The sequence below is a fragment of the Canis lupus genome, chromosome 5 (genome assembly GCF_003254725.2).
Source record: "Canis lupus dingo isolate Sandy chromosome 5, ASM325472v2, whole genome shotgun sequence".
Classification (NCBI taxonomy): Eukaryota; Metazoa; Chordata; class Mammalia; order Carnivora; family Canidae; genus Canis; species Canis lupus.
The window spans coordinates 67,997,563-68,064,366 of record NC_064247.1 but is presented as its reverse complement, the minus strand read 5'-3'; the positions used below and the strand labels follow the sequence as shown (position 1 = coordinate 68,064,366).

At 49.8% G+C, this 66,804-nt stretch overlaps 1 protein-coding gene across 1 annotated transcript; it reads right to left on the bottom strand.

Moving 5' to 3' along the window:
• Positions 1–16,016: 16,016 nt before the first annotated feature.
• On the bottom strand, positions 16,017–53,765 carry COTL1 (coactosin like F-actin binding protein 1). The gene is made up of 4 exons (XM_025427017.3): positions 53,456–53,765; positions 53,150–53,232; positions 31,826–31,983; positions 16,017–17,333 (listed from the first exon to the last, which is right to left on the bottom strand). The coding sequence occupies exons 1-4, from the start codon at positions 53,530–53,532 to the stop codon at positions 17,223–17,225; spliced, it is 429 nt and encodes a 142-aa protein (XP_025282802.1). The 5' UTR covers positions 53,533–53,765; the 3' UTR covers positions 16,017–17,222.
• Positions 53,766–66,804: the final 13,039 nt, after the last annotated feature.

Sequence of the window (66,804 nt, the reverse complement as noted above, 5' to 3'; positions counted from 1 at the left end):
AGAGTGGGTTGTTTTTTTTCTAACTGGAAGTACATATCATAAATAATTAACTAGCTATCTTGCCCTGTCTTCATAATGGGTTCCCAAAGCATTTGGGTGTGTACAGATGTGGATCATCACTGCCAGGGGTCCCCAAGAGCAGGTCCTCACTGCCAGGGGTCCCCAAGAGTGGGTCTTCATCACCCGGGATCCCGGGGTGAGGGAGGCTTTTATCAGCATCATCTGCCTCCTGACCCGGCACCAGCTCCCCTGCCATCCCCCAGCCTCTCAAAGATTCTTCTCACTGCGGTGCACACAACTGATGTTGCCCCAAGGACCTCTGGAGAGTCTGTGTACAACCCATCTCAATTTTCCCCAGTTTTCATGTCACAGGTGTAATCAACACAAGGTTTGAATATTTTCCCACATTCCCTCTTAGTCCTTGTCACACTGCCAGCATTTTAGGACAAAGACAGTAGCCCCGGCTTACCGGGCTCCCACGATGGCCCAGGTGGCCTCCCTGGTGCTGGGAACAGAGCAGGGAAGCCAGCAGTGCCCAAAGGGGCAGGCAAACACCCGTTCTCAGGAGGTGACACGGGCTAGGCGATAAGCTGTGCTCGGTGGCTAGAGAAGGGCCCAGGGCACCGTCTCAGAACACAGTCAGGCCTGCCTCTCTGATGAAGGCCTTTTGCTGAAAGAACCTGGGTTCAAGTCCAGACTTCAGCCCCGGGCTTTGTGATCCCAAGGAGCCCCTGTGCCTCCGTATTTCCCAATCCCGCAGCCTCACGATGAGTGCGGTGCATGCTTGTCACATCCATCATAGGCCCTCCATTAAAATGGGAGCCACTCCTGCATGGGAAGGTTCTCTGTCCCCTTCCCCAAACCGCCCCCCAGCTTCTCCCAGCGCAGAGGCTTTGGCCGCTGCATGGGAGGCCCAGAGCTGGCGCTTTCCCACACAGAGATGAACCCTGAGATCCTAAGTTAATGTGACTGCAGACCTTCAAGCCTAATGGCCATTGTCAAAGAAGAGCCTTTTAGAAAAACTTCCAAGCCCGAGCCAGGTTTCAAGGCCCCTGTGGGCTTGTTAAAGCCAGCATTTCCCCCACAGCCAGGCAGCACTCCCTCCCAGCACTCCCCTGGCGGGTGGCCCCCTCCCTGCTCCCTGGCAGCTGGCGTGCCCCCAGCCTGCTCCCAAAGGCCTGGCCCGGTGGGTGGGGTTTCACTCTCTCCCCCTTTCAGCCCAGGAACAGCCCCAACCCCCAAGGCCAACTCAGCACAATGCGCCAGGCTGGGGAGGTCAGAGCCCTCCCACAGCATCTGCTCTTGGTGAGCATAAATCCAGTGAACAATCCCCTCCAGGGGGCATCTCCATGTCACTCAGGGTGGGGGTGCTCAGCCCAAAGGAGGCCTCGAGATGCTCCAGGAAAGCAGCACACACAGGCTGGCTTTTCCTTAGATGCTCTGCAGTGCTATGGAAACAGCCAGTCACAGAGGCAGCTGAAGAGAATGTTCTAGAATCTTTAAAGAGAGCCTGGCAAGAAGAACGAGCCGGGCCTAGAGACGGAGCTGGGGGTGTCTGTCTGGGGTTTTCAAGCCTCCCTCGACGTGTGTGGAACCTGCTGTTCCCGCACCCCTCGTTCCCTTGGCAGAGGAGCCAGCCTGGAGGGCAAAACGGCTCCTGCTCCCCACCGCCCCCACTTCTCCACACTGTCCAGAACAACTAGAACGTGTATTCTGAAAAAGATGCCAGTGCCTTTTCCTTAAATACCCAAATCTGGGGCCTCTTTTGAAATCAAAAGATCTGAGAGCACACGGCCACCGCAATGTGGGGGTAAGAGCTGCCCTCTGAAGCAGGGCACGACCTCTTCCCTGGCCACAGGCCCCACCTCTCCGTGCTGTCCCCTTGGCACTCCCTGCAACTCTGCCCCGAGAGGACATAGGAGGGCCTGGGGAGGCCAGGCCGGGGCCAGACAGGATGCAGGCGGCTCTCCCAGTTAGATCAACAGGCTGCAGACCAGGAAGGCAGGGAGGACCGGGTGGGGGCAGGCAGGGATGTGGTCATTCGCTGTTTGTTGAGCCCTTCACACGGGTCTGAGCTTGAGGAGGAGAGAGCATGTGCTTTCTTCCACATGCACTATCCTGCCTCAAAGCCGCTGAAATAAATACCCCTGTCTGCATATCTGACCTGCCAAAAAGCAAAAAGACACATAAGAGACAAAGCAGAGTTGGCTGCCCTGGGCTAGGGATGGGGGAGTGGGGGTAGAGAGAGGCTGCTTAATGGATAGGAGATGTTCTTTTGGAGTGATAGAAAGTTCTGGAACTAGACGGTGGTGGCGCTTGCCCCATGTTGTGAATATGCAAAATGCCATTGGATTGTTCACTTTAAAATGGTTAAAATGGCAGCTTTTATGTTACGTGTTTTACCACAAAAAAAAAAAAAGGGCATCCTAACCAGGGCTGGTGGGGGGTGTGCTGAAACAGGCGGCGTGCAGCAAACACAAGACCTCCCAAGGGCAGTTTGGTGGTTTGTGTCATTTCTTTTTAAGATTTTATTTATTTATCTGAGAGAGAGCAAGCTGCAGAGGGAGAGGTAGAAGCGGGCTCCTTGCTGAGCAGGGAGCCCAAAGCGGGACTTGATCCCAGGACCACCCTCTGCGGGGGATCATGATCAGACCTGAAGGCAGATGCTTCACTGACTGAGCCACCCAGGTGCCCCAGTTCGTGTCATAATTTAAAGGGTTCACCTAGGGATCCCTGGGTGGCGCAGCGGTTTGGCGCCTGCCTTTGGCCCAGGGCGTGATCCTGGAGACCCGGGATCGAATCCCACATCAGGCTCCCGGTGCATGGAGCCTGCTTCTCCCTCTGCCTGTGTCTCTGCGCCTCTCTCTCTCTCTCTCTGTGACTATCATAAATAAAAAAATAAAAAAATAAAATAAAATAAAAAAATAAAGGGTTCACCTAAAAATCTTTCAGAAACTCCCTGGAGTAAAAATGTGTGTGCAAAGAAGTCAAGACAGAGATGCTAATTAAAAACAAAGAAAAGCTGGAAACAACCTATTTTCTATTGTTGTGTAACAAATTTCCATGGGCTCCAAACAAGAGCCCCCTAAGCCCACAGATGACCCCACAGCTCTGGAGGCCAGGAGCCCTGGGCAACAGGTGGGGTTCTCAGCTTCCAGAGCAAAAATCGGGAGGTGAGCACCCAGTAGTCCCCTGGGGCTCCCGGCCCTCTACCAAACCCTGCCAGTCCTGCAGCAGGGTGTGCTTCCCATGGCTTTATAACCGAGAACCCCAACTTCTTGTTGACCATTGGCCTGGAGCCTCTCTCAGCTGCCAGCCTCCCACCATGGAGCATCTCCCTCTTCAAACCCTCTCCCACTTCAAATGTCCCCACCAGGGAGGCCCCATCCCTTTCAGGTAAGGGATGGGGAATAACACCCCCTTCTTAAAATCAACAGTGCTGCGGAACATGCCCAGGCCCCAAGGGCGACACCCCTTTAAAGTTACCGTTCACCCACGTTCAACTTGGGTAGGGGATACCCAAGGGTGTGGGTCACTGGGGCTCGGCAGAAAATTCTCCCTACCACAGTGTCCATCGATGGGGGACCAGGCCCGTCAACTAGGATTCCTCCACGATCTCCAACACAAAGGAGAATTTAAATAAAACGAGATCTATCTGTGCAAGCTGATGGCAGTTTCCTTGATGCATTGTTAAGTGTAAAGAGCACATTGCAGGGGTGCCCCTGGCTGGCTCAGCCGTTGGGCGTCTGCCCCTGACTCAGGTCATGATACCACGGTCCAGGAACAAGTCCTGCATCGGGCTCCCGCATGGAGCCTGCTTCTCCCTCAGCCTGTGTCTCTGCCTCTCTCTCTGTGTCTCTCGTGAATAAATACATAAAATCTTTTTTTAAAAAAGAGCATATTGCAGCACTACACATATGTACATAAAAATAAAATGTCACTGATGTGTACAATTTCACTTACACATAATTTCATTTTATCAAAAATATATCTAGGCATGCCCACACACATGTGTGTGTGTGTGTGTGTGTGTGTGTATAAATTTTGGAAGAATACAAGTGTTGAGGTGCTCACTATTTCTAGGTTGCTTCTGTATTGTTCTAGACTTTATTTTATATACTTCTGAACTATTAGAATTGGTTACATTGGCTATCTGTTACTTGTGTAGTTTAAAAAGATTATTATGAAAAAGCTCACGATGTAGTCAATAGCTTCACCTCCACATTTTTAAGGCACATGAAGGAAAACTGGTCCACTCCCACAGGCCCTTTGATACAATGATGCTGGGCATCATTTTCAAGCCAGGCTCATTCTTTTTAGCTTTGAAATATTCCTTAGTGATTCTTGAAATTATTCATTGCTACATGGGAGATTCCAGAAGTCAGAGCGTAGTGAGAACCTGGAACTACTACTCTCCCTAGACAGCGTCGTTCTCGAGGAGTGGGGACCAAATGCCTCTTCTCAGGCAGGCGGTGGTCTGAAGCAGGTTGTCTACAATGAAGGGGAGCCCAAGATCTGAGTCAGGCTGAGAGTCAAGACCCAGCTACTAGCGGAAGGTCCAGGCAAGCACACACACCAGGTAGCCAGCAGGGATGGAGAACCCACAGGGATGGGGGGCCCAGGGACATGAGTCAGGCTCAGTGCAGAAAGCAGGAAAGATTCTAAGTATTTCTGGAAGAAAGTTAGTAACAGATATTAGGTGCTTACAGAGGCGATGGCTGGCTGGAGGAGCCGCTCCAAACTCAACGGCAGTCATGACCCCGAGGCGCCACAGAACTGACCCACTGGGGGGCTGCCACACTCAGGAGGGCAGAGAATCAGAAAGCTGTGGAAGAGACCATGGAGTCAAGGACACACGCTCAGAGCTACAGTCCCAGGCTGAGAGCCCACATGGCTGCCCTGCACCTGAGACACCCACAGAGCTAGAGCCTGGACGCCAGCATCCTGACATCCTTGTTGGCTGAGAGGGAACCGGCCATAGAGACACAGCTTCCATCTCCCCCCACCTTCTAAATCTCCTATGAGCGTGTTCAAACGGCATAGCAGATTCACACCCCGAACCCTATGGCAAAAGAGCTTGGGGAATTCATTTTTTAACTGTGCTGAGAGGGACGCCTGGGTGGCTGAGCGGTTGAGCATCTGCCTTTGGCTCAAGGCATAGTCCTGGAGTCCCAGGATGGAGAGGGAGCCTGCTTCTCCCTCTGCCTGTGTCTCTGCCTCTCTCTGTGTGTGTCTCTCATGAATAAATAAATAAAATCTTTAAAAAAAAAGAAATTTATTAAAAAAAAGAAGAAGAACCTGTGCTGAATTATTACCCAGGAGGGGCAGCATGCCACAGAAGGTCAAGGAGCCAGACAAGGCCCTGGGAGTCAGGGAAAAATCCAGCTCCAAGGCCCAACACCTCATGCACATCCCTAGCAGCAGGCATGTCACCATGACCCCTACTTGAGGTTTCTAAACGACCCCAGTGGTCCTTAACTATAGTGATGGGGGTCAGCTTTCTCTGCTTTAGCCTCAGTGTGGCTACACAGATTAACCTGCTAAGCTCACACTCTAATTATTGTTGATCATCAAAGTTGTAGTGGCCATTCTATACCCAGTGGCCACCATCATTAGCTAAGCACTGTGCTGAGTGCTTCATGCGCTACCATGTATCAGACATTTTACAGCAAACTTATAGGATGGGGACTGTGTTATTATTTAGGTGATGACACTGAGGCCCAGAGAAGTTTTGTAATTTGCCCAAGTTCACACAGCAAGTGAATGGCAGAGCCAAGATTAGAACACATTTATCTAACTATATGACATTTCATTAACGATGTGACATTGGCTACCACAGTTCATCTTTGATTTTTTCTTTTTATTTGTTTATTTAAAGATTTTATTTACTCATGAGAGACACAGAGAGAGAGGCAGAGACACAAGCAGAGGGAGAAGCAGGCTCCCTGAGGAGAGCCCCATGCGGGGACTCGATCCCATGACCCTGGGATCACGCCCTGAGCCAAAGGCAGGTGCTCAACCACTGAGCCAATCAGGCGTCCCTGATTTTCTTTTTAAAACAATCTGTGCTTCCTAAATGCAGTGTGTTGGGCAGACAATTGTTCCAAAATATGGGATGCATGGGGCCGTAAATAATAAAAGGAATCCTTTGTTCGGGGAAGAGCTAGAGTCTATAGAACTAAATGATCCCTGGGGCTCCCTTTCAGAGCTCACATTCTGTTCTAAAAGCAAGCCTGCTCCCCCTGTTATACACAGCACCTGGAACCTTCGAGGCGCTAGAAGTGACTACCCACGGGCCAGGGAGGTGGGAAGGGCTGCTTCTGGGAGGATACTCTGTGATCACTCTTGAAGCAGCCCGCAATATGGTCCCAGAGTTGCCATAGCAACTCCCCAACTGGGCTATTTCGATGAAATATAGGAAGCATCTTCTGCTTCCAGCGTGCTGTGGCTTTGAAGAGGGATCCCTTCATTCATTCAACAGATATTTAAAAGTGTCACCCAGGGATGGCAAACTCAGATGCTTATAGGAATCAGACTGTTAACATCAAGGAGTGTTTGTAAAAGGGTACAGGGGATTAACCAAGCTTTGGGGGCTATAGGACCCTGGAAAGTGCACTTCCCCAATCTTTATGCACTCAGCTGAGTCCCACCCTCCCAGCCTTGTGATCCCAGTGTTACAAATCTTTTTTGGATGTGTCAAGAATCGTTGAGAGCTGGGTTTTTATGCGAAATCTTTCCATTTTTAAACATTGGCGACCAATTCAAGATTTGGAGTGGGGTTTCTGAGGACTATTGTGCAGGTCGTGCACTGCACTACTCTGGGGTCACATGTCTCGTGTAAATTCAAGTGAATGGTGCTCTTTGCAGTTGTGCATTGGCAATCTGTGCAGTTATAGATGTGCAGTCCAATCATGACAGGAGGCCAAATCCGGCTTATGAGTCGCCAGCTTGCCAATTCCAAGTCTACCCGTCCAGCCGTAGACGTTCAACTAAACTAATGGTTGTATGACCATCCAGTGGAAGACAAACACCATGACTCTAGTAGTGTTCACTGATGGGAAAAAGCACTCACCTTATATTAGTAAGTGCAAAGAGCAGGTCACAAAACCATAAACAGAGTTTGGTCTCGGTTTTTGAAAATAAAAATCTATCTTCTGAGTTAAAAAGTCTGTAAAGCTATACCTGTAAATGTGACAATAGTTACCTCTGTGAAGTGGGAGAGCAGATCATTTTGATCTTTGTCTTCTTCTTTTTTTTTTTTAAGATTTTATTTATTCATGAGACACACAGAGAAGCAGAGACACAGGCAGAGGGAGAAGCAGGCTCCATGCAGGGACCCCGACGTGGGACTCGATCCCGGGTCTCCAGGATCACACCCTGGGCTGAACACGGTGCTAAACCACTGAGCCACTCGGGCTGCCCTGATCTTTGTCTTCTTATAATCTCCATTCTCTAAATACTTTCATGATGGCAAGTAATACTCACATAAAGGAAAATTTTAAGTTGATTTCAAAAATTCTTCTGAAATGGAATCCCAATTTGCTTCTTTTTGAGCAAAAGAGGAGAAAGGAGGGCTGTGGTCAAAAATTGTGGTCTCCACACCCAAACATGCATCAGCATTGCCCCGAGGCATGTTTGGATGCAGACTTCCTGCCCACCCCCAGTTTCTGACTCCACAGGCCAGGCTTGTGGAATTTACCTTCACCGTGTTCCTGGGTGATGCTAATGCAGTCCTGGACCATACACATGATGAACCACTGGGAAAATCCTTCATTAGGCTCCAACTCAGCAAAGACGTTTTCATTAGAGTAGCTAAGAATCACTTGGCAAACTTGCTAAAAATGCAGATCCTAGACAATCCCCCAAATTGTGGCCCACTGGGTGAGTGAGTGGGGTACGCAGATCTGCATTTTAGCAAATATGCCGGGTAGTTTTGCTGTGACTTTCTGGGGACACCCTTTGAAGTGCAAGCCTTTTGAGGCAGTTCCCGTTTGCTGAGTATTCACTGGACTCCGACTGTATGCCAGGCACCGTGCCAGGAGTTGGCAGATCGGGAGACATGCCTCTGCCTTCTGGGGGTGACAGGGGGCTGAGCCAGAAGCAGCAAGCACCCCCACAGTTGAGGGAGGCAGCCGGGCAGAGGGATTGGAACCTCCGGAGATATTTTTCCTCTTGATCTTTCAGACCACCCATGTGGGTCCCAACTGCAATCAGCCTCCTTTCAGCTGGCGTTTGAATCTCCAAACTCAAAACTCATGCCATGGGGCAGCGATGCACCTGCTCGGCTCCTGGTTAGAGCTCCATGAGCAAGTTTACCACCGGGCCCGTAGCTTCCCCCCACTGTGCCGGCAGTTCTTCTTCAGACAAAGCCACCTGTTCCAGGTGAGCAGTCTGACATTTCCTCCTCGCCTGGCTGGGTGCCCTCTGTGAATTCTTTGTTTGAAAATTTGTCTAAATTTCTGTATTCCACACAGACAGGAAAACAGAAAAAATAATCTAACAAATCCCCACCCGCCCATAAGACAGATGCCTACCTTTTATCATCTTTTCTTCAGTTCTTTTAAAAATAAATGAGGGATCCCTAGGTGGCTCAGCAGGTTTAGTGCCACCTTCGGCCCAGGGTGTGATCTTGGAGACCAGGGATCGAGTCCCACATCGGGCTCCCTGTGTGGAGCCTGCTTCTCCCTCTGCCTGTCTCTGCCTCTCTCTCTCTCTCTCTCTCTCTCATGAATGAATAAATAAAATCTTTTTAAAAAATAAATAAAAATAAATGAAGCCAAAGAAAGGCAGCTAGAGTCTCACTCTGACACCACCTCCCTCCCTCCCCGGGACTCACCACTCATTTCCCAGCACTTGATGTACTTCTGCTCGTATCTATATATTCACAACCAATATACCATATTATTTTGTTTAAAAATTTAGCTCTGGTGTCATCATTCTACAGCCTTATCATTTTGCAAGCTGCCTTCTACACTCACCTTTATGCTTTGGGATTTATCAGTAGGATTACTTATGTCTTGCCTGTGCACGCCACCACAGCTTGGCATGTCCTCAGCAGTGACATCAGACTCGGGAGCTGCTGTGGATAAGCCAACCCAAGAACATGTTGAGGTCTGCCCTAGCTCTCTTGGATTTACCGAAATAACCCACGGCAGAGTTAGCTCTCAGTTGGAAGGGGCCTCTTTGCGCCCTTATTCCTCAGCTGCAGGGCAGCTCCCCCAGACCCGGATGGAGCTCGCCGCTCCAGCTCCGAGGGATGGGCAGGCAGCCAGCCACCCCCGACCCCGCCACACCCTGCTCATAGTTTGCAAGTCTCCTCAGGGCCACACCTGCTCCACCTGCCCCTCCTGCCCGACCCGGAGGGAGCCAAGGTCCCACACTGCCCCAGAACTGGGGCACTCTCCAGCCCCTGCAGCAGCCTCCCTAGTGGTATCTTAAGGCCCCTCCAGAGACAGTGAAGAGGGGAGAGCAGTAGGGTAATGGTTGGAAGCCCACGGAGGTGGAAGAGCTGTACAGGTGCACCAGATAGGTAGACAGATACGTAAGCCGTGTGCTCATCCTCCAGGGTCCGACTAGGGACAGCCAGAGGCGGGAGCCTGGTCCCAGGTGAAGAGCCCCCCTCCCCCACTCCCTGCCTCTTTGCTTAGTTCAGTTCAGGACAGATATGACCGAGTCAGGCTGGGAAAGCTGGCGGGGCTCCAGATTGTTAGCTGAGCATCTATTATGTGAGAGGCACTGGGGACACTGACCGTGCCCTGGAGAGGTTCATGGTTAGGGCAGGGAAGGGGGAGAAGCAAACGAGTTCAGGAAGTGTCCTAGGGCTCCTGTAACACTGACCGCTGACAGAGAGTTTGGGGGACCTCGGCGCAGGGCATGGTTTAGAACAACAGAAATGTCTACTCTTACAGTGCTGGAGGCCAGAGGTCTGAAATCAAGGTGCGGGCAGGGTGGCACAACCTCCGGATGCCGATGGCTCTGGGGAGGACACTGCCTGCCTCCCCCAGCTGCTGTGGCTTCAGGCGTCCCTCGGCCGTGACCACGTAGCTCCAGTCCCTGCCTCTGTCTTCACCTGGCCTCCTCCTCCGTGTCTCTATCTCAAACCTGCCTCCACTTTCTCCTATAAGGACCACCTGCCATTGGATCCAGGGCCCATCCTACATCCAGGATGATCTCATCTGAAAGTCCTTTAGCTTAATCACATCTCCAAAGGCCTGAGAGCCAAATAGGGTCACGAGCATAGGTTCCAGGGCATGGATGTATCCCTCGGGGACCACCATTCAGCCCGCTACACAGAGAGCGGGGGGACCTCCTAGGAGCAGATCAGAGCAGAGACCAGTCTCTGTCTAGAAGGAGGAAGTGAAGGAAGGACAACAGGATCAAAGGTCCAGGGAGGGAAGTGCACAGAACCTGCCTGGAGAGAGCAACAAGGCCTCCTGGCCCCTCTGTGGGAAGTTTAGACCTGATCCCAGGGCAAGGAGGCACTCCTGGGGCGGGGGAGGGGGGGGAGGTATTAGCAAAGGGCTCATAGGACTGCAGTCTGGGGAGCGAGATTCTCTTCTAAGTTTAGCATGAGCTCTTTTGATGGGCAAGAAAAGACCTGAAATTAAAGCCTAATGGTGGAAAGAAAGGAGTTCTAAAAATGTTTTTCTCTTAGTTTTAAGGCTTAAGACCTTACATTCAAGCATCAAGGGAGTCTTGTAGGTGCCCAGGCTGCCCCAGGCTTCCAGGCAGCTTCAGGCTGGGAGACATGAGAGTACCAGGAGCCATGGCAGGGGCCCGGCAGGCTCACACACGCTGTGGTCGTCGAGATTATTCCTCCAAGTCTTGAGCGAGCACGGGTGTGACAGGATTCCTTCCCTGGCACTTCGTGTCCTGCAGCCTCTGTCCTGTGAGGTTCTGGGGGACTATTAGGACGGCATCCATGCACAGAGGAGCAGGGAGGGGATGCACCGCGGGCCGGCTCAGCTTTGTCCCTTGTTCAGAGCATTGCTCTTGGGCAGCCCGGGTGGCTCAGTGGTTTAGCGCTGCCTTCAGCCCAGGGTGTGATCCTGGAGACCCAGGATCCCTACATGGGCTCCCTACATGGAGCCTGCTTCTCCCTCTGCCTGTGTCTCTGCCTCTCTCTCTCTGGTCTCTCTTATATAAATAAATAAAATCTTAAAAAAAAAAAAAAAACCAGAACAGAACAGAGTTCTTGGAGGAGCCCTCTGAGTGTGGACATGGCCTGTCCTGTGTGCAGACTCTGCCAACCATACCCCAGCCGTTCCTGTGCGGGGCAGCCCTATACCTGCCCTTTGCATAGACAGTCAAATCCTTGACTTTTCTGTCTCCAAGGTTATGGTTTTAAGATTGTGACTCAACACTTTCTGACCAAGACCCGCAGAATGAATCAAAGCTTGGGCTCTTGTCCCCATAGGAAGATGCTTATGGGTCTGCCTTTAAGGGTGGTTGGCACATCAAAGAGGCCCCCAGATAGAGCATCATGTGCTCCCCCTTGAGACACCTGCAGTTCTCCTCTGCTCTTGTCTTGAACTAGAGGAAAAAGTGGCAATGTTCTTCACACTGTCATGGCACCATGGCGGTGGCAGGGTTCAGCTGCCTGGCACTTGTCCCTCTTTCTTTAAATAGGAGCCTAGCTGCCAGAACTCCTGTGGCACCCTACTACAGCCCAGAAGGACCCCTGCCAAGGGACCGTGTCCTGGCCAACGGGGCAGCTGGGGACCCAGGTGAAGCCAACCAGTCACTTTCTATTGGGCAGAATGTTGGCGCTCACTCTTTCATTCCCATGGCAGACTTCCAGCAGGGACTAGTGACAAGCTGCTTAGGACTACCTGGGTGCACCTGGGTGGCTCAGTCGGTTAAGTGTCCAACTCCTGATTTCGGTTCAGGTCATGCATGATCTCAGGGTTGTGAGATCGAGCCCTGCATCGGGCTCTGAGCTGGACATGGGCCTGCTTGGGAGTCTCTCTCTCACCCTTCTCCTGCTCACTCTCGAGCTCTCTCTCTCTTTCTCAAATAAATAAATACAGCTTTAAAAAAAAAAGGACTACCTGGGTTCAAGTCCTGCCTCACTTACTAGGCGTGTGTGGAAGACTGTATTTCTGTTCACAACTATTTGGTGATACATCCCTGCCCCCCTGAACTTTAGCCTGGCCATATGCCTTGCCCTGGCTACTCCAGAAGGAAGTGAAGGGTCCTGCCTAAGATCACACAGCCTGTAAGTGGCAGAGCTGGGATTGGCACCCTTCCAGTCACCATGCGCTGCCTCCCGGCACCAGCCCCTCCTCCTATCAGGGTGTCTGAGAGCCCCTCCCAAGCCCCATCCAGCTGTGGGCCTGCTCTGGCAGAACACACCACAGGAGGCATTTGTGTTCTCATCTGCCAAACCCAGAGCTATAAGGGCAAGCCCGTGGGCAGTGGCACTGACCAGCAGGGATAGAAGGATCTAGATGCTCTGTCACTGCCTTGGTGTCAGGCTGGAAGCTGCTCACAGACCAACCCTTCTCCAGAGCAAGGATGGTCTCCTGGGACCCCTTAGAGAGTAGCCACATAATACCAAGATGATGTTGTCGTGCTGAGGTAGCATGGTCCATCTCATCTGGTTGTCATATAAACGTGTGATGGGGGATGCCTAGGTGGCTCAGCGGTTGGGCATCTGCCTTGGGCCCAGGGCATGATCTGGGGGTCCTGGGGTTGAGTCCCACGTTGGGCTCCTAGCAGGAAGCCTGCTTCTCTTTCTGCCTGTGTCTCTGACTCGCTCTCAATGTCTCTTATAAATAAATAAATAAGGGATCCCTGGGTGGCGCAGCGGTTTAGCGCCTGCCTTTGGCTCAGGGCATGATCCTGGAGACCCGGGATCAAATCCCATGTCGGGCTCCTGGTGCATGGAGCCTGCTTCTCCCTCTGCCTATGTCTCTGCCTCTCTCTCTCTCTCTCTCTCTCTGTGACTATCATAAATAAATAAAATAAATAAATAAATAAATAAATAAATAAATAAATAAATAAATAAATCTTAAAAAATAATGTGAGAGGGAACACCGTGGTCTGAATGGGTGTGTCCCCCAAATTCACATGTTAGAATCCTAATGCCCAGTGCGATGGTGTTAGGAGGCAAGGTCTTTGGGGAGTGATAGGGTCATAAGGGTGGAGCCCTCAGGAATGGGATTGGTTTTATAAAGGAGACCCCATAGGGCTCACTCACTCCTTTCATGTGAGGACACAGTGAGAACCAGGACAGGGCCCTCATCTGACCATGCTGGTGCCCTGGCCTTGGACTTGCAGCCTCCAGACTATAAGAAATAAATTTCTTGCTGTTTATAAGCCCCCTGCCCCCTGCCCCTGTCCATGGTATTTTGTGTAGCAGTCCAGAGAAGACAGACAAGTACTTTTGTCATGGTCCTGACTTAGAGAGGAGGGCACTGACGCTCAGAAGGGTGAAGGAACCGGCCACCTCCAACCTGACTCGGCCTGAGCATAGAGCTGCCTCCTGCCCCAGGTGGTCACCTTCACAGTGGACCTTTGGGTTGTTTTTGCCTCTCTTTTGCAGTTCCCTGACAAAGGGGACCAGAAAGCAGTGGAGGGACTATGTAAGGACAACATGTCCTGGGATGGGACAGCAGGGGGCCTGCCCCCAATAGGGTGGCATCCCGGGGTGGAGCTCCTTCCAACCTCACAAAGACGCCCGGAGAGTTGACATCCATCAGGAGCTCCAGGGTAAAGCAGAGAAACAGAAGCCTCCCCCAAGGATCAATTGGCCAGGAGCAGTGAGCGCCCCAGAGGGCACAGAGACACCAAGGTCATAGTTGGCTGGTTTTACTGTGGATCACCTTGGCCCCACCCACAACCATGCCAGCCCCTGAGCAGGAGGGTGCCCCCACCCTGGCAGTGTGCCTGGACATAACCAAGGTCACACATGCCCTGGCAATCCTCCTACTGAAAGGTGAGGTCGGTGTCCCCTCCCCTTGAATTTGAGGAGCTCATGACTTCCCTAATAGGGTCCAGTGGACATGCTGCCACATGACTTCCAAGGCTTAAAGCCATGCAGCCTGCCCCTGGTCCTCGGAGACATCCCCTGGGGCCAGGCCAGAGTGGGAGGCCATGCTGGGTGCCCAGATCCACACCCAACTGAGCTTCAGGACAACCGCCTGCATCAGCTGCCAGCCACATGAGACAGTCGGCCAGTGATGTGATCTCAGCCAGATGACACCCCTGCCAGCGAGAACCACCTTGCTGAACCCTTCCTAAATCCCCTGCCCCACAAAATCAAGGGCAAGATAATGTGGTAGTTATTTTACACCATTCGATTTTGGGTAATCTGGAGCAACTGTTGTAGGACCAAGTGAAGTGATTGAGAGCAGACACTGGAACCCCCAGAGCTCCATCCCTGACCCCTCCATCAGTGGATCAGGGCCGGCCCAGGCCTCGGGCAGAGACAGGAGCTGCTGGAGGTAGTTCCAGGCAACGTTAGCCGACACCTGCTAGGTGCTGGTTCCAGGGGATAAAGACGAGTAGAGACAAGGCCTCTCTCTGCCCTCAAGGACCTCACAATCCCATCAGGCACCCTCTGAAATCCCAGCAACAGCCCGAGCTGCCACTTTAGATTAAAACCAAGCTCCTTGACATATAAACCCAGCTGCACCCTGTTTGCTTTTCCCCAGAGCAAACATCCCCAAGGACCTTTGTCCACAATCCCCTTGTCCACCTCCTGCCTCTTTGCTTACCCCACTGCTCCTCCCCTTCAGTTCTCAGTGTCACCTCCCCAAGGAAGCCCTCCTTGATGTCCTTGGACCAAGCCCAGTGCCTTTATAATTTTCCCTCAGAGAGCCTGGCTTTTCTTCCAGAAGGGGCTCATCCTTCCCTGTAATTGTCCCAAGTTCTCTGACCAGAGCTAAAATCCACACACCACAAAGCCGGAGACCTAGTTTGGCTCCCTCTGTTCCAGGTGTAGGAAAAATCTGGGGCATGCAGAGCTAACCAGACCTAGTGGTAGGCATGATGTAATGAGAGCTGAGCCCCTACGGGACGCCTTCATAATCCTTTCTGCCCCTTTTGCCTTCCAACCCATCCCAGCAGGTAACACTGCTGCTGATGTTGCAGACGGGGAACCAGAGGCCCAGAGAGGTTAACTAACTTGCCTTAAGCCACAGAGCTGCAGGCAGAGGGCAGGTATTAGCACCCATCATGGCCGGGGTGGGCTGGGGGCAGCCTTGCCCACACCTGCCAGGGTCCTTCCCACTCTGATTTGGGTTCAGCCCTGTCCCCGCCCCGCAATCAGCTCCTCCACATCGGGTTGTCTGTGTGTCTGAGGCTCCTCCGGCCTCATTCTGGGTTCCCACCGGGGCTGGCGTGCTGGAAATCGAGTTTTTGAGCTCTAGGACAGCCGCAGAAAGGCCGTGGCAGCCCAGCCAAGGAGGGCGCTTTCTCTCAGCTTTTCCTGAAAAGACAGAGTGGAGGGTTCTGGCCACTCAGGGGGTGCCTCTGTTCTGCTTCCACCTGCCTGTCCCTGTCCCTCCGGCAGGGCCTCTCCGCTGCCCTCCCGGGCACGGCGCCAGGGGCACTGGGAGACCTGGGTTCCAATCCCAGCTCTGCCACCTGCTAGCTGGGTGGCCTCAGGTGACTCACTCCAACTCCCTGAGCCTGTTTCCATAAAACAGGAATATAAACAGTACCTGTTTCTTCAGGTTGTCATTAAAAATTAAATAAGCTAGGGACTCCTGGGTGGCTCAGTGGTTGAGCATCTGCCTTTGGCCCAGGGCATGATCCTGGAGACCTGGGATTGAGTCCCACACCGGGCTCCCCATATGGAGCCTGCTTCTCCCTCTGCCTGTGTCTCTGCCTCTCTCTGTCTCTCATGAATGAATAAATAAATAAAATCTTTAAAAAACAATTAAATGAGCTACTGAATATGAACGTGCCTTGCCCCCAAGAGCTCCAGGAATTCCTGTTAGATCTGAACACAATGACTGTCTTTGTTGGTACAGTAGAGAAAGCAGCTTTATAAGACAAATCAGACAAACTTGTTTTTTGAAAAACAAAAAAAAAAACCATGTTTATTTCTGTAAACTGCTTGAGGGCAGATGTTCTTCACAACCCCAATACAGCACAGATTTCCTACCCCCAAATGAAATGAGCAAGGAAAAGAAGAAAGAACAACACAAACTGTGCTCATGAAGAACCAAGCCAATCTCATCTTTCTTTGAAAAAAAAAAAAAAATCCTTTTGAAGGCGTGGTGCAGAGCCAAGGTGAACACCACAGCTTTGGTGCCACAAGGGCAGGGACCCGCTCCCCCAGCGGCTCAGTGGCAGAGCCAGCCCTTGCCCCTGCCCCTGCTGTCCCTGTCGGCACAGAGGGCCTCCCCGAAAATGGGGGACCAGCCCCCCACTGTACCTGAATTCCAACTGCGTGGCCTGGCCTCCCTCCCAAGCATCCTTGTCACTTTGGGAGCCCCCGAGGGGAACCCTGAAAGACTCTTGGTCACAGATGGCCGTGGACCTGCGCCCCCCACCCCGTGCCACGACGAGACTTCAAGCCAAAGGGGAGGAATGAGCCGCTCCAGACTGCGAGCCAAAGCCGCTGCCGGGCAACTGTTAAGGCAAAATTTCTCTCTTCTGTGCGATGGGTGTCGGGCCTGAACGTCTCACTGCCGAGTACCATCCCTATTGGGACAGATGCGTGGCTTAGGCAACTCTGAATGGGGGGTGAGGGACCCTGGAGCACGCTCAGGGTGGGGGTCTGAGCCGGACGCGTGGGATCGACGTGTGTGCTGGCGAAGACGGCCTCCGACAGGCACGTCGGCCAAGCACGTGGGCGCCACGGGACACTAGACGGCGGCCCGGGCCCCAAGCGATGCGAGCTGGTGGCGAGGGAGGCCAGGCAGGCTACAGGGTAAGAGAGCGCCAGGAAAAGGGGTCACCACAGGAGGCGCCTCGGATCTGATGATGTGCATGGCGTGGCATCAAAATGATTTTCCTTAGAACAAGCAAGAGGGTGCAAAAAAAAAGGACATAAAAGAAAGATGTTCCATGAGCTTCAGGAGATAGGGCGCAGCAGGGCTCAGGGTCAGGGAACGGGGAAGGGGAGGTGGGCTGCAGACGGGGGGCGCGCACTGCCTCTCACGGCGTCTCCGGTCCCTGGTGGGCTGGTGGGCTGGTGGCTGGGGTGGCGGTCCCCTCCCCCGGGGAGCAGACGGATGACTTTGCAAGGGGCAGGGGAAGGGCTGGGGTTACTCCGTCTGGGCGTCGTAATTGGCTCCCCCCGCCTTCTTGAGCTCGCTCTTGATGAAATCTTCTTCCAACTCCTTCCGATCACTGATCACAAACTCTTTAGCAAAATTCTGCAAGAACAAAATGAAACACAGAGTTCCCGTTAAGAAAGGACAGGATCAAAGTGTGGCTGAGCCAACACGCCAGGAAGTCCTGGCATCTAAAATACTAAGAAATGATCAAAATGAAAATGTGGTGGCAGCGTGGTTTGGCAAGAAGTGGAGAAACCGTGACTGGAGATCAGGAAATGGGTGAGGTTGGGATGTAGTCTAGTCCCAAGACCAAGGAGATGGGCCAAGGTCAGACCAGGCTCGAATGCTGGCACTGTCATTTTTCTGGCTGTGTGACCTTGGGCAAGTCCCTTCAACTCTTTTGCTTCAGTTTCCTTGTCTGTGAAAGACCAACCTGTCCGGAGGAGAATAGGAGAGGAGGTCGGAAGGCAGGCTGGTGTGCTGGTAAGTGTTTAACGTCAGGCTGGCTATCCAAAACGAAAGGAAGAGAGAGAGAAAAGCCCTGAACTATAGCTCAGGCCTATCTCCTACCATAATTGGTTTCAGCCACCGTGATGAGCTGACTGGAAAGAGCCACTGTCTCCCCTGGGAGTGCACAGGCTTCAACCATAAAACCTGAATATGTGAAGCAGGTGATCTGGCTTTATTCAAGAACTCCAAGCCATGAAGAATCAACAGTTATTTTGGTATGCAGATCACGAGACTTCAAAAAACTAGGAAAATTTCAGGATGGTGAAAGGTAAGAAAGCAAAGAAATTTACCAAAATACAAACAACAAGTCTAAAGGTCAGAAAATCATTCCCCCTCCCCCCAAAAATGGCTTGCCATTTGCCATGCCAAGCCACTAAGGAAATAGTGTAAGCAATTAATACCGTTTATTAAGAACCTATGGATACCAGACATGGTCACACGCCAGCAAACATAATTCTTAACACTCTTTAATATGACCCAGCAATTCTACCCCTTGTTCTACCCTTGTCTCGAGACAAGGGAAATGAAAGCACATATCCCCACAAACACTTGGACACAAATATTCACAGCAGCGTTATTGATGACAGCCCAAAAAGTAGAAACCACCCAGATGTCTGTCAACAGAAAAGTGGGTAGACAAATTATAGTCTGTCCATATGATGGAACATTATTCAGTCACAAAAGGAATGAGGTGCTACTACACAACATCATGGATGAGTCGCAAAACCATCATGCTAAGTGAAAGAAGCCAGACACAAAGGACCACGTCTTGTAGGATTCCATTTATATAAAATATCCAGAAAAGGCAATCCACAGGGCAGCCCCGGTGGCGCAGTGGTTTAGCACCGCCTGCAGCCCAGGGCGTGATCCTGGAGACCCTGGATCGAGTCCCAGTTCAGGCTCTCTGTATGATGCCTGCTTCTCCCTCTGCCTGCTCTCTGTCTCTATGAATAAATAAATAAAATCTTAAAAAAAAAAAAAAAGGCAATCCACAGAGACAGAAGTAGATTTGTGGCTTTCAGGGACTGGAGAGGGTATGGGGAGCGAGTACTAACAGGGACATGGTTTCTTCTGAGGAGAGGAAAATGTTTGGGAACTAGATAGGGATAGTGGTTGCACAACACTGTGAGTGTACTAAATGCCAATGAATTGTATAGTTTAAAATAGCTAGTTTTATGTTATGTGAATTTTACCTTAATTAAAAAAAAAAAAGACTACAGGGACACCTGTAGTGGTTGAGCATCTGCCTTTGGCTCAAGGAGTGATCCCAGGGTCCTGGGATCAGGTCCCAAATCGGGCTCCCCGCAAGGAGGCTGCTTCTCCCTCTGCCTGTGTCTCTGCCTCTCTCTGAATACATGAATAAAATCTTAAAAAAAAATAAGTCACCATGCCTTTTAGAAGAATGAGTAAACCAAGAGAACACTCAAGGTCATGTTTTGCATATAAAGACAAACCATTTACCATGCCAAACCACTAAGATACCAACAGAGAGGGGAAGGTTAATTAATATTTATCAAGCAACTAATATGTGCCAGGTGCAGCCTCACACATCTTCTCACTTAATCCTCCCCTTCAGCATATTAGCTTTTTTTTTTTTTTTAAGATAAGATCCATGGGTTGGGCTTGAAGAGATTGTGTAACTAGCCCAGAATGACTAAACATCCTTCTGACTCTTTCTATTCCCATTCCATCATACTGTGCTGCTCAGCATTGGTGTCTGCCTTCAGACAGTGACCAAACACAAGTTGGACGTATGGGCTGGGAAGGGGAACTGAGAATTAACGTGTTTCTCAACCTGAGCCCCAGGGGTATGGGGGGGAGAGGCAGAGAGTAGAGGAGGAGGAAGCCAACAGCTCGAGATGCCTCTAGCAGGAAGTCCAAAGTTCCCCTGCTTTCTGATAGCTATATATGGCAATCTAAAGAAATAAGAACACTCCGGTTCATGTCTGTTAGCCATTAGAAGATTTAGATTAAGAAGAAGTTTGATAAGGCACTAAGAAATCTACAGTAAAACTGTACATGGAGCTATGCAGAATCCAACTTAAAACCATGAGTATATGAGAAGTCAAATCACAACCAAAATAAGGAGCAACCCAGAAGAACAGAATCTAGTAAAAACAAACATAACAATAAACGTAAATGAACAAAATTATCCCCCCCAAAACAGCTATGTCTCAGGCTACCCAAAAATACCCCCCTAAATTTTATGCTACATACTGAGACATGATTTAAAAATCAAAAGGAGGGCAGCCCCAGTGGTGCAGCAGTTTAGTGCCACCTGCAGCCCAGGGTGTGATCCTGGGGACCCTGGATCGAGTCCCACATCAGGCTCCTTGCATGGAGCCTGCTTCTCCCTCTGCCTGTGTCTCTGCCTCTCTCTCTCTCTCTGTGTGTCTCTCATGAATGAATAAATAAAATCTTTTTAAAAAATAAAAATCAAAAGGATAGGCAAAAAATGATTATATCAAAAAAGTACATAGAGAAGCAACCTCACCCACTCCCACTTGGGCATAGCACCTGCCCTCCAGGGGGGCAAAAGAGTGGGAGGGGTGGAGCCACGTAGAGAGGGCCCCAGCAGGCCTCCCCCACACAGGATGCTTGGCACCCCCAGAGGCTTCAAAGGTGAATTGACACTTCCCCTCAGGGTGTGGATGCTACAAAAAGTCCCCAAAAGGCCTGAGTCAACCTAAAACCCAACCCACATTGACCCCCTCTGTTCCTTCCAGCAAGCAGTCCTTGGAACGGGCCTTCCACTTGGTCGGGTGGACAGCAGCACCCCCAGGGAGTGGGCTTCATTGTGACATTTCAAAAAGAGGCAGAAACAGCAAAACCAGTTCTGTAGGTGGCCAGACCCCGACCTGGGAGCAACACACCAGATGGGAAGGAGTCTCTGTAAGGACCAGTCCCCAGCTGAGAACCACAAAAGACAAGTCTGAGCAAAGCACGGCCACCACCTCCCCGCTTTGCTCACACCTCCACTGTCAGCCACTGTCCCTAGCACCCTCCGCGTGTCACCAAACACCTACAGGGCAGAGGTAGGTGACAGTGAAGGCTGCAGGAGTCAGAGGCAATTCCTGACTTCGAAGGAGACAGAGCCCAGAGCAATGCTCACACATAGGGAGCTTTTCATTTTCTATTAGCCATGGTGGAAAAAAAGTAAAAAGAACCAGGTGACTAATAATTTTCATAGGATTTTTTAATCTAACTTTATATATCCAAAATACTGCCATTCTAACATGTAACCAACACACACAATCATTAATGGGAGCTTCTACATTCTTTTCTCCGTAGTTTTAGAAACCCAGCGTGCATTTTACACATACAACTGCTGATAGGGCGGGTCCAGATAGAACAGGAAAGAGTCCAAAAGAATAATGTGCTCAGTCAAGGAGAATCATTAATCATAAAAGAGCTGAGCTGATATGCGTGGAGGAGGGGGAGCTTTTGGAAGCCTGGAAATGTTCTATATCCTGATCTGGAATTGAAAGAAAAAAAAAAAAAGAGAGAGAGAGAGAGAGAGCTCTTAAAACTCTGACATTCACCCCATCATTTGGTTGAAAAGTACCAAGAAATGCAGAAAGGGGAAGCAATTCATCCCAAAACACACAGCAGCCTCATGGCAGGGGCCTTTGGGGCAGGTTCTGGCCCTGGTCTGTCCTGCCCTCCCTTCCACTACTCTAGACTGCCCATCCTTCCCACCACAGCCTCTGTTATACCCTGAAGGCCACATGTCAAAGATTTCAAAGCAAAAGGTGCCAGTCTGGAGGCATGGTCACCTGTGGTTCTAGAAAGATGTTTGTCATATGTGGGAACACTCCATCCCTGGCTGATAGCTTCCAGGAAGGGTCACTATCCCCTTTCCTTTTTTTTTTTTTTTTTTTTTTTGCCATGGAAGGACTTTTCTAAGGAAGAGGCTCATCCAGCTAAATCTGACTCCAGGATGGCCTGCAAACATGCAGTAACCAAGCTTAGGACACATTTGTCCCTGTGACTTTTCTCAAGTGCACATATGTTCATATTTCAAAAATGTAAGACAGACATTGCTTCCAGTGAAAGCTTCCAGTGGTCACTTCCACAGAAGGCAACTCTAGGACAGATCAGAGTGAGGCTCTGTACATAGTCAAGAATCTGTTTGTAAAGCTGGTTTAAGAAGCGTTTAAATATTTTCCTATCTTTGGTTTTAAACCATCTCACTTTTTTCCTAACTTTTTTTTTTAAGTAGTCTCCACACCCAGTGTGGAGCCCAACGTGGGGCTTGAGATCAAGCCTTGAGCTGAGATCAATAGTTACACACTTAACCAACTGAGCCCAGGTCCCCCTCAACCGTCTCACTTTTAAACAGCTCCCAATTGCCTGGGTTTAAACACCAACTTCAGTGCTAAAGTGTGCTGGGTGTGGATTTGGACCACACACAAACAGGAACAGTTGTCCATTTGCATCTCTAGCAGGCAGCACTCCCCAGGGACTTACCCCTGCACCCTGGGACTTACCACCACCCCTCCACTTCACGCCCCTCACTCAGTCTCCTCATGTGCAAAGGCAGACAATAAGACCTGCATTCTGGTGCCGTGCAAAGGGTCTGATGAGTGTGCAGAAGGCTTGGACACTCGAGGAGAGCTCCCCAAAATGATTAGATGATAGTTTAAGTGATCCTGGGTTTATCTTTATTCTCAAGATTGTCAGGGGAATCTGAGATGAAAAATTTCCTGAAACACTGCAAGTGAAAGCACAGGGAGTGGCAGGTTCCTCTTCCTTCACTCACAATGGTTTCTTCAACCCCATCATTTATTTTAACGAAGGAAAGTCCAGGCAATTCCTCAGAATAACCAAGGCAGTGACACAGGCATCTCCTCGCCCTTGCAGAGAGAAGACAGCAAATCCAGCTGCACACCCAAAAGCTGGGCATAGGGTTAGCCCTGGGAGGGCTGGCAGGAAGCCTGTTGGGGTAGAAATGTCGTCTCCTACCCAGAACACCAGGACTGGGGTGAGTTGCTAACCTCTGCAGAGAACATGGGTGCAGAGAAAGATGTGGGAAGAGAAAATGAGTGTGGAGTCTTTGACAGCTAAGCTTGTGATGTCAGCAATCCGCATTTCTACAAAATGGGGCAAGGGAAGAGAGGGGACCTTCATTGCACCTAAAGATAACGAGAGCTAATGACATTCATTCTTCTAACAAATATGTGCTAAGCACCTGTTCTATACCAGACATTCTCCTAGGTCCTGGGAAGGCACAAGTCTGGTGCTTAGGGCTCTCTCTGAGAGCCTGAGAGCATGTGAAGAGACCCAGGGGGTCCTAAAACACCCTGAGGGAAGCAGTCAATGGCTCTGGGCCCTGGTCTCTATATCTGTGAAAGAAGAGGGCTAGACAACAGGTTCTCCTGATACTTTCCCACCAGCCATCCAACGCTTTTCACCTAAGGCCCTTGGGCACATGGGACAAAATTCCACCTCAGAGGCCAGAATCTGAGGAGCAGTGGGGAAAACTGGCACAGAAAAGTCAACTATGAGATCAGAGGCTGGCTTTCAACAGGAAGATGTGCGCTAGCTTCAGGCCCATCCCAAACCCCTGCAGAGAAGTTGGGGGGGCGGGGGGGATAGAAGCTCTCCTCCCAGGGTGTGAGATGGTATAGGGGGTGGACAAGACACATGCTGGCTGGAATAATGTATCGTTTCCCCAAGTGGATAAAGATAAATTATAAACCAAAGACCTCAGTGTGCTGAGGGAAAGAAGTCGGTGCCCCGCAGCCTGCATCTTGCTAGGAGAAAGGACACCTCCCAGGAACATGTGCTGCATGAAAATGCACAGCATCAACCCGCTGAGTGTTCAGCTGCCAACCCCTCTGGGTCCTCCACACTTGCCCTCCTACAACCATTCTAATGAGCTTCAAAAGCCAAGGTTTTCAAAATCCTTCCAGCAAGGTGTAATTTACTCAAAAAGAACAGGTTCTTGTAACAGGCATGAGTCATCATAGAAAAGGGAAAAAACAAACAGCAAAATGGTACAGTCTAGCGTTCGGCAGATTTGGGAACAGAGGCACCTGCGTCACGCAGCAAAGTCACAAATGACATTACCCTACTTGGTAGGGAGAAAACAGAGGATAAGAGAGAGGCATTCGGTCACATTTCAGGTGGTCGCCGGGGAACGGTCCCATCTCCCAAGACGGATGGCAAGGGGGTGTGATGTTCTAGTGCATGCTGGGGAGGGCTGGGCCAAAACTAAACAGGGGCAGTTGCCCATACACCTCAAATCCTGACCCCAGGGAGGGTCACCCACCTCTTTAGCATTTGGGGGACCACCTGGATTCTGAGCCCGGCTCTCCTGACCACGGACGTTTACATAAGTCCCGACTCCCCTCTGCCTGATGTCTGACTATGGCTACGTCTAGATCGGGAATGGCAGGAATGTGGGAGACATACTTCACTCCTCCTGCATCCACCGCAGACGTCATAATCAGGACACTTTTCTCACGAGTCCAGACTTAGCATCAGAAGCCTTCTTAACCCAGAGCCCTGCTATCGATTGATCGATTGACAAGCACAGTTAAATCAAGGTTTTCAATTTCCGCCTGGTCAAAATTGTGCCCAGCATTTCTTGTTCCTCAGCCACACCCACTTTGGGGGAGTTTTCCCCAGGAAATAATTCAACAGTTTTTTGGGGTTTTTTTTTTTTTTTGTAATTATAACATATACTCACAGATGTTCGTTGTCAGTAAACACCAGACTGTTTTCACTTTTCAACAAAACCTGAATAAGTAAATAGTATCTACATCGAATACTTCATAGACATCAGAGACTTTTATACGAGATTTTATTTAATTTTTATGATCCCACGAGTTAGATGTTATCCTCCCAAATGCAGGGAAGTGAAGTAGCCAGCAAAAGGTCACACCTGCCGAGTGATGGGCTAAGCTTGGAACCTACAATTAAGCCTGTGCCAAGGTCTTTACCAGAAGAGTACGCACACATGTGCTATAGTCACTGACCAGAAAAGTATTCAGACATTAAAATTATCAATCCAAAAACACACTTATGGAGTGTTAAGTGAGAAGACACAGGCTGTACCTCTGCTGTGATTAATCACATTTGGAAAACACGATCCATGTGGCAAGGGCTCTATGGGAGTCAGCAGGAATCAGAAATTGCTGTGTGAGGCGGGGGTGGTTGATCATTATTTCCCTCCTTCTCTTTGTCTGAACCAGTTTTAAAAACCACAATGCCCTGGGGGAGAAAACAGGGTGCCTGGGGCTTGTTCCAGGAGGGACTCTCAAAGGCAGCATATCCAGGAAAAAATAATGACAAGAGAAGTACAAAAATGAGGCATGGTGCATGGAAGAGCCGAGATACGGGGGAAAAACCAAAGGACACAGCTGCACAGAGTACAGGCAGCGCCAGCCCAACAGGAACATGGGGTACACGTGTCCCCCATTGAAGAGGAGCTATCTGGATGCGGTGCCCTGGCTCCTTTGGTGAGGACCTGCCCGTTTCCTAGTCTGGGTCCCCACAGTGGGGAAACTGTATGCTGGTGACCGTGTCAGGAATCGCTGCGTGGGGCATGGGGGGCCAGCTGCTGGCCGGGAACAGGCATGGGCAGGCCACCACCGGCTGCCAGGGCCCTGGGACCCATCTGGGCCTTCGTGAGAGGTACGCAGGGCCCCGCCTGTGGGCAGAACTCTTTGCTTGTGAAAGTGGCTTCCATTTATGTGTCAGGCTCAGAGTGTGGGGTGTCTACCCCTCTCTCCTAAGAGCTTGTAACTTCTGGTTAGCAGGAGCCCAGAGTGAGCCACACGGCTCCCCACCGTACAGGTGGCCTCTGATCCCCCACCCTCTGCTTCTGCCTTGGCTCAAGGACTCCGCCTCCACATCTGAATATTGGGTGTAATAACAGCAGCTGGCCCACAATGACGGATCCTGGCTCCCATCCTGATACCCACACGGCCCTTCACAGGCTGCTGGGAGCATTGTATTTCCTATCAGGTAGTTTGTGTCTTAAACAAGCAACAAAAAGCCCCCCTGCCCAGGCCCAGGTGAAATGCATGAGCACAAAAGGCCCTTTCTGGTTCTGAGAATAAAGAGCCTTTCCATAAACCGCCTCGTAAACATTCCTGGTGAAAACAAACAGCTGACACCCTCTGGAGACCCACGAAGCAGCCACAGCCAGTTCCCAGAGTGCTGGGTCCCCAGAGTGCTGAGCGGCAGCGAATGCTCTGAAGGCAGAACAGCAGCCCCATAAATCTCATGACACCACAATCTCAGGAGTGCGGGTTCTCCCGGCCGACCAGGCCAGCTCTCCCCTCTGCGTGCAACTGAAATAAAAGCAGAGCCCTTGGAAGTTCCAGTCCACCCTCAAATCCGTCCCTGAGTGTAACTGGCTTCCACAGTTTCATGCCATCCTGAGACTAATTAGTGGACATTTAGGGATGTTCTTCTTCTGTCCTAGGACTACGCAAAAAGACACAATCTGATGCCTATGGGAACAGATTCGCTTCTTCACTTTTTAGCACCTGTCTTTCGCACTCTTCTAGACTCAAGGAGTGCTCTGTAGTACAGCAGCCATGGTCTCTGCCCTCAAGATTGCCTCCTAGGGTCAACTATTTACAATTCATGGAATCTCTAATTCATAGGTTCGTAGTAGAAACACAGATAAAGGAGCCATTAATTCTGATTGAGGCGGGTAGGAGAATGGTGTAAAAAATGAAAGTTTTGAAGGATGGATAAAAGTTCACCATTCACCAAAACAGAGAATCCCTTTGTCCATTCTTTGCATTTCTTTAATCCTTCCAACAGCTCCATGGAAATCTCACATTCTCTTTTCCATAACATCCTTTTCACAGATTCGGAAGATAAAGTTACTTGCCTGAGGTCCCAAAGCAAAAAGTTGACAGAGCTAGAATCTCAACTTGGGTCTCCTACCCACTAAAGCCCATGATCTTTTCCATTTGACGCAGCAGCATTCTTTTTTTTTTTTTTAAACAAGTGCTGAGCAATGATATTCCATTCCCAGTTTTTATTTTAAAGGCTCTACCGACCAAGAAGATTGGGTAAGTTTAAAAATAAATCTAAGAGGGTTTATTTCCCGCACAACTTCTCAGACTCTTTAATGTGCCAAGTGAATCTACAGAGGTAGAGTTTCCAAACCGCATGTGGCCTCAGAACATCTTCTTGGCGCTGAGGACTTTGCAAATGTGCAGCAGGACCAGGTGACTGCGTCTGGGCTCTGTGGCCAGGCGGTCTGGGTGCCACGCAATGCCCCGCCACATCTAAGCACGGGAACCCCGAGAAGTTACTTGGCTTCCCAGCACCCTAGACCCCTCGATCTATGAAATGGGGCTAGGGATAGAACTGGCCTTGTGGTGAAGAATAAATGATTTCAATATGGGGAGAGTCCTTCAAAGTGCCAAACACACGGTGGGGGACACAGTAAAACCATTGTCACGAGCGTTCTGAGCATAGTGGTACCCACATGTGGCCCTCCTGCTGGCATGTTAGTAGGTCTTAGCCCTGTGTGGTGAGAGGAGGTCCAGAATCTAAGCCAACCGTGCTCCCGGGGGGTAGAAGCCGTCAACATGTACATTAAGCTGATAGTTCCACACGGTCACTGAAACACCATCCCTCCTGCTCCCTGGGGGAAACACGCTTGCTCTCTTTTCCCCATGCTGTACCCTCTGGTCACTCCACTCTGTGGACATTCACAGGATGTTAAAAAATTAATAAAAGGATCACATGAATAAAGCCATTCTGCAAGGCAAGCATGCTGCATCACTGACAGAGTCTGCTCTAAATCAAGACAGCCTGTCCCGGCATGGACAGCAGGACCTGACAGTGGGGACTGCATTGTCCCTCTAATCCCGCACAGACGCCAGGACAATGGGCCGGGTGTTTTGTCCCGGGCATGAGCCAGGCACTTCTGTGCAGCAGACGACAGCTGTGGCGAGGCAGCCACGCATGCTGTCCACCCAGCACAGTCCCCAGACTCAAGTCTGGGTATCACCACTGTCCAGCCCAACCTGCCCAGCAGCCTGTCTGGTTTTGTCTTGCTTTCTCCCATCCCCAGTCACAGACATATCTCAGGTTCTCAGCCTGGCAGCACAGACTAGAGACCCACAATCAAACCTCCTGACTTTTAACTCCTCTGGGCTCCGGCCTAGATCTGCTGCTTGTTAGCCGTGGCTCTGGGGCAAGTCCAAGCCCTGCTCTGGGACTCAGTTTCCCCATCTGTTAAGGCACCTCTGCAGCAGGCAGGTGAGGGATGAATTGTCTGAAGTCAGCACTGGCAAGGCTGGACAAGGCCAGGACCCCTGGTGTTGTTGATGGTGGGGACTCTGGCCCAAGCCATTTGCAGGACATTGGGGCAATGTGGCTCAACCACAGACCTAGCATCTCCTAAGGAAATAATGCACAATGTCGAAAGCTGAGTGTCACAGTGTCGTCTAAAAGAGAAAGTTGGGAATAACAGCAGCAACTACTTCCATGTCTTTACTGAGGTCCAGAGAAGGTAAGCAATGTGCCCAAGGCTGCACAGCAAGCACTGGAGCTGAAATCTGAACCCACACCATCTGGTTCAAAAAGCTCCACTCCAGACCACAGCACCACAATGCCCCTTTGTCCAACAAAATAAAATGAGATTCCTTTAAAGGTCTGATCCATGAACAAAGCACCACACTTTTTTAATGAAAACTTTTCAGACTACGTCAAAACGGAATACGACATAGCAAGTCAACCCACCTGACTCTTCCTTTTATAAATAAGGAAACTATAGCCCAGGAAGGGAGTGAGACTTGCCCACAGCCAGGCAGGGAGTATGAAGACCCATTTTTCTTGATTCTAGTGTCTCTATGTCAGTTTACATTGTCTACATTTCATGCAAAGTACAAGGATGTGGGTATATTACTTTTATGACAATAAAAACCAAGGGCTTATCAATAATCTTAAACTAATAGTCAATCCACTTATTCACATGGAAATCATGGCAAGAGGCAGTTGGGGAAGTGCCACAGTCCACAAGACACAGAATCCAGAATAGCCCATCTGGAAGGTCCCTTAGAGAACATCTGTTCTGACTCCCTATTAAACAGAGAGGAAACTGGCATGTGTGCCAGGATTAGCACAATTTTAGTGACTGTGGAAAGACACCATTATGCCGTCATAATGGACCCTTTGTAACTTAAATGGCTGTATTTACAACTCTAGTATAAATGTGAGGTATTATAACAGCTTCAGATAATAAACCCTTTTAAATGCAGAAGTGAAAAATGCAAAAGGTAATGGTCAAAATGTCACACCATGCCTGCAGTGCAAGACGGTATCCCAGCTTCCACGCCAGAGTGGACATCTGGGCTTTTCCATCTACCAGCCTCCCTTTAACAACACCTGGGAACATGCCCAAGCTGCCAATCATGAAGCTCTGCCTCTCCAGAAGAACCACCATAGCCTGGACTGTTTCTGCTGTACAGAGGCCACCTAAGGCCAGACCCAGAGAAAGGAGAAAGGAGAGGAAGCTACTGCTGGAGCCCTGGATCCAGCCACACCTAAAGGCGGCAACCCCACACTTCCCAGTTTAGAAAGCCAGGCAATTCCCCTTTCTGCTTCAACGTCTTTGAGCTTGCAAACAAATGGATTATAACCGACAGTCCTAAGTGAAACTTCCCACCCAAGAATTCTATTTCCTCAAATCACCCTGGGCCACTGGCTCACTCCGAGTGAGTTCTAGATCAAAAAGGAACTCTGCAGCCGCTAATGGGGACGGGGTTTCCTTTGAGGGTGATGGCAAAGTTCTACAACTAGACAGGAATGATGGTTCCCCCAACACTGTGAATGTGTTTTAACACCACTGAGTCACACGCTTTAAAATGGATAAAATGAGCAATTTTATGTTACTGCATTTTATCACAATTTTTAAAATGGAAAGAAAAAGAAGGAACCCTACAAGATTCAAGAGACCGCCCCACTGGCAAGCATCCTCTCCCCACACGCCCTCTCCTGCTGGCCACGCACGTCCAGGCTGGCCAAAGGAAGAGCCTGGAAGGTGGAATTCAGCAGGAGACCTTTGACCACGGAACGGGCACTCTGGCATTTTTTCACTCTGCTGCCACAAAGGGGACCCCTGAAAGTTGGTTAACCATTAAAACCCAAATGGACCTGGTGAAAAATAGCCCGTGGGGTTAAGTAGGTGGCTTTCCAGAGCAAGGGCATCCATGCTGGGCAGGGTGCAAACAGCAGCATTAGCCAGTTAATGTCAGATGTGAAACCAATGACATTTACTAAGTAAACACTTACTAGTCCTAGATAGGGTGCTAACCCGCTTATGGAAGGTAATCTGACAACTCAGACCTTTTAAAAATGATTTTCACGTCTGTTAACTCTGGAACCCCACCCCCAGAAAACATATCCTAAAGAAATAGTTCATTCAGTCAGGGAGCAAAGGAGTTGCATGTATTAAAATGTTGGTTGGGGGCCCCTGGGTGTCTCAGTTGGTGAAGCATCTGCCTGGGTGTCTCAGGTCATGATCCCAGGGTCTGGGGATTGGATCCCTGTCCGGCTCCCTGCTCAGTGGGGAGTCTGCTTCTCCCTCTCTCTTTGCCCCTTGCCCTGCTCCTGCTCTCTCTCAAATAAATAAAATCTTAAAAAATTAAAATAATAAATAAAATGTTGGATGGAATGTTATTTATATAAATATAAACTGGAAACAACTCAGGAGGCCAACGGGAACACTTAGTACATTACGGTGCACTTGTCAAACAGCACACTCCACCACCAGAGAAGCGCTCACTACAAAGACTGCAGCCACATCATTTATGAAATTAGGTGGGTGGGGTAGGACAAGAAGCCCGTATAGAGTGTGATTTGCAGACTGTGATGCGCCGGAGTCGGGGAGCTCACCCCCGGAGCTGGCAGGGAGGATGGAAAAGACAGGCCACGATAATGTGAGGATGGGAATTCTTTTTTTTCTTTCCTAACATTATTGTGTAAGTCAGACTTTTATTTGAGGGATAATTTTAGATTTACAGAAAAGCTGCAGGAGAGACAGGATGAGAGTTCCCACATACCCCACACGCTGTGCTCATGAGGGGTAACATCTTACGTTACTGCAAAACATTTGTCATGATGGAGAAGTCAACATCGAAACATTACCGTCAACTAGACTCCAGACCTCGTTCCGATTTCACCAGTTTTTCTGTTCCAGGATCCAATCCACGATACCACGTCCCATACAGTCTATTTTTGTGTTTGTTCTCTTTTTGCTTTTTACAATTCAATGGCTTTTCACATAGTCACAGATATGAGCAACCACCACCATAGTCAATTCAAGAATATGTTCATCCTCTCAGAAAGAAAGCCCATACCTGTTGGCAAACATCTCCTGATTGTGGGCTTGGAGGAACCCTTTTGCAAAACAGAGAACCCTGTAGTAAGGAGAGAACTCTCCCTCATCTCCATTTTCCCCTGATTTATCTCTCTGGAATTCAGATTTTCTTTTCTCAGCGTGACCCCCAAGCATTAGTCCCAAATGAACCGCATTGGAAGTTTCCGACAGTACCAATTTTTATTACACCCAGGCCAGAAAAACACTTGGAAATTGAGAGCCCTCTAAGTAAAACTTTAGGAGCTCAGAGACAAAACCCCTCTTCCTACTAATCTAGTAAGAGAGAATGAGTGCTATTGAGCATCTACTGTGTGCCAGGCACTGTACAGAGAGGCCATGCACGAAGTCTCCCACTGCATCCTCATGGCCAACATTGGAAGTCAACCATGATCATCCATGATCCAAGTAGGTAGTGGCCACCATTTTGGTCACCCTTCCAGCCCTCTTCTTCGTGAACCACTTGTCCCATCTCAAAGGTAAACCCCCAGCTGCCATGTTTCCATTATGTGGTGGTCAGGATGACAAACTTGGCTACCTGCCCCCAGCCCGCATCCTGCAAACAACTCTGGTTAACATTGCACCAGTGGTTCTGAGATGTGGTCCAGAGATGTGACACAGCTTAAATCACAGGAGCCAACCCCAGCCTACTCTGTCCCTGGGGACAGTGACCCTTTGTGGGACGTGACCCACCCCAACCCAGAAAGAACACGAGGCCGATTACCTGCACAACCTCCTTCACCAGGGTCTTGTCCGTGCCAGTTTTGGCTCGCTGCAGCCCGCTGACATTCTCGCCAATCCACGTGATGAGGGCAAACTTGGACCTCTTGCTCATGGCATCCCCGGTGGTGAAGCGTACGAAGGCAAACAACCGGATGTCATCTGTCGTCAACAGCAAAAAGAGGGCATGGTGCTCAGTTAAAACATCCCAAAACTTTGTTCCCAAGGAGGAGCCATGAGCTGGAATACACCCAGAGCAGCACGGCAGGAGCCCAACTCCCTCCTCTCCTGTATTCCACCAGAATGCTATGCTTTCCTTCGAGGAAATCATATGTCCTTACTCAGCTTAATTCCTAAATAGTTCATATTTTAATTGCAATTATTGGGGAGAGCTCCTTACCATCCCTAAGTGAAGACGGCCGCCCAGTAAGGCTGTGGGGTGCTCACCTTGTGCTAGCTGCTTGGCGCAGCTCTTCCATTCTCAAAGGGCTTTTGGCCACTGGCTTCAGGATTTCTCAGGTCCCCTGAGAGCTGTGCTGCTCAAATGTTCACGTGTATCTGAATCACGGGGGGATCTGGCTAGAATGCAGATTCAGGGTGCACAGATCCCAGATGGGGCCCTGACGGCCTGCATTTCTAAGTGGCTCCCCTGTGAGGCTGATGCTGCAGGTCCCTCTGCCCGGCCCTAGCAACACTAATCCGTTTTGTGTCTCTGGATCTCCCTATTCGAGACATTTCACACAGATGGGAGAACACAATCTGTGGCCTTTTGTGACTGGCTTCTTTTGCTCGACACGCTGTCAAGGTTCATCTACACCGAGGCATGATTGGCCCCTCATTCCCCTTCTGGCCAAATAATATTCTAGGGTCTGGATGGGCCACGCTCTGCTCATCCATTCACCTGCTGATGCACATTTGGGATGCTTCCAAGCTGGGGGTGACTTTCCACCTCCCTCATTGGTTGACCACAAGGATGAAATATGATCGCTGTGTGACCCGCCCGGCCTGCCACCGTGGGAACTTGTCCCCAAAGTCGTGACCACAGGACGGAGCTGCCAGGTGGGCAGTGAGCACAGGAAACGAGGCGGCAGGTCGGAGGAACCGAATGTACACAGCCACGCCTGGCCGCTGCAGACAGCGTGGGGGGAGCCCGGCCTCACGGCTGCACGCGGGAAGCCAGCGCGGCGGAAACCGAGAAGCCGTGGCAGGGTGTTTAATTAAATTGCTGCCTTGATGTGAGGGGGAGGCAGGGCCGCACATCGGGTACCTCCCGACTTGTTCGCACCAAGGCGACACAAGCAAAAGCACAGCAGCCTGTTTCCATGGGAACCACTCCATTCCCCCCTCCCCGCCTCGGTGGCTGGATGCTTGGGTCCCCGGGATGGGATGGCAGCTGGCTCCTGAGCACCCCATCACTGGCCTGAGCCTCCACGCGGGAAGGGTGCACACCGTGTGTCCCGAGTACCAGCCCAAGACCCGGCCTAAGGACCTTGACACACAATAAGTGAGTCTCACACACACACACACACACACACCCAGGACATGGGGAACCTGGCCCTTAGGGACCTTCCAGAGCCGCAGGCCAATGTCATTTACATTATCATGGCAGGAGGGACTGTTTTCCTGGGTGGCAGCTGGGTGCTTATCTGGGCAACGGTTTGGCCAACTAGATTGCTGACGTTTTTGAAAATCCAAGAGTCACGTTATGCTTACAAATGTTTGTGGCTCCCGATTTGGCAGGCCACCAAGAAGTCAGCTGAGTCTGCCGGGGAAAGCCGGGCTGCGGGAGCGACATTTCGTAGCTGCCCACGCGGACCTGGAGCTTCTCCCCGCCACTCGCCGCGGAGGGGGCTCTTAGCCCATGGTGGCCTCACACCGGTTGGTGCAGGGCGGAGCTGGAGCTCGAAGTCATGAGTTGGGCCACCTTCCCTCTTCTGGACAAACGGGGGCTGACAAAACACACCTGTGCGGCCGCGGCACCACATCCCTCCTCTTCTGTGGGCACTCGCTTCACGCACAGGAAAATGTGGGTGTGCCCACAGAAAGGCAGAGCAGAGCCTCACTGTACATGTATAACGTGTGTGTGCACGCATGTGTGCACTTGCACGTGTGTGCGTGCTTGTGTGTGCACGTGTGCCTGTGTGTGCACTTGCACACATGGGGGGGGTGTGTATGCGTGCACTACAATGGAAACTGGCCAGGAGGACGTGGGTACTTGACATTGCCATCATCCCCATGGTGCCACTTGGTCCCAAGGGCCAATGGCACATGTTTGCAGCCTGAGGCTCGGGAACTGAGGGTGAGGCTCTGGGGAAACCCGGTGGGGGAAGCCGGGCCCAGACACCCCACAGCAGACAGACCCCTGAGCGCTCTGTCTCCTATAGAGGCCTCTGCACAGGTGGCCACACCGGCTGCTCCCTCAGCCGTACACCTTCAACCTTCTGCTCCACAGCATCCAAGTTAAGAGTCTAAGGTCTGGAATCCACTAGAAGCCTTCCAGCCTCATGCCAGCTCTGTGGCCTGGACCAGGTGCACTCATGGCTCTACACCCCAGTGCCCCATCTACACAGCCCTGAAGTGGCCGTGAGGATGACAGAAAACGGGCATGTGGTGGGGCTTGGCTCCTGGGAAGACTGCTCTTTCTGTCTCCACCTCTCCGGTAAAACTGCCCTGGGGACCCCAGTGCCACCCACCTGGCATACCCAACCACAGCCTCCCTGGCCTCCCTGCGTCTCCCTCTTGGCTGGCTTTCTGCACTGACCACACTTACATTTACTCCTCGGCATTTCACAGCAGGGCCGTTCCCAGACACACAGTCTTCCCGCCACTGCTTCCAGAGCATTGCTCGAGGACCTACTGTGTGCCAAGCGCAGTGCTAAGCACTGGGGCATGCAGATTAGACAAGCAAGGGTGCTAAGGATAACTGAAGCCGTTTACTGAGCACCTATGATATGCTGGGCACCGCTCTATGTGCGTACACGTATTGGCACATTTCTTCATCCCAAGCTCTCTATGAGGTTGGTGCTGCTCCCGGGCCCATTTCACAGCCAAAGGAACCGAGGCTCAGAGAGCTAAAGGGGTAAGGCAGCAGACAACACTTTCCCTGCCCGCTGGAGCACTGGGTGAGTTGAGAGCCGTTCCCAGAGCAGAGCCTGGGACCAGCAGCGTCAGCGTCCCCCAGGAAACCACGGGAATGTGGCTGCTTGGGATCCACCCCAGACCTGCTGATTCACAAGCTCTGGGAAGCCTCACCCCTGGGGGATTCGGGTGCCTCTAAAGCTTGAGAACCACCAGGGAGGCGGAGGGTGAAGGAGAGGAGAACTCGCACCCGCCTCAGCAGGAGAGGGGTAAGATGAAGGTCTCCAAGGCAGAAAAGCTGAAGTGCCGCAAGTTCAGCCCACCCCCTTCCTTCCCACCCATGCTTCTTTTATTTTGAGGAAGTGATCATGAAAAGGAGTTTCCTGTATGGCCTGGCTTCTCAAATATCAGAATTTACAGACTCAGAGGCATCCAGACATGACCCCTGAGAATCTCAGCACCATAGACCATCAGGACTGTCCCCCCAAGACTCTCCCTCTGCTCAAATCCCAAGGCCCAAGGAAGAGGACAGAGCCACTGAGCCATGGCCCTGGGTAGCAGGGGTCCTTTCTGTCACCTCCAGATCAGCCATCAGACACGATGCATCACTGAAAAGGATTCCCAAATGCAGGATGAGATCACATAGGTCCCATCTCAGAGGAGACGTCAACCTGAGACAAAGCAAGGCCAGAGCCCCATCCGTGAGGACTGTCAGTGCCATTCCCCATTGCCTTCTGGACAGTGCATGAGCTCAGAGTCCAGGCCAACCACACACATCAGGCCTCATCCCCAAGTTGGGGCTGTAAACACCTGCCCCTTCCCACCCAGCAAGAGTCTTAGTCATGAAAAGATGGCCCTCACACGGCATGAATACACCCCACTCTCAAAAGACCTTGAGCCTCTAGGCAGTCTGTGAGGTCTTGTGGTGTGCAATAGCCCCCACAGCCGTACAGCCCGGCCAGCTCAGGACTAAACACCAGGCAAGGTCTACCCAGTTCCATGTCCTATTTCTCTCTTCAAGGTCTTTGCCTTCATTTACTAAGCAAGTTAATACACAACATGAGCTGCCATTGCCAAGTCTGTGGGCGTGGCCCAGTACAAAGGAAGCACCCAGAAAGTCACTGTGGTCACTTTGCACTGTTCCTTTCATAAAACCCTCCCTGCCTTGGGCTCTCCTCTCACCCTGTACTCCACCCTGCATTTCCCTCCTTTCTCTCCCATTGACCCCTCACCACCTCCTCCTGAGCTCTGTCTAGGGCTGGCCTGGCAGGAGGGATTCAGAAGCAAGACAGGGAATGGCAGGAGGACCAGGAGTTGATGCTAAGCACTTAGGACAAGGCAGGTGTGGGGGAAACATGAAGAGAGGAGAGGACCACACGGCATGGGCACAGAGGAAGGAAAGAAGTCAGACTTCACTGGGATCCCCATGGCCACCAGAATGAGTCACTCCGTATTTTCCCAAAAACTGCGAATGGCACAGAATCTCCACCAAGTTCCCAAGGACTCTCCCGGCCCTCCCCACCAACTTGAAATCCCCCTTGGCTCAGGTAAACACCGAGGGGCAGATTCTGACCACCCTACCCAACATTCTCACCAGAGTGACCTCGACGCAAGGTCCACACTGACCAAGGGCCCCATCTTCTCCCAAAAGGGACCCTAGTCTTCCCATCCAACTCTCCTTGAAGCCAGCCCTGGCCGGAAAAGTACAAAATCCAGAGAAGACTCAATTCTTTATAAATGCTTCAAACAATTTTTTTTTCTCATTTCACACCAAAACACAATGTGAAGAATAATCAGAAGTATAAAGAAGCAAAAATGAGGGTCCCAGCACCTAGTTAACCACCCAAGTACCCATTCTGCTGCATGTCCTATTGGTCTATTTAGCTACTTTCACATCCATCTGGTCGTTGTTATATCCCACAGCACCAGGCCCATAGTAGGCACCACTACATGTCTGCTGGCCAACACAGAGCCAGAGAGGGCATATCATTTCATAATTTCCCCCTAGTAGTGAACTTCAGAGCAAGAAAAAAGAAAGGAGAAGGAGAATCAGGGAGGAAATTGCCCCAGAGCACGACATGATTGCAGCTTGCTCTAAAGCTGACCTTACCTTATATAGACTCCCTAAGAAGTTATGCAAACAAGGTTCAGTAAGGAAGAAAACAACCCACACACCAAAAAGCTGAGCTGTCAGCTTCCACCAAGTGAGCTCCCTGGAGCGGATATGACAGGAAATGAGAAAGAATTCTGACATCCTGCTGCCCCAGGGCGAGGGGACAACTGGACAGTGGACTGGAGCCACAGCAGCCCTCCCTTCCAGTGGGCCGTTCACGGTGGGGGGAGCCAGGCAGCTGCAGACCGGGGCCTGGGAAGTGGAAGGGTTCTCCCTGGGACTCCGAGGACAGAGGGGGCTCGTTGGGCGCCCGGGGAAGGGACGGAGACCTGCGGCTGCCAGGAGCCAGTTCCTCCCGCATCTGAGGCCACAGTACGCGTGCAGGTGGATGTGTGTGGCCCGGTCCCTCCACGCGGTGGACTTCGCCAGCGATTCCTTACTCGCTGCACTTTCATTAAATGCGAATGACCCAGCTTCCTACTTTGACAGAGAACACGAGAAAATGGAGTACAGGATAGCCAGAGGAAACGCAAGATGATTAGTTCAGGAGGACCCTCAGGGACTGGACTGATCTGGATACCCAAATTATCCGGGTAGCTGAAGGCTCTCCCCCAGTGACAAAGCACCAGAACTCTTTTTTTTTTTTTTTGATGGTGACTTTTACTTCCTTAAATGGAAGTCAGCGTGTTACACCCGCCTCTACCTTCTGCTTAGAGAACAGAGGCCACAGCCAGTCCCCCAGGTAGAGTCCAGGACTCAGGCACCCATAGTGGGACACCCTGGGGACACTGAGGCATCTGATTTTCCAAGCACAAAACTCCCCTGTCACGTGCGGCCCTGTGTTCGTGTTGTGGCGTCTTCCACTGCCATCAGACCGTCATTTGACAAACACTTAGTAACAGTCTGTGCCTTGGGGGCTCTGCTGGATAAGACACAATCCCTACCCTCAAAAGGTACACAATCTAGCCTGGCAAACAAAAATGAAGAGTAGGGACACCTCAGTGGCTCAGCGGTTGAGCGCCTGCCTTCGGCTCAGGTGGTGATCGTGGGATCCTGGATCGAGTCCCACTTTGGGCTCCCTGCATGGAGCCTGCTTCTCTCTCTGTCTGTGTCTCTGCCTCTCTCTCAGTCTGTGTCTCTCATGAATAAATAAATAAATCTTTAAAAAAATTTTTTTAAAAACCAAGTACAATTACACTTGAGCTATTACACTGTAGTTAGCGCCAGAGCAACAAGTTATCGCAGGGCAAATGGGAACATCAAAGAGAGAAGGAAATTCATTCCTCCTGGGAGTGGTGATCAAGGAGGCTTCACAGAGGAGGTGATGTTTGATCTGGGTCTTGAAGGATGACTTAGAGTTCGCCCAGCTAACAGGATAAGGACAAAGGGGCTCATGTTAACAACTTAGGGGAGAGACTCTGACAGAACTCCAATAGTTCCTGGGGGGCAAGTCTGAATGCCTTCCTTTACCAGCCCTTCTCTCTACTTCTGACTTGCCACAGGCTAGAGGAGCATATAACCGGCTTACTATTACTGTGTGTAAAGTAAGTGTTTAATTTTTTTTTTTTTATGATAGTCAACACAGAGAGAGAGAGAGGCAGAGACACAGGCAAAGGGAGAAGCAGGCTCCATGCAGGGAGCCAGACGTGGGACTCGATCCCGGGTCTCCAGGATCACGACCTGGGCCGAAGGCAGGCGCCAAACCGCTGAGCCACCCAGGGATCCCCTCACACGTGGTTTTCATCCCCCCGGCTGTACGCTGCAGTCTTCAAGTCTTCCAGTGCAGTTGCAGCTGACTCGTTTTGCTTTTATTCATTCACTTATTTATTAACCCGTACGAATATTCAAGACAGAACCCCCACGTTTCCCAAGTACCCATTTCTGACGGATTTCTGTTGCCCCACCCACCCGCTTTCCTCTATGCATTGTAAAAACTGAGACATCGTCTACAGACCATAAAAAGGTACGCACCTTGTTAGGTGTACAATAAATTGGTTTTTAATATCATCACAAGGTCTAATTCCAAAACGTTTCATCATCCCCAAAAGGAGACCTGATACCTACTAGTGGTCACTCTTCCTCCCCTGTCCCCACCCTGGCAACCACTCTGCTTTCTATCTCCACAGACTTGTTCTGGAACTATGAATACATGGAGTCATACAATATGTACCTTTGGTGTCCAGCTTCTTTCACTTGGCCTATGTCTTCATGGATCATCCAGGCCATAGCATGGATCAGTACTGCATTCCTTTTGTGGCTGAATAATATCCCAGCATATGGAGAGACACATTTAGTCTGTCCTCCATCCAGTGATGGTCCAGACCCGTGAAGCCTGTCCTCCATCAGGTGATGGTCATTTGGGTGGTTTCCACTTTTTTGTCTATTGTGAATAATGCTGCTGTGAACGTTCATATACAGGTTTTCGTGCAGACACATGTTTTCATTTCTCTTGGGTAAACACTACAGAGTGAACTTGCTAGGCTTAAATTTTTTAGGAACTGCCAAACTGTCCTCCACAGTGGTGCCAACATTTTCCTTCCCCACCAGCAATGCATGAGGATTCCAATTCTCTACATCCTCAACATAGCCTCCTCGTGTGTGTGAAGTGATATCTCTTAACTGTTTGATTTGCATCTCCCTAATAATGATGTTGAGTATCTTTTTTTTAAAGATTTTATTTATGTATTTGAGAGAGACAGAGTGTGTGTGTGAAAGAGAGTACAAGCAGGGGGAGGAAAAGAGGGAGAGAGAGAAGCAGAATCCCCACTGGGCAGGGAGCCTGAGGCAAGACTTGATCCCACAACCCCGGGATCATGACCCAAGCCAAAGGCAGATGCTTAACCGACTGAGCCACCCAGGCACCCCACTGAACATCTTTTCATTTGTTTATTAGCCATCTGTACATCTTGGGAGAAAGTCTGTTCAAATTCACTTTCCCATTTTTTTTAATTGTCTTGTTATTATTGAGTTATAAGAGCTCTTTATATATTCTGGACATGAGGCTGTTACCAGATGTATGATTGGAGGGCCTTGCCTTTTGCTGAGCCCACTCTTCACCCAGGTACCCGAGTGTCCACCTCCTTCTTGGACAGGTCTTATCACAGTGTCACTTCTTCTTTAGGCCTCCTATGGCCACCCTGGGTGATGGTGGCCCCCCTGCAGTCTATGTCCAGGCCATTGTTTTATTTTATTTTCTTTATGGCACTTGTCCCTGAGTTATCTAATTTTCCAGCTTGTCTATTGTCTGTCCCTGCACCCCCAAAACAATGCAAGCTCTGTGGCTTAGATCACCAGCACCCAGAGAGGCTGTCACTTAGTAGGTCTTCGATTTACATTTGTTGGATAGGTACTGGCAAGTCACCAAAGAAGAGAGTGAGCTACTTCCTCAGACTGAGACACATGGCAGTAGGTTCTGCAAAATCGACCACAGAGCAAGTGGCTTCCCATTCAGGGCTGCGTGACTCATGGGAGTGAACACAGACCCTCCTCTGTTGGACAAGGGGGCTCACACAGGGGTTGCTCAGAGCCTGGCTCTTCTCATCCCTCCCCAGAAGCCCAGCATGACCCAGAGGGGACCCTGCTGGCCTGCCTGAGGTGGCACCTTCCTTTACTTGCAAACTGTGAACAATACATTCCAGTCTATAGTCGGAGTAGAACTATAGCCAAAAAAGGAATGAAAACTATTTCCAGGTCAGATCAGATGACCTCCCAGACACATCCTTTCAGACAAAAGTAGTAAAGTCAGAATTGCACCCTGGGAAGGATAGAGACATTTGAATTATGGGCTTGCTCATCAGAGGCCACCCCAGATTTGCCACTTCCAGGAAGGCAGATAAATTACCTCTGAGCTGCGTCTTCACACAAATGTGCCACCAGCCAGAGACACGGGCCTCAGGTCTGTCCCTTAGCATTCAAGAAAAGAGCTTGTGGAAAGCTATCATGAGCATAGATCCTAAGAGTTCTCATCACAACAAGAAATGTCTTTTCTTTCTCCTTATTGTATGTACATCAGATGATGGGTTATACAGAAAACCCACCGTGGGGATCACTTCACAGTATCCATGAATCAAACCATCATGCTGTCCGCCTTCCACTGATAGTGATGTACACCAGTTATTTCTCGATAAAACTGGGGGTGGGGAGAAAAGAGATTGCCCGTGGTTTTCCCTCTTTGTTTCATTTATTTTTAAAAAAGATTTATTTATTTTAGGGTGGAGGGGCAGAAGGAAAATCCTCAAGCAGACTCCCTGTTGAACCTGGAGCCTGACCATGCAGGGCTCGATCCCAGGACACCCCGAGATCATGACCTGAGAGCCAAAATCAAGAGTCGGACGCTCAACTGACTGTGCCGTCCAGGCGCCCCTTCCCTCCTTGTTTTTAAAGAATTTCAGTTGCAAGTGTAGGGAAGCAAGTGTCAGGAGTGGTGGCCAGGAACACAGGCAGAAGAGGAGCGGCAGAGCTGGGCCTCTGTGCAGCCTTGGGCCAGTGTCTTCACATCTCTGAGCCTCAGTTTTTCCATCTATGAAGTGGGGATTACAAGGCCTACCAAACTGGGCCACAGTGTAGATTAAATGAAATCATCAGGTCACCGTGGTTGGCAGAATAGTGGCCCCCACAGATGTCCCCATCCTAATCTCTAGAACCTGTGATGGTGTCACCTGATACAGCACACAGGTCTTTGCAGATATGATTGTTGAGGATCTGGATGTGGGGAGATCACCCCGGGTGATCCACGTGGGCCTACTATAATCACGACCATCTCCACGTGGGGAAGACAGAGGCAGGAGAATCAGAACCAGAGAAAGGGCATCATGAGAAGACCTCAACACACTCTAAATGGCTTTGAAGGTGGAGGAGCGGCCATGAGCCAAGGGACACAGGTGCCTCTAACAGCTGGGGAAGGCCAGGACACAGATTTCTCCCCTCGAGCCCCCAGGAGGAACACGCCCCTGCCGACACCTTGATTTTAGCCTGGGAAACAGATTTTTGGACTTGTGACCTCCAGAGCTGTAAGATGATAAAATTACATTATCTCAAGCCACTAAGTTTGGGGGAAATTGTTACAGAAGGCAAAGGAAAAATGTTATCGCTGACCATGAACTAAGTCCAGAACCAAATCAGGTTGATTTGGATCATCATCAGAATGATTTGGTTTGCAAGTTGATTTCAAAATGCACAGATGAAATGAAATATGAAGTGCTGAGGGAATAGCCCTGCCATCGGCTCAGACACAGGCCTCTGGGGACCTGCCCTTACTGAGGCCACTGATCTGAATCTGAAAAGCCAAACACAAAATTAGGTGGGTGAGGAATGCAGTCCTACAGCGGCCCTGGGGCAGGACATCCTGGCAGAGGCAGGGGCCAGGGGGCCTTGGCACCTGCAGACGTCCATTCAGGCCACCAGGCTGCTCTGTCGTCAGGGGGACAGCATGCCTTCCAGGGGAAAGCTCAGCTCCCAAATGTCTCAGGGACTGTCATTCATTCATCTACTGGACAAGCATCTGGGGGAGGATGCCAGGTGCTGTGCCAGGTGCTGAGGGTACCACACAAAATCGAACAGACAAGGGTTCTATCAGAGGAGCTCAGACTCCAGCAGGAGAGTCAGACAACAGGCATGACTTGAGGAGTTGCTAAGCACTGGAGCCCATAACTTGGGCCCACATAAGGGAGCGACACACCCTGGGGGAAAAGAGATTGGGGCTGGTTAACCATGATGGGTGGGGGTTCACCACCAAGGATGCCACCACCAGAGCCAGAGTTCCTCTCTCCAGGGCCTTGCCCTGGAGCTGAAGAAACAGATACACAGGACCACAGTATGATGTGGTGAGCATCACAAAGGCAAGGAGGGCATCTGAATGGAGGGGACATTTATACTGGGCCTTGATGGATGTATAGAAGTCCTCCAGGAAGGCAAAGTGGATGAGGACAGTGCAGAGACAGGGAAGATGGTCCCCAAGCCATAAGGAAAGAGGAGGGCAGGGCAGCAGAGTACAGGGGGGAAGCTGGGCACCTTGGACACAGATCTGGGTTCAAAGTCCAGTTTATCCACTTACTATACCATCTCGAGCAAGCCACTTTGACTCTCCAAGGAAATAGTCAGATTCCTCATCAGTAAAATAGAATAACTACTACTTAAACTCCTTACACATTTTATCCTCATGGATAAAAAAAAAAAAAACACTAGATGTAATAATACATGCAAAGTACCTACATGGGCATCTGAGCATCCATGAGGTCAGAACCCTGTGTATCGGGGACATGAGGCAGAGGGCTCATGGGGCACTCTGTGTCATCTCTAGGCATTTGGACCTTATGGGCAAGACCCACCAAATGTTCAAAAGGGAGAAGAGTTGATACCAACTGATGTGAGATTTAGAAAGCTGCCTCTGGCCTGGGCCACAAGCTCATTGAATACTCGGCACATAGCAGGTGCTCAACAAATTTCCTGGAGAAGGAAAATCCACGATCAAGGGCAGAGCCATGGGAAACACCCACACTTATGCAGCAGGAACAGAAAGGAGAAGTGGCAGCAGGAAGTGAGAATGAGAGAGTTGAGGGGCGTAAAAGGAGAAGTATGTGAGTTTGCAGGGGAAGCAGAGGGAAGGAAAAGTGTGTTTTCAATGACTTGTGCTTATCGACAAATGCTGGAGGGATGTAAAGTGGAAAAAAGGCAAAGAAATGGCCACTAATTTTGGTAAACAAAATTACCGAAGACCCACACGTAGGGTTCCATGTTTTAGGTGTGTGTGTGGGGGGGGGGCACCAGAATGTAACAAGGTGAAGGAATGATAGGAGTTGGGGCTAGGGGAGGGAACACTGGATTCAATCCACATGCAATACTTTCAAAGAGTTTGCATTAACTCCCAAGGATATTCAAGAAGCAAAAATTCACTTTAATTCACGTAAGTGAACACTCTTTCTGAACCAGGGACACACTCTTACCAGGAAGATGGACAAGTAGCAGCCTTCCCCATGGAAGGGAAAGACCACAAACTCAGAAGCAAGTACCAATATCACCCAGGAGGCAATCCAAATGAGCTCTCACAAAGCCCATGCATCTTATGACACAAAGAAGCAAAGCAATGCAATGCAGCTTGAGACCTCCCAGCAACAGATGTGTGGGGTAAGAAGGCAATGGGACACTGAATGTTGCAGAAAACTATGAAGGTAATGGCTCCATAGCGTTAGGGTGCTACTTAAAAATCGTAACTCAGCATTGTCCCTGGGATGGAGAAGGTGCTCAATCAAGGTATGTTGAAAGCATGGACTGACAAACTGCTTAGCACTTGACAACGTTCAAAACACTGTCACAGATTTCAAGCTTCCTTTGACCTCATATTTCCTTAGACTCCTTAGACAGTATCTCTCCTGACCTTCTCTCTCAAATTTCCAAAATCTATATTTGTGTAGACCACTAGGGTAAAAAAAATCCAAGGACAAAACAACATGATAAATCGACCGCCAATTGTATGTGTGTTGTACAGCTACACATGCAGAGGCCATGGACACATGGATTTCTCTATTTGCATCCTCATCCCTCTTCTTTTGGCAAGCCAAGAGTCTGTCCTTGACCAAATTTTCATGTGGTCTTCTGAGATCTTTTCCAACAAGGTCTCAACTTTTGGACTTCTGCATTCATCTGGGCATTATCCAGTTTCAACAAGAATCCCACTAAATTGGTTCAACCAGATACCCCATCCTCCCTATCTGATCAACCTTTATATCGAATCAGGTTCCTTATCTTCCATCGCCCCCCAGGTGATGTGTGATCACCAGCCCACCTGCAACAAGAATTCTGTTAGGTCAGTTCAGCTAGAATCTCCCCTCAGTCTGGACATTTCCTCTCGGTGACTCTTCATCCACTGACCGCCATCTTGCTCCCTGGCTCCTGGTCTATAAATTCATACTTCTTCTCCTAGGTATTCAGATCCCTCTCCCCTATGGCACACCTCCACTGTAGTGGACCCTCACACAGTCCCCCTAAATAAAGTCTGCCTTACTATTCTTGAGCAAGGGTCAGAGTAAATCATCTTTCCTTTCCTTTTTTTTTTTTTTTTTTTAAGATTTATTTATTTGAGAGAGAGTGCATGAATGGGGGATAGCGAGGGACAGCAGGCGAGGGAGAGAGAATCCTCAAGCAGACTCCCTGCTGAGAGTGGAGCCCAATGCAAGACTTAATCTCAGGGTCCTGAGATCATGACCTGAGCCGAAATAGAGAGTCAAATGCTTAACTGACTGGGCCACCCAGGCGCCCCAAATCATATATTCTTTAATAGTAAACACTGGATTCTTTTTCTCTCCCCTGAGAGTAGAACAGACCAGAGAAGGGAGCTGTGAGAGAGGAGGAGAGTGGAAGGTCAAAGATGGCCCCTTTCTTCAACATCTATGTCAAGTGGCCGGGCAGCTTCTCCTGACATACCTCCCATTCTAACTTGACTTCTCCTGACATACCTCCTAATTCTAACTTGAGGACAGTTCTTTCTCAAGTGAACCCAAAACCAATTCCTGAAATTTCTACCATTTGCTCTTATTCTACCACATGGGGTCGGGGTGGGTGTAGGAACACAGAAGGCATGCATGCTTTTTACAAAGCAGCCCCTCAAACACCAAAGACAACACTCAGGTCCCCTAAGACACATCTCCAGATTCCCCATCCAATTCTCCTATGAGAGCTTTTGAATTCCTTGCTCAACCTGGATTCTCCTCCCTTAAATTCTTCCACCCATCTCATCTCCCCTGGGGAGCTACAGGCTGCAGCTCCTTTAGATGAAAATGATAAAGAACCTACTCAAACTGGCTTGAGAAAAAGAAATTTTACTCTATGCTGGCAAATTGAATTTAAATTAATTTTTTTAAATTTTTTTAAAGGAAATTTTAACTGGTTCTGAAAGCAAATGGCCTCAGGACACAGCTCCAGGAATGGGTAGACCCAAGTTTAAGCCACACCCTCCGGGCCCCACTCCCCATCTCTAGCTCTGTTCCTGAGTTCTCACACAGATTGTCTCTCCACATGGTACATGCATCCTGTAAGCTGCAGCCCTTCCTTACACTTACAGGTCTTAATCCCAAAGAAGGGTCTCCCAGCAACTCTGTCCAAAGTATCCAGGCTAGAGCTGATTGGCTTGACTTGAGTCACAAGGGCCCAACCCAGAACCAATCAGTCAACAGAGGGCATGGCTCATCTGACTGGCCAGGTCTCGGTTGTATGCCTTCTAGGGCAGTGTGGAGTCAAGTCAGTTTCACTGGAACTACATTGGCTGAGCAGAATTATAACAAAATAAGAAAGGCCCCCCACCCCCACGCCAAAGATAGGATGCTAAACAGACAAAAATATCAAAGCTCACTTTTCTCTGTGAGCGATGTTTTGAGCTGAAGACTCCAGGCTCAAGAAAGCATCATGGGAATACCATCTGTACCCAGAGCACCATCTAGTCAACATCACAGGGCATCCATGCCAACCAAGCTTCGTGCTGACACTGTCCTCCATGAACGCACATTTTTGGTAACCACTTCACACACCAAGTCTATTTCAACATATCCACTGAAGTACAACATCAACACCCTCTCAAGAAGGTGATATGTTGGGCAGCCCGGGTGGCTCAGCGGTTTAGCGCCACCTTCAGCCCAGAGCGTGATCCTGGAGACCCAGGATGGAGTCCCACCTTGGGCTCCCTGCATGGAGCCTGCTTCTGCCTGTGTCTCTGCCTCTCTCTCTCTCTCTCTCTCTCTCTCTCTCTCTCTCTCTCTCTCGCGCGCGCGCGCTCTTTCTCTCTCTCTGTGTGTGTGTATGTGTGTGTATTCTCATGAATAAATAAATAAGGGATCCCTGGGTGGCGCAGCGGTTTGGCGCCTGCCTTTGGCCCAGGGCGCGATCCTGGAGTCCCAGGATCGAGTCCCGTGTCAGGCTCCCGGCATGGAGCCTGCTTCTCCCTCCTCCTGTATCTCTGCCTCTCTTTCTCTCTATGTCTATCATAAATAAATAAATAAATATAAATAAATAAATAAATAAATAAATAAATAAATAAATAAATAAATAAAATCTTTAAAAAAAAGAAGGTGATATGTTAACAATAACCATAGTTTTTTGTTTTTATTTATTTATGATAGTCACACAGAGAGAGAGAGAGAGGCAGAGACACAGGCAGAGGGAGAAGCAGGCTCCATGCACCGGGAGCCTGACGTGGGATTCGATCCTGGGTCTCCAGGATCGCGCCCTGGGCCCAAGGCAGGCGCCAAACCGCTGCGCCACCCAGGGATCCCATAACCATAGTTTTGATCAATGACTTTATACCAGGAGCTGCCCTACAAGCTTTATACGTATCATGTCAACTTATCCTCACAACAATGCTGTGCATTATGTGCAATCATTACCCCCATCTTACAGAGGAGGAAACAAAATCTGGGAGACTTGCCCAAGGTCACACAGTGCATCAAGGCTCTGAGTCAAGGCAAGACACCCTGGCTCTACCACGGATGCTCCGATCGGCTCTAAAATATACACCAACAGAAAACTGGATTCATTCCCAGGTGCTTGGATTCTTTCCAAAACAGAACTGCTTGCAACAGAGAGCTTTGGGGTCCATCAACAAAAAATTGGCTAAACAATGTTACATTTGTATGAGAGAACACTATGTAGCCATTTGAGAGGCAGGGCAATGACAATAAAACATCAGCTCCCTGAGGACAGGGGCTTTCTCTGTTTCTCTATTTATCCTCAGTGCCTAGAACCGTACCTTGCAGAGGAGCACTTATATATATATGACAAGAGGGAGGAGAGGAGGGAAGGAAAGAAGGAGGAAGCGAGGGAGGAAGGGTGGATGAATGAAAAACTGAGCAAATGAATTAGTGAACCAATTTCTTAGAGGAAAAACTTTATTTGAACTATATCCAGTTTCTATTCTCTTTTCATTTAGTCTTGCTTTTTCAATATTCTACTAGGAACACGTATTATTTGTAAAGTGCAAAACCAAACGTGATTTCAGAGACAGTGCGAGCCACTGCCAGTCACATATACATGACTTGTAAGCTCTTTCTGCTGCAATCCGAGCGATCAGGGGTCCAGTCGGCCTGGCAAACGGCTCCTCCTGACTCCTGAAGGTACCAGTGGTCCCCTGGCACAGCTCCATACCTGTTTCCTCCCCATCATTTCTTTACCCTACCACCTTTCTGGTGCTCAGCCCACACACTCTACTTCCACATCAATTAAATTCCACCAGTGAGATGACAACCACTGTAACTAACACTTCAGGAGCACTTACTGTATCCTCGGCACCATGGAATTGCTTCCTTAACCCTCCAAATGACCATGTTATAGCGAAGGATGAGCAGGTGCTCATTCACCTGCTCCAGGTCACACGACTGACTAGACTTGGAACCCAGGCCATCCAACACAGCCTAAACCTTTAACCACTGTGTTGACCACCTCTTGTTCAGTATGTGTTTATGTACTGAGCACCTACTGCATGCAGGTCCAGGCCAAAGGTCTAACGCACACCCACATGGGGCTGAACACCTACTGCTTGCCAACCTGGGGTTGGGCGCCTCCTGGGGCTAATCAGGAGCTGTCTGCCTACTTAGCACTGGGCCAGGGTGTGCAGGGAGAGCTTAGAACAGAAAGTACAATATCATCCTAAGAGTTACAAGAGCAAAAATAGGGATGCCTGGTTGGCTCAGCAGTTTAGCACCACCTTCAGCTCAGGGCGTGATCCTGGAGACCCGGGATCGAGTCCCACGTCTGGCTCCCTGCATGGAGCCTGCTTCTCCCACTGCCTGTGTCTCTGCCTCTCTCTGTGTCTCTCATGAATAAATTTTTTTAAAAATCTTAAAAAAAAAAAAAGAGCAAAAATAATAAAAAGTAACAGTAACCACAGCCCTGTGCATCAGGGACCTATGCTCTCATTTTAAATGTGCTATTTCAGCTAACACTCCCAGTCACTGTCAGAGGTAGGCACTGCCAGGATCCCCATTTTACAGATTAGAAAACTGAGGCATAAAGAGATGTTCTTGCCCAAGGTCACAAAGCACCCAAGAGACATAGTTGGGATGTGACTCAAGAGCTTTTCTAACTCTGGGCTGTTGAAATAAAGAAGACATTATACCGGGCTGGTTGGGGGCAGAGATGGGGAGGAGGAACTCTACCTGAAGGGAACTTCCAAAACCAAAGGCCCAAAGGTATCAGCCTGCAGGTGCACAGAGAAAGGTATGGCCAGGAAGTGTGCAGGTGGGGACAAACTGCCTGGAATGCCAAGCGGACAGCCTGTGACAAATTCCATGGGCAGAGGGGAGCCAGAGAAGGTTAAGGAGCAGTGGAGTGACTCAGTTAGAGATGGCTTTAGGCAGAGTGACTCCAGTGACGGAACTAGAGTGGATATAAGACAAGAAACACCAAGGGCTAAGAGATTGCTGCAGGAAGGGGCAGGAACCAAAGGGCAACGGACCTGTGTTACAGGTTTGTGCCTCTTCTGGAAGTAGCATGCCTGCCTCCTGACATGCGCACTGCTGCTCTTCCCTTAAGAAGCCACTGTCCCCAACTTTGTCTCCTGGTTTGGGTGAGGCCGTCCCTCCCACACTCCCAGGGGTGGGCACTGATTCAGGCCTAACCAGCCGGAGTCCCACTGCCTGGTCCAGGACGGGCACATGAACCCCGCCAGGGCAAGCAAAAAGTGTCAGTCTGGAAACTTCTGCTGAAGTCATTGGCAAAGGGTCTCCCTCTCCCCACCAGGGAGGGGGAAGCTGGGCCGGCTGGTGGCCATCTGCATTATCACTTGGGGAGAACATGCCCATGTCCCCAAGAAGAGCAATAAAGGAAGAAGGCAGAGCTTTGGGCAGCCTCACCTGCAGCTAGTACTTCCCCCGGGCTTTCTAACCATGGAAGCTACATACTGCCATTTTGCTCAAGCTAATCTGCATGAGGTTGTTTCTCCCTCTGCACCTGCAAGTTCTCTGACCATCTCCCACGGACTGAGGTGTGGGGCAAGAAGCCAAGTGTGGAGGTGGTGATGGAGCAGGGAGTGCAGAAGGAGGGGGCCAGGTGCATCCAGCGCCAGAAGAGCCAGCACAGAGCACAGAGAGCTCCAAATCCTGCCAGGAGAAACAGGAAGATGAGTGACCTTCCAGAAAGCAGCTGCAGTGGACAAGGAGAGGCCAGGCCCGGGAGCGAGGAGAGACGAGCAGGAGAAGCTTAGGCAGCACACAGGCGTGGGAAACCAGGGTGTGTCAGAAAGAAGGCCAGAAGAGGGGCTGTCAGGGAAGAGAGAAAGCCCAGAAGGAACTTCCCGCCCCCAGTGCCAAGGGAGGGAGGGACCAGGTGCTGGTTCTGGCTTCCAGTCCCCCGCACACCTTATTAGAGGTTTGGAAACAGGAGGGCTGGGCCACAGTGGGAGCCTGTCCTCGTGGCATGGGCCCCACAGGCTGGTCAGGACACCTGCCTGGGAATGAGCCCTCCCTAAGTGGGCGAGCATGTCTTCTGTAACCTGCAGACAACTTCCTGTGGCCTGACCAGAACCTGCTGCACCACTGCAGAAGCCTCATGGCTTGGGCATGAGAACGTAAACCACTTCCGGGGCGCCTGGCTGGCTGGGTCGGAAGAGCGAGCAACTCTTGATCTCAGGATCGTGAGTTTGAGCCCCACATGGGGTGTCAAGATTACTTAAATAAATAAAACTTAAAAAATTAATAATCTAAGCCCACTTTCTGAGAGAGAGGAGGCTGAGGATACGGGCCTTTGAGCCGCCTGGATCCAAGCCCCAGCTCTGCTGCGTCCTAGCTGTGTGATTGCAGGCACCTCACTTAACTTCTCTGGGCCTCGGTGCACTCATCTGTGGAAGGGGAACGATCTCAGTGATGGAGACAAGGCACGCCAAGCTCAGAGACTTATGTATATCAAGCTACTAGTCGCGTGCTGAGTCCTTTGTCACTGGGTTATGAGGACATGGCTGGGGGAAGGAACAAGGAGTTTTTCCGAGAGGAACAAGAACAGACCCAGCAGCCATAACTCGTCTATACATTTGTCCAACAGATGGCCGGGGAAGGCAGGCAGATTTCCAGCCAAAACAGACGGAGCCTTCAGATCCCACAGCCCATTCATAAGATCAACACACAGCAGGGAAAGCATTTTTAGTTCCCCTGCCAGGCACTCCCATCTCTGCCTGTTGGGGGGAGGGTCAGAGGAACACCCCCCTCCCCACCCCCTGCAAAGCCCAAGGGAGGAAGGAAGTCTTCTCTGACCGCACCAAGCCCTTCCAGCTTCGCCCAATGGCCAAGAGCATCTGTTCAGAATCTATTCTATTGACAGGATGCTCTTTCATCCCTGGGTCACCTTCTTCTACTTGGTGGTGAGAACAATAGCTTTAGAAGCAAAACCCAGTCTGGTAGGGGGAGGGGGTGTGTGATGGATGGTCAGGAGGAGGAAAGAAACTGCTAGTTTTCTGTCCTTGAGTTCAGCGAGGAGGGAAGCTGGCCTGTGAGACAAAGCCTCAGATCCGACAAGGCAAAAAATACTGCTGAAACTCCTAGATGTGCACCATCTAGGGGAAAAGCCAAGAGTCTGCATTTACTCTACTTGCCGAAGCATTCGCCACAAGCGGAGGAAGGGTAGGGATGGCTGAGATGCAGGGCTCCTGAGTCAGGGGCCTGAGTTCAAATCCAGAGCCATCGACTCTCCACACCTACGTGTGAGTTGTTATCGTACTTTACACATCTGATATTTTAAGCCTACCCTTTACAAAAGCAATGAGTGACTGCCTATTGAGAGGCAGCTGTCAGGGACACATTTTAATTGGGAGAACATTAAAAAACAAAACCAAACCTTTGTACCACCCAGCCCATAGCAGACACTTCATAAATATTCTTTCAATTGGTCTAAATGCACAAAAATCACTTGGTTAAGGAAACAGATAGGGAAAGGAGCAGTCACATAAGCCATGGCACAATTTCGTACCTTTTTTAGTTATTTCACAAATGACCGACCATGTAGTTTCGCATTGGTACTGTCCTGAGCGTTCTCCACGCACTGAGTCACCCGTCGTCCTCCAACAGCCTTCCAAGATTACAGGTAAGGAAACCAAGGCCCTGAGAAGTTAGGTAACTTGCCCCAAACTACACAGCTAGGAAGGGGCCACTCGGTGATTCAAACCCACCTTGCTGACTCAGGCAGGGTCCCTGCCCTATCCTCAAGGCTCTGCTGCCTTTGTCTGCACATCTGTTTTAAAACTAGGGACCTGGAGAGAGTTCATTCTCCAATCTTGGCTCTGAAGGGTCCTATTACCACGGAGGCTGAGCCTTTTGCCTCTAATAAGGGGTCTGTGGTTACATACGCCATGTGTTCTTTTCTTTCGATGGCTTCAAACACCCCGGGGAAGTGCAGTTAGTTTACAAATCCTAAATATCTTGCTTGATGATTTCTTACATATGGACACATGTACCCACCTCCCAGATGGAAACACGAGACGTTTCCAGCACCCCTCCGCCTTCTGTGGGCCCCTCCCAGCCAGTGGCTATCTACTCCGAAATGGGATCACCATTCTGACTTTTCACACCGCAGATCAGCTTTGCCTTTTCTACAGTTTCATGTAAGTGGCATCAGAGGGAGTGTTGTCTATCACACCTGGCTGTATGTTCTACAAATCAAAAAAACAAAAAAACAAAAAAAAACCAACAACACACATATAACCAGCACACTGACAATGATCTTGGGAGAAGGGAGGATGTAGCTGACAGTTTCTTTCTCCTGCAATAAGCACCAGCATTGTTTTTATTTCGGCTCACTGGCAGATGAAAGGGGGTGGTGGGGGACGCTGAACACAAAGTTGGAACTACACTGAGTTGACCCTTGGGGAAAAAAAAAAAAAAACCCAGTGACCCGCGGGGCGTGGGGGGGGGCAGAGGAGCTGTCTCTTCTGGAGAGCGCAGCGTGGGGCACCGGAGTCAAGTGGTCACCTCTGGTGGCTCTGGATGTCCAGGGAGGGCCACACTTTGTGAGGCTTTCAAACCCTCAAGTCTGGTCCCTCCAGCGCCAGAGGCACCGGGGGTGTCCAGGCTCCTCCCAGTTTGGCCTCTGCAGCTCCTCACCACCCCCGCCCCTTGCGTAGACGATTTCCCAAAAGATGAGGAATTCCCCGCAGAAGGCGCGTTTCCCTACCTGTGCACTGCTGGATGAAGTCCTGATAGTCCGCTCCCTGGTCCCCGGGGACGATGGTGGAGCCGTCATACTTAAAAGTCACCCTTTGGATTGGGAGGAGAACACACACACACAGAGATCAGGGAGGGCAGCTGCACGGCGCGAGCCCCCGGCAGGACAGCCCCGAAGATGCTCGGGCCGGGTGCAGGGCGGGCTCGCCGCGCTGTCCTGGGTTAGGGCCGTCCCGCCCCCGACGGCTGGGCGCACCCGGGCCTCGGGGCACCGGGCGGCTGGGCGCGGGGCTCGGCGACCGGGGCAGCTCCTCACCAGATGACGGCCGAGCCGTCGTCGCGCACCAGGTTGTACGCCTCCCGGCAAGCCTCCTTGTCGATCTTGGTGGCCATCGCCGCAGGCCCGCAGCGGGGACACCCTGCCCCGAGCGACCGAGCGCGCCCCGGGCCGGCCGCAGGGATCGGAGCGCGGCGGGGACGCGGAGGGCGGCGGCGCGGGGCGCGGGGCGCGGGGCGCGGGGAGCGGGGCGCGGGCGGCGGCGGCGGCGGCGGCGGCGGCGGCGGCGGCGGCGGCGGCGGCGGCGGCGGCGGCGGGCGCGGCGGCTGCTCCGAGGGCGCACCGACCGCGCGCCCGGACCCAGGCGGCCCCGCCACGCCCCCCTCTGCCCATTGGCCGCCGGGCCGCGGGGGCGGGGCGTCCCGGCTCGCCGACGACCAATCCCAGCCCGAGGGGGTTGCGCAACTGGAGGCGGGGCTTTCGGCTCCTCCCTCCCCTCCTCCCTCCCAGCCCCCTGCTCGGGCTCCCCCTCCCCCCATTTCCTCCTCCCCAAGCCCTCTTTCTCCTTTCCCTCACCCTTCTCTACTCCCTCTCCCTCCTCCCCTTCCTTGCGTCTCCCCCTCTTTATCCCTCCCTCCACCTCTCCTTCCCTCCCCCTCCTTGCTCCTCCCACTTCCCTAACCCCTCTGCCTCCTCTTCTCTTACCTCCCTCCCTTCCTCTCTTACCCTTCACTCTTCCTTTTTTCCTCTCCCCATCATCTCCAACACCAACCGCATCTCCTTCCTTCCTGTCCCTTCCTCCTCAAGCTCAGTTCTTGAGCATCCCTTCCCCCTCCTCCCCTCCTCCCTTCCTCCTCCTTCCTCCCTTCTTCCCCCTCCACTTCTCTCCCACTCCTTGCCTCTCCCTCCTCCTTATTCCTCCTCCCTTTCCCCTCCTCCCTCCCTCCTCTTCCTCCCCCTCCTTCCTTCCTCTCTTTGTCTCCCTCTCCCTCCTCCTCTCCCCCTCCTCTTTTCCTCTTCCTCCCTTCCTCTCCTTCCCTCCCCCTCCTCCTCTCCCCCTCTTCTTTTCCCCCTCCTCCCTCCTTGCCTCTCCCTCCTCCTTATTCCTCCTCCCTTCCCCCTTCTCCCTCCTCCTCTTCCCTCCCCCTCCTGTCTCCCCCTTCCTCCTCCTCCTCTCCCCCTCCTCTTTTCCTCTTCCTTCCTCTCCTTCCCTCCCCCTTCTCCTCTCCCCCTCTTTTCCCCCTCCTCCCTCCTTGCCTCTCCATCCTCCTTATTCCTCCTCCTCCCTCCCCCCACAGCCCAATATGTGGAACTGCAGATCTCTATGCCTCCAACAGAAGAGGGGGGACCTCCAAGTGGGTGACTTCATGCAGTCAACCAAAGGAGACTGCCCCCACCCCAGCATTTGACTCTGGTTTCTAGGTGGGGAGGAATTGGAAAGAATTAAGCATTTCAAATAGGAGGGGATACAAAGTGGATGGCTTCCAAAAGGCTGGTGGGATCACTGTTTACTTTGTATTCTGGTTATTTGCATTCACGTCTTATCTCCCCCTTTGGGTTCCTCTGAGTGCAAGAGCTGACTCACTGTCTTCCTCCCTCACTGACTCACTTCTTCATTCTTTATCCTGCCATTCCACAAAGACCACTTACAGTGTTAAGGCAGGTAAAAAGGCTAGACCGGAAACCAGGCTTTACACCCAGCCCCACCAGTTCCTAACTGTGAGCCCTTGAGCAAGCCTCAAATACTCTGACACTACTTTCCTCAAATGTGATAAAACTAGTACTATCATCATGGGTTTATCTATGGTTTAATTGAAACATACATAGAAAAAATATATTGGATATTCAGTAAAAGATCATTGTTGGTTATTAAGTAATTAAGATAAATCCTAAACAGAAATCCAAAAAGTCAGGGATGCTGTTCAATTAATAATAAAATTTGCAGTGGCAAACAAAGGATCAATAAACCAGTGGGTGAGTAAATGGGTAGGTGGATCCGATCACATTCTGAGAAAAATAGGAGCAGGTGTTGCTATAAATAAAAAGACAAAAACAAATTCTGGTTTGAAGCAGCCCAAAGCAGTTTTTATCTTACTCCTTGATAAAGGTAATGATACAACTGGCCATTGGAATGAAAAGCAAGAATAGATTCGTACCTCACACCCATTAATCAGGATAAATCCAAAAGCATCAAAGATTTAAATGGGAATAAAGGAAACCACAGAAGTTATGGAAGAAAAATATGGGAAGCTCTTTTCACAAGTCTGGAGTGGGAAAGGTCCTTTAGCCATGACTCAAAGTCCAGAAGTTAGAACAAGAGATGGATACATTCCAACATGTAAGAAGTCTTCTTTAAGAAAAAATTTAAAAAGGATCTCATGCAAAGCATAAAAACAAAACACTAAGCAGTACGAAGTATTTGTAACCCAAATCACAAAGAATTCATGTTGCCTATATATAAAGAAGCCAATCTGAAACAAAAACAAAAACAAAATGGGCAAGGGCCACCACCGGACAGACCAAATGGCTCTTAAACATATGTTCACTCTCAGCCCAAAATAAGGCAGGACTGAGATACCTTCAAAATAAATTAGTAGGTCGGCAAAGATCAAAGTTTGACAAGCCTACTTTACAGTGAGATTAGGAAGACCCAGGCTCTCCCTTGCCGGTGGGAGAGTGCAGGTGGGCAACACCCCCAGTGGAGGTGGTGATATCCAGCAAATTTATAAGTCTCTGTGCTCTTGACCTGTCAAGTTCCCCTGGAGGTCAGTGGTGCCCAGGCTGGCTGAACACTGGAGTTACCTCGATGCCCTGGCCTCACACTCAGAGATTCTGATGTAATTGAGCTGAGGTGTGGCCTGGGGGTTGGAATATTTAAAGGTCCCCCTAGGTGGTTCTGCTGCCAGCTGGGGCTGCAACCACTGCTATACTCAGGCTCACATGTGTGTAATTCTTTTCAAGGTTATTCACTGAGCTTTATTTCCAGTAGCAGGAGGTTAGGAGCAACCTGAGTGCCCATCAATAGGAGGACTAGAGAAATAGATAATGACACAGGCCTGCCAAGGAGAACCAAGGCAGCTGTGAAAGAGAGATGGGGGAGGGGAAGCTGGGGGGTGGCTTTTCTGTGGACTAATGTGGAACATTCTATCAAATACATCATGAGCACGCAAAGCAACGCACAGAACAAAATGTTCAGCATACCTTTTGAAGTTGCTACCACTTGGGTAAAATTGGGGGTGTGAATAGATATTTCTATTTGTTTATACATGCATAAAAACCTTTGGAAATGCACACAAGAGAAAAATAACAGCCACAACTGTGATGGCTGGAAACCAGGCACAAGGAAGGGGATAGAAGGGAGATTTCACCAAATGCCATCCTATTTATTCCATCCCATTCCTGAGCCATGTGAATGCATTATCTATTCAGAACATATTGAGTAAACCACCACCACCACCACCCAACGCCCCAGGAAAGTGGCTCCCATCCCGAACAGACTCCACTGCTCAGCATCACTGGAGGGAGCACCTTGCCTGGATTTCCCCTCTAGCGGCTGTTCTCTTTCTATTCGTTGCTGCTCTCGCCCCCTACTGGACAGAAAATGTAAAGGGCTGGTTTTCAAGGGAAGGGTGATTCTGAGCACCCTGAGGTAGGTCAACTTGCTCAGCTAAGGCAGAAAAAGACACTAAATGCAGTGTCAATATTGGTTTAAATAGAAATCCACACAATACGTAAAGCAATCTAATTCAAGTTTCCTTAGCAATCAATAAAAACATTTGACATGGGATCCCTGGGTGGCAGTGGTTTAGCGCCTGCCTTTGGCCCAGGGCGCGATCCTGGAGACCCGGGATCGAATCCCACGTCGAGCTCCTGGTGCATGGAGCCTGCTTCTCCCTCTGCCTATGTCTCTGCCTCTCTCTCTCTCTCTCTGTGTGTGTGACTATCATAAATAAATAAAAATAAAAAAAAAACATTTGACACTTTGTGTAATGAACTGTGTCAAGAATTGAGGAAATGGTATTCATTCATTCATTCATTTATTCCTGGCACTGGGCCTATTATGTGTCCAAGGGGAATCACAAACTCACTTGCCTGTAGAGGGCAGACACGTAATTTATGTGAGATAAGACGCAATCAATACGGAAAAATTTTTCTGGAGGTGATCCCATCCATTCGGCACCCCCACCCCCCACCCCCAGGCTGTGAGTTTCATCTTCAGAACAGACTGGTCCTCAGCCCTGCCCTCATTGCCAGGCAGGAATCCTAGCTCGGCAGTGCCAAGCCCTCTGGTTGTCTCAGAAAAGCAAAACAAGGGTGCCTGGGTGGCACAGTGGGTTGGGTGTTGGACTCTTGATTTTTGCCCGGGGTTGTGATCTCAGGGTTGTGGGATGGAGCCCTGTGTGGGGCTCCGTGGTCAGCAGAGTCGGCTTGAGACACTGTCTCTCCCTCTGCCTCTGCCCCTAACCCTGCTCATGGTCATTGTCACTCTCAAATAAATAAGTAAATATTTTTAAAAGAAAAGAAAAACATCTGGACCTCTTTGTGAAAGCTCTTGATTCTTAAACTTTGGCAATAAAGATGTTACATACAAGAGCTACCTTTGTGCAAATTCAAGCTAGACAAGACTCCCGTGGCCCTCACGGGACTTACAGTCTAGGAGCAGAGCAAGCAGCATGAACATTGTTGTTGTTTGTTAACAACAGAAAATTCTGTTCAGATAGGCTTCCAAGGTGGAGGGCAGGTAATGGCTCAGAGACTGAGAAACCCACAGCCAAGGGGGCTTCAGGTGTGTCATGATCAGGGTTTTATCTCTTTCTGAATGTTTCTGTTTAGCCTTCTATGTGCATCAGTTTCAGCTTCAGGTGTCCCTCTGTCTGGCACAGCCCACCCAAGCCCTGCAGAGCCGACCTCGGCTTCAGACCTCCAGGGTTACCCTCAGAGAAGCTTTCCCCAGCACCCCGATATAAAGAGCCCCCTCTGTAATGTCCCCTGGTCACTCTCTATCATATAGCCCCCTTTTGGTTTCCATGGCACTAATCACTATCCAAAATCATCTTTTTCATCTTTCTCTTTACCTGCATACTATATATCTGCTCCTAGAAGAACGTTGGGTCTGTGAGGGCAGGGACATCATTGTAGGGTCGGGTCCAAGCACAGTGCCAATCCCAGGCAGACTCAGAGTTCACTGTCGTTGAGTGGATGGATGTAGGATGAAGGAGAGATAAGGGTCAAGGAAGGGGATACTTACAGAAAGATAAAGATACAGATCAAGAGAATACCACTGAGTCCAGAAATAAACTCTTACATTTATGGTCAATTGATTTTCAACTGCCAACAGCTTCCATGGGGAGAGAATGGCCCTTTGAACAATTGGTGCTGGAATGACTGAAGAGCAGATGCGAAAGAATGAAGTCAGACCCCTACCTCACCCCATATACAAAAATTGACTCAAGGAGCACGACCTAAGTGGTGGCTCAGTGGTTGAATGTCTGCCTTTGGTTCAGGTCATGATCCCAGGGTCCTGGGATTAAGTCTCCTATCAGGCCCCCCGTAGGGGGCCTGCTTCTCCTCTGCCTATGTCTCTGCCTCTTTCTCTGTGTCTCTTATGAATAGATAAAATCTTTAAGAAAAAAAAATGACTTAAAATGGATCTTCTAAGAACTGCTCTTGGAAGGAAACATAGAAATAAATCCTCATGACCTTGGATTAAGCAATTATTTCTTAGCTTTGATGCAAAAAGCTGAAGCAACAAAAGAAAAAAATAGACAAATTGGATTTGCCAAATTAAAAAACTTTGTGATTCAGAGGCACCATCAAGAAAGTGAAAAGACAAGGGCAGCTCAGTGGGTTAAGCATCTTCGCCTCAGGTCATGATCCTGCAGCCCTGGGATGGGAGCCCCACATCAGGCTCCCTGCTCAGTGGGGAGTCTGCTTCACCCTCTCCCTCTGCACCCTCCCATCCTCCTGCTCATGTTGGCTCTCTATCTCAAATAAATACATAAAATGCTTTTTTAAAAAAGTGAGAAGACAATGCACAGAGTGGGACAAAGTACTTGCAAATCATATATCTAGTATCCAGGATATATAAAGAACTTCTACAATTCAAAAAAAAAAAGCAGGTAACCCAATTTATTTTTTTTTATTTTTGGGGGAAAGCCTCCACCCCATCAGGGAGAAGGCAGAGGGAGAAGGAGAGAGAGAATCCCAAGCAGGCTCCCTGCTCAGCACGGAGCCTAAGCCTGGGCTCAGCAGGGAGCTCCACGTGGGGCTAGATGCAGGGCTTGATCTCATGACCCTGAGATTATGATCTGAACTAAAATCAAGAGTCAGACACTTAACTTAGTGAGCCACCCAGGCGCCCTTAGCCCAATTTAAAAATAGGCAAAGCATTTGAATACACATCTTTCTTTTTTTTTTAATGATTTTTTTTCCCAAAGATTTTATTTATTTATTCATGAGAGACTCACAGAGAGAGAGAGGCAGAGGCACAGGCAGAGGGAGAAGCAGGCTCCAGGCAGGGAGCCTGATGTGGGATTCGATCCCTGGACTCCAGGATCACACCCTGGGCTGAAGGCAGGCGCTAAACCACTGAGCCACCCAAGGATCCCCTGAATACACATCTTTCTAAAGAAGATAACAAATGACCAATAACACATGAAAAGATGTTCAATAAGATTAATCATTGTGGAAATGCAAATCAAAACCGCAAGGAGATACCACTCCACATTCAGTAAAATAGCGGTCACAAGTGCTGCTGAGGCTATGGAGACGCTGGAACCGTCATACCCTGCTGGTGGGAATGTGAAATACTGTATCTACCTGGAGAAACAATTTGGCACTTCTTTAAAATGTTAAACATAGAGTTGGCACATGACCCAGCAGTTCCACTCCTGGGAATACACCCAAGGGAAATGAAAACTTACATCTACATAAAAACTAGTATGTGAATGATCACAGCATATTGGTCCTAACAGCCAAAGTTCCAGAATTTTCACCAGCACTCACTCTCTCCAACCTCTGTCACCTTCCGCAGCCCCTAGCAGTCACGAATCTAACTCCTGTCTCTAATGGATTTGCCTCTTCTGGATGTTTCCTACAGATCCAGAGGCTGGCTTCTTTCATCTCGTGTGATATTTTCAAGGCTCCTCCGTGTTGTAGAATGAATCTGTACCTCATTCCTTTTTATGGCCGAATACTATTTCATTGTATGGAAAGACCACATTTCAGGTATCTGCCAACCAGTTCATGGACATTCACTTCTTGGTTGCACAGTCTGTGACTATACAAAAAAATCACTGAATTATACATTTAAAAAAATGTTTAATGATGGGCAGCCCCAGTGGCCCAGCGGTTTGGTGCTGCCTTGGGCCTGGAGTGTGATCCTGGAGACCCAGGATCAAGTCCCACGTCGGGCTCCCTGCATGGAGCCTGCTTCTCCCTCTGCCTGTGTCTCTGCCTCTCTCTCTGTCTGTCATGAATAAATAAAATATTTAAAAAAATAAAAATAAAAATAAATAAAATAATGTTTAATGAGGTTTTTTTTTTTAAGATTTTATTTATTTATTTCATGAGAGACACAGAGAGACATCAGGCTCCCTGCGGGGAGCCTGATGCAGGACTTGATTCCAGGACGCCAGGATCACGCCCTAAGTCGAAGGCAGACGCTCTACCACTGAGCCACCCAGGTGCCCATATAATGATTTTCTCAGCTAATTCTCATGTCAGCCAGAGCGACACTGTCACTAACCCCCCAACATGAACGAGGGAACTGAATTCATCCCCACAGTTGCACAGCTACAATATTGCAGAGATACCAGTTGAACCCAGGCAGTCCGACCTCAGGGGTCTGAGCCTCCCCATCAAGAAGCAGGGTTTGGGGACCTTGACATTGACCCCAGGGTAGCTCAGCTGCATGTGTCCTGGGACAACTAGAAAAATCTGTGAGGGCTTTTTAAGACCACCGCTTTTGCATGGGTTTTATTTCTTTCACTGCAAAAACCTTGCAGACTTTGTAGGGTCAGCATCCTGGTTTCCACGTTTTCCTTGGGGCTACAAATATAAAGGAAAAGAAAGAAAGAAACCCCACCTCAGCTGTAATTAGAGCCAGGAATAAAACATAACCCTGAAACTTGCTGTTCTCAGCAAGGTGCTTGTCATTCTGAAGCAGGTGCCTTCACAGAATGTGTATTTATAGAAAATGATATTTATGGAATCAGTGCTGAGCTCATCCATTGTCAAATCTCTGAAAAGAGGTTCCCAGGAACGTTTGAAAAAAATAAAGATGCTGAGCCAGTGACTGAGTGTAAAAAACGAAGCTCCTGAATGGTCTTTTTCAGGAACTAGGAGTCGCTCAGAGAGAACTCCACTCAGGTCCCAGAAGCCCAGCAGGAAAATGCTGGAAAGGCAACGTGACCTGGGGTCTTAGCTGCCGGGGAGTAGGCCAGGGGTCTAAAGGTCAAGGGTTAGGGCAGCCGCTCACCCAAATCTGGGCTGTACCAAATCCCTCCTCAGCCTCAGTTTCCTCTTGCACAAAATGGGCACCTCCCACAGAGGAATTTCCTGAGCATCACAAGTGGACAATACATGTAATAAGATATAAGAGCAGCTGGTATTTTAAGTGCCAGCCCCTACATCTGTTTGTAATCTTAAACTGCATTACTAGAAGCAGGACACCGCACTGGAGTCCACAGGGAAACATAAACTATATATATACATACAGCTGACCCTTCAACAACGTGGGTTTAAACTGTGTGAGGCCGTGTGGGGTTTTTTTACAGTGTAGTACTAGAAATGTATTTTCTCTTCCTTATGATTTTCTTTCTTTAAGATTTTATTTATTTGAGAGAGAGAGAGAGAGAGAGCATGAGCAGGGGGGAGGGGCAGAGGGAGAGGGAAAAGTAGACTCCCCAGCCTGGTGCAGGGCTCCATCCCAGAGCCCCGGGATCATGACCTGAGCCAAAGGCAGATGCTTAACCAACTTACACCCCCAGGCGTTCCTCCTTGTGATTTTCTTTCTTTTTTTTTATTTAAAGATTTTTATTTTTTTTAAATTTATTTATGATAGTCACAGAGAGAGAGAGAGAGGCAGAGGGAGAAGCAGGCTCCATGCACCGGGAGCCCGACGTGGGATTCGATCCTGGGTCTCCAGGATCGCGCCCTGGGCCAAAGGCAGGCACTAAACCGCTGCGCCACCCAGGGATCCCTAAAGATTTTTATTTATTTATTCATGAGAGACACAGAGAGAGAGAGACAGACAGACAGACAGAGACAGAGACACAGGCAGAGACACAGGCAGAGGGAGAAGCAAGCTCCATGCAGGAAGCCCAACGTGGGACTCGATCCGGGGTCTCCAGGATCAGGCCCGGGGCTGAAGGCGGCACTAAACCGCTGAGCCACCGGGGCTGCCCTCCTTGTGATTTTCTTAATAACATTTTCTTTTCTCTAGCTTATTCTATTGCAGGAATACAGTGTATCATACAAAATATGTGCTAATGGACTGTTTATATCATTAGTAAGTATTATCCAGCCAACAGTTGGCTATTAGTAGTTAAGATTTGGGGGAGTCAGAAGGTACATGCAGATTTTCAACTGTGCATGGGTTCAGCAGCCCTCATTGCTCAAGGCTCAAGCGCATATACATTCTCTCTTTCCATATAAATATCAAGTATATAAGCATGAAGAATTGAATGCAAGGTATTGGTACACCAGGGGTAGGGTAGCTGAGAAGTCAGGCAGGTTTAAGCACCCCAGAGATCAAGCACAGCACAGAGACTGGCATCCAACCATGAGCTGGAGGGACAGAGAGGGGCAGAAGGATACCAGGGTTCTGGGGCTGGGGTCACCCAGGGAAAGCTGGAGCATGGAGGAGGTGTAGCTACTGGAGATTTGCTCCAGAGAGGAGTAGAAATACCCCAGCCTTTTCTTCCCTCCTACCCTCCAGTCTCTACTGCCTCCCACCCATGGCCAGACCCAGTGGGAAGCCACTGACCAGGGAGCCTGTGTAATGCAGGCTGTCAGGGAGGCCCTCCCCCCGCCCCACACCACCCAGAGTGGTGCAGAGCAGAGCAGGGCAAGAGGGAGGGGCAGACACTGGTTCTGCAGCAGTGCCAGTGCCCAGACCCAGGAAAGATATGCAGCAGTGCCAGTGCCCAGACCCAGGAAAGATATGCTTTTCTGTGAGCTGTCAGACCACAGTTGGAGAATTGTGTTCTGATTTGGGCTTAAAGGAGGACCCAGGCTGCCTCAGGGCAGTGCTCAATGCTTAGGATGGAGGGGATGAGGAGCCACAGATGCGGTTTATCCTGCAGGAGAGCAGCCCTGTGGACCTCATGAGATCCACCTCTCCATTCAGCAGATGATCGAACCTCCTGAAAGCAGATCAAAATCAGTTATAGGAAGACAGATTTGAAGTCAGCATAAAGAAGTTCTTTCCAATGCAAATGGAATGGGCTCCTCTGTGAGGTAGTGAGCTCCCTGTCACAGCAAAATAATCACGAGAGTTCATTCTTGATCTGGTGACTGTTGCTATTCAGACTAGTTTCTACTTTTGCCACATCAAAGAAGTTTCAGTAACGCAGAGGATCTTATATCATCGGCTAAATTTTTGCATTTTCTGTCTTCTCTCCCAGAAACAGGGCATAAATCCCTCAGAGGCAAAAACATGTTTGTAGATAGAGCTGCCTGACTTTAAGGCAACGCAATATATGAAAATCTTGGGTTTTGGTTTTACTAAAAATAAGCAAACATATCTACCACAGAGGTTTTTCAAGCAATAATTTTCTCTGGAACTTTGATTACTTTCAGGATCATATAAGCTGTTTTCTGAACCATTTATTTCGGGCTGGAGAGGGAAACCATTACACTGAGGGGGCCCACAGGGAGGAAGAAATTAATGTGGACAATATGCAAATAAAAAGCCACAATTGTCTGCCTCATGCAGCTCAAGTGAGCCTCCCTTTGGCATGAAGCAGCCTGTCACAGCAGCCTGTGGTGAGTAAAGAAATATTGTGCAAGTTAATTAGCAGCAAATATCCCATTGTATTCAACAGGTATAATATGTCAAAAGTTAAATATTAAATAGGATTAAAATTAAATACATTTAAAAACCAGTTCCTTGTGTGGACACTTAGTAAACAGAGAAAAAGGCAGACAAAATAGCAGAGAAAAGAGAAAAAGGAGGGACTCGTGGGTGGCTCAGCAATTGGGCATCTGCCTTTGGCTCAGGTCAGGAGCCCAGGGTCTCAGGATCGAGTCCCGCATCAGGCTCCCTGTGTGGAACCTGCTTCTCTCTCTGCCTCTTTCTGTGTCTCTCATGAATAAATTTTTAAAATCTTTAAAAGAAAAAAAAGAGAATAGGAAAAAGAGAAGATAGAGAACTTCAGGAAGACAAAGTGGCTTCCTGCTCCTGTAAATAATAAGGACTCTGGTCAATCAGCCAGTTGGAAGCTAACAGGAGTGCCCTTCAAGGCATCCCTTCCACGTGGATTTCACGCACCTCCAGATGTGTGAGCGGACATCCTTTCCTCGGCCACGGGCTGGTCCCCAGACCTGTGTGGTTTTCCCCTTCTCCCTGCACAGACCACATCACCATCTGTCCACTACAGTTTTAGGTTTCCTGTTCTCTGCTGCAGCAGGAGAATCTAAGGATGCATTCCGGGCAACCTGTTCAAGAATCATTCCTTCTTCCTGGGGCTCACAGTCCCTCCAACCTGGGCATCTGGGGTTCCACAGCCAGTTCACTACCAACCCAGCCTCAGAGTCCGGGCCGTCCCAGATTTCATAGAGACATGATCCATTCCCTCTGGTTCCCCTCATATTCACACAGTGCATGTGACACTTAATTCAATCAATTAATGACAATAATAAACACAACCGTCAGGAGCAAGTCTAGGCACAAACACACCAGGCCCTAGATAAGCATGTAGGCCAGCTGTGGGGGACGGAGGGCATAGGTGCAGGGCGGAGGGTGCTAACATGTTCCACACCCGAAACAGGGCACATCTGCTCACCTAGTGAGTCAGGTGTGTGGACGCTGGTTGGGAGAGTATCTTAAAATAAGATAAATGATTAAAAATTAAAATTTGATTAGACATAAGAAACGAGGGGGTGCTTTTTATGCATTAGCTCTTTTTTTTTTTTTTTTTTGGTCATCCATTCATTTCTTTTCATTCAAAACATATTCCTTCTGTGAGTTGATGATACCAGACCCAGTGCTTACCACAGGCTGATTGGCAGGGTCAGCTGCCATTTGTCCTTTGTCACACCCACGGCCAGTACAAAGTGCCAGGCCAGGCCTTGAACCCAGATCCCCATGGGCTTGCTGCTATGTAAGGCTGTGGGTTCAGATCATCTTCCCCTTAGACCAGGGGTGTTGATGGTATGAGGCAGCAAGCAGACAACTCTGCAAGCCACTTGGGCAAATGACAGATAAATGGACAGAAAGGAAATTTGCCCAGGGTAGGGACAGAGTGATGACACCAAGCAGAAGGCACATCAGGTGGAATTCTGAAGAGAATTTCAATCAGGGGGAACTATGTTAGAACCAACAAGGCTCTTGAGGCACTCAGAGCTAACAAGAATGGAGCTGTCACCTGCCCCCTAACCTCAGCCTGGAGATGGAGATGCAGGAAGGAGTAGGCATTGCTAATGCCCCTCCTTGACCCAATGGTAGTCACACTTCTTGGAGCCCTCTTCTTGATGTGGCCTTGGCCTTGGTTCCCATCCTGTCTTTGGCAAGCCCAGTTTTAGCAAAGAGACCTGCTAAGTCAGTTTGGGGAGAATCCCATGATCCTTGGTGTCTAATCAAGTTCTTCATCCCGCACCTTGAGGTCTGCAGCCAGAACCTCCCACCCTGAAGTCTCCTCTGATAAGTTTCCATCCAGTGCCCTGCCCCCATCCAGGTCTACACACCCAGCTGTCTCTGCTATATTTGGAGGTGAGCTCACGGTCTCTTTGCTATTGCCATAGTCTTTTATTTTTTTTAATAAAGATTTTATTTATTTGAGACAGAGAAAGAGAGAGTGCACGAGTGAGAGAGCACAAGCAGGGGAGAAGGGTAGAGGGAGAAGCAGACTTCCCGCCAAGCATGACCTGAGCCGCAGTCAGACGGTCAACTGAACCACTCAGGCACCCAGTCTTTTTTTTTTTTTTTTTTTTTTTTAGACATTGGGTAAAGTTGTGATTTGTATTTTAAATTATTATCATTATTATTATTTTAGAGAGAGAGAGAGTGGCAGGGGAAAGGCAGAGGGAGAGGGAGAGAGAGAATCCTAAACAGGCTCTCACACAGGGCTGAGTCTCACCACCCCGAGATCATGACCTGAACCAAGAGCAAGAATCAGATGCTTGACTGAGTCGCCCAAGCACCTCTCCTATTGCCAGAGTCTTTA

What these genes read in the sequence shown, in the direction of transcription:
- COTL1 (XM_025427017.3), bottom strand. Translation starts at nt 53,532, where the DNA reads ATGGCCACCAAGATCGACAAGGAGGCTTGCCGGGAGGCGTACAACCTG. An exon ending in GACGGCTCGGCCGTCATCTG is followed by an intron (nt 53,233 to 53,455) that starts GTGAGGAGCTGC and finishes CCCAATCCAAAG; the next exon opens with GGTGACTTTTAAGTATGACG. An exon ending in CTTCATCCAGCAGTGCACAG is followed by an intron (nt 31,984 to 53,149) that starts GTAGGGAAACGC and finishes TGTTGACGACAG; the next exon opens with ATGACATCCGGTTGTTTGCC.